Source organism: Dunckerocampus dactyliophorus, chromosome 6, assembly GCF_027744805.1.
Source record: "Dunckerocampus dactyliophorus isolate RoL2022-P2 chromosome 6, RoL_Ddac_1.1, whole genome shotgun sequence".
Lineage (NCBI taxonomy): Eukaryota > Metazoa > Chordata > Actinopteri > Syngnathiformes > Syngnathidae > Dunckerocampus > Dunckerocampus dactyliophorus.
This window is the reverse complement of record NC_072824.1, coordinates 27,869,474-27,941,562: the sequence shown is the minus strand read 5'-3', so window position 1 is coordinate 27,941,562 and position 72,089 is coordinate 27,869,474. Positions and strand designations below refer to the sequence as shown.

The 72,089-nt window shown below is 41.4% G+C and overlaps 4 protein-coding genes across 4 annotated transcripts in view; 3 read left to right on the top strand and 1 right to left on the bottom strand.

Moving 5' to 3' along the window:
• The first annotated feature begins 41,014 nt into the window (after positions 1 to 41,014).
• Positions 41,015 to 43,122, top strand: lbx1b (ladybird homeobox 1b). The gene is made up of 2 exons (XM_054779516.1): positions 41,015 to 41,630; positions 42,177 to 43,122. Exons 1-2 carry the CDS (start codon positions 41,303 to 41,305, stop codon positions 42,662 to 42,664), a joined length of 816 nt encoding a protein of 271 aa, XP_054635491.1. The 5' UTR covers positions 41,015 to 41,302; the 3' UTR covers positions 42,665 to 43,122.
• A 3,763-nt stretch (positions 43,123 to 46,885) lies between these two features.
• On the top strand, positions 46,886 to 53,889 carry cenpk (centromere protein K). The gene is made up of 10 exons (XM_054779079.1): positions 46,886 to 46,969; positions 47,711 to 47,800; positions 47,884 to 47,940; positions 48,332 to 48,395; positions 49,554 to 49,600; positions 49,689 to 49,771; positions 49,871 to 49,969; positions 51,452 to 51,584; positions 51,693 to 51,746; positions 53,003 to 53,889. Exons 1-10 carry the CDS (start codon positions 46,967 to 46,969, stop codon positions 53,156 to 53,158), a joined length of 786 nt encoding a protein of 261 aa, XP_054635054.1. The 5' UTR covers positions 46,886 to 46,966; the 3' UTR covers positions 53,159 to 53,889.
• A 173-nt stretch (positions 53,890 to 54,062) lies between these two features.
• Positions 54,063 to 64,466, top strand: LOC129182305 (stromal membrane-associated protein 1-like). Its single transcript, XM_054778250.1, has 10 exons — positions 54,063 to 54,343; positions 54,694 to 54,827; positions 56,620 to 56,705; positions 57,643 to 57,718; positions 57,802 to 57,861; positions 57,948 to 58,026; positions 61,402 to 61,532; positions 61,717 to 61,933; positions 62,439 to 62,773; positions 63,800 to 64,466. The coding sequence occupies exons 1-10, from the start codon at positions 54,226 to 54,228 to the stop codon at positions 63,935 to 63,937; spliced, it is 1,374 nt and encodes a 457-aa protein (XP_054634225.1). The 5' UTR covers positions 54,063 to 54,225; the 3' UTR covers positions 63,938 to 64,466.
• Positions 64,467 to 70,127: 5,661 nt separating this feature from the next.
• LOC129182307 (keratin, type I cytoskeletal 13-like) overlaps positions 70,128 to 72,089 on the bottom strand; it is a 2,566-nt gene continuing 604 nt past the window's right edge. Inside the window, exons 2-8 of the mRNA XM_054778255.1 lie at positions 71,984 to 72,066; positions 71,740 to 71,896; positions 71,494 to 71,655; positions 71,285 to 71,410; positions 70,670 to 70,890; positions 70,570 to 70,583; positions 70,128 to 70,474 (exon numbers count right to left, since the gene is read on the bottom strand). Coding sequence (XP_054634230.1) covers positions 70,425 to 70,474; positions 70,570 to 70,583; positions 70,670 to 70,890; positions 71,285 to 71,410; positions 71,494 to 71,655; positions 71,740 to 71,896; positions 71,984 to 72,066 — 813 coding nt within the window. The 3' untranslated portion in view covers positions 70,128 to 70,424. The remainder of the gene's footprint in view (positions 70,475 to 70,569; positions 70,584 to 70,669; positions 70,891 to 71,284; positions 71,411 to 71,493; positions 71,656 to 71,739; positions 71,897 to 71,983; positions 72,067 to 72,089) is intronic.

Sequence of the window (72,089 nt, the reverse complement as noted above, 5' to 3'; positions counted from 1 at the left end):
GTCAGTGGCTTTTTAAACGTTTCCAAACGATTTATTTTAAACCTTTAACATCGAAGCTGTGGCCAGCGATAGGATTTGAAATGATATTTTAAATTCCCGTCTTGGACAATCAAAGTTGTTCAAATGGTTCCTGAAGCGCTTTTCTTGTGACACGGGTCATTACGGTAATCATAGAGACTCCAGGAAGCCGGGGGTGAGGGGTGGGGGGGGCTGTGTACAGAGCAGCTGGAGCTTGTGTGGTGGGGCTCTTTCGACCACAAATTTTCGCAGATTTATGGGTATTTTTTACTCTTTGGAATTATAGTAAACATGTGCTCTTAAATCCAAATACAAATTGATTGACAAACTTTATTTAAAGACACTTTGTTTCTCTCAGCTAAAATAAACGTATAAGCCGCGCCCACTACATTTAGAAGAAAAAACTGCTTTGTACATATACACTACCAGTCAAAGGTTTTGAACACTCCAATTTCTGCGGAGGAAAAAGTTCCATTTTGAAGTCTTAAGATGGTCTGTCTCTCTTCCATTGTTCATTCCCCTTTTTCATGCCATTTTTGTAGCAACAAATGTCTTCCTCCAGTAACAATGCTGTTCAAATGATGTTGACGAGGGTGTACTACCACAGTGTGTTTCTAGGCAGACAGAGGAGGAAGTAAGTACTCCTGTAGGAATGAGTTGCACCAACTGCCAAGGCTTGATCAACCTCCATTTCTGCACAACAGCTTTAAATTTTTGACCCATTTTGTGGTCCCTGAAACAGCATCATTCTGAAATACACATTATTTTTCAGGTTTTGGCTAACCTTACCTTTTTCTAACCTGTGGCGCTTCACCACTTACCTTTGTGCCATTTCAAGCTATTCATTGGACTTGAACCACCTGAATTTCAATAAAAAGCTGCAAAAATTGGGGTGTTCTAAAACCTTTGACCGGTAGTGTATAAACTGCACTGGACTCTAACGTGCACGTGGCATATTGTGGTGCGCATGAGGACCAGGCAGCTCTTCATTTGACAGGAGCCAATCACGAGCTATGAAAAAACTCACAACCAGCTTGTCAACCCAATGGAAATTGCAAAAGGTCATTACTCAATTTAACTGACTCACGGTGTCATCTTGCAACAAAGTCTAAACTCATCAAATACCTAATAAATATACAAACATGTACCAATATGACTTTAAATGAAAAAATAAAACTATTTTAAGGTTTTCCCATAATGCATTTCGTCTGAGCAAAGCATTTAATTGGCATAGACTGTAGATGGATGGCGCTGCCACTGTCCACCAGACAGAGCTAGAGGAGCCCAGAACTCAGAAGGAGGCTGACGTCAATGCAGTGCCCTGCCAGGCAACAATGAATGCGTAGCTCAGACGCAACGAAAGCAATAAATTGAAACGTTACAAATAAGGCTAAAACATAAAATAAAAAATTGAACAAAAGTAATAAAATAGGAACAAATTGTTAATAATAAATAGAAAATAAATAAGTTTGAATAAGTGGGTGCAAACATGTTCATTTTTTTTGTTCACTCATTTTCTGTGACATGCACGCTGTACATGCAAACAGCCATTCACCCTCACATGCAGCTGTGGACAAATAGTCATTTTAAGGTCTGCTATTAACACAACATGCAATGTGGGAGGACTAAACTTGTGCAACCTATGAGAATTTCCCTAATTTTCAAATGCAAATTTTGACAGGTATGAGCATCAGTCAAACTCATGGGTGCCCGTTACGTCGATCGCGAGCTACCGGTAGATTGCCAAGGTGGTTTGGGTCGCCACTTTGCAGATGTCATATGACATCCGTCAGCTGACATTAAGCTCCCCTCCTGATTTGGCTGCGTTGTCTTTTGCATCATCGTTTCCATTTCTTGAATATGGGCAACGTTTGATAGCAAATGCTAACTGGATCTAATACATGAAGTCCATCCATTCATTTTCTATGCCGCTTATCCTGATTAGGGTCACGGGGGTATGCTGGAGCCTATCCTAGCTGACTTTGGGCCAGAAGCGGGGTACCCTGGACAGGTCGCCAGCCCATCACAGGACAGTAATACATGACGTGCGTGTCCTCATGAACGTTATGTAGCTATTTTGACTGACATGTTACCAGTACTCATGTTATGTAAACAACTACTGATTGACTATTGACTATCTTTATTGCCATATTGAATACAATTATGATATCAACTACTTTGATTACCTGTAAACTTTGAAGATGTGAATGTGAAATACGAACCATGAATATTTGCAATAGTATTTCAAACTTTACCGGCTATATTTTATATATGTTATACAGTTTACAGAAAGCGGTAGATCATTTTGACTTGTAACTTGCATGCTGTAAGAGTGAGTGCATCCCTGATTTACATGTACAACCTACATGAATACATCCTTTATAAATGTAGTAAATATATATATTTATATACGGTAGTATATTTATAGTAGGAGGTAGATCTTTGGGACTTGGTCATTTTAAAAGTAGCTCGCAGGCTGAAAAAGTGTGCGCATACTTGGTCTACGACTAGAAGGACCAATTAAAGCGGGCCGGGATAGGCTCCAGCATACCCCTGCGACCCTAATAGAAAGTGATTGGATGGATCATTAAAGCGCATTTTCAGTTCCACCACACCACAACGTGCTTTGACTAACAGACTATTTTCCAACTTGGCCGTTTTGATGTTGACTTCTTTTGTGTTCAAATGACGTTATTACACTGCTGCTGATAAAAAAACAAAAACAAAAACAGTCTGTCGGCAAGTCATAACTTAAGAGTAAGTGACTGATGCTCATCTTGTCATTGGTGGGAGGTGTCCTGCAGTGTAATGGATCATTGCACCACTAGATAGCAGTAGTTTACACCACTGACAATTTAACCATACTTATTACTTCCTGGGTGCTGTGTTTGTGTGAAACTTCTTTATAATGGGGAGGTGTTCTTCCCGGGATTGTTCACATTTATTTGACTTGAACGTACTCTTATGATCCCAGAGGGGAAATAGTCTCTTAACGCTGCCGCACACATTTTGTGTCACACAGAGAAAGCGAGCTGCACCTATGAAAGCAAAAGAGGCATTTCAGTGTAACATTGTCGTATTTGGAAGAGTTTGTTGATCGCTGGAAGGGAACTTAATGCTTAGAGAGCAGCGGCAGGATTTCAACGTTCAACCTTTCAGTAAAAAAAAAACAAACAACAAAACAGGTAAAAGTATCAAAACGTCATAAAAACATTTTTCAAATACACAGACAGGCATTGAAATGTCAACTCTTATGTGATGTGATTTACTATTTTTCTATATAAAAAAACAAATATTCAGTTGCAATTAGTTACAATAAAGAACATCGCGTCATTCACAGCAAAAAAGCAGCGCTGAATTCATCCATTCATTCTTCTGGCTGATCAGTCATTCACTTTACGTTCTGACACGTTCACTCATTAAAAGTTTGTTCACTTCCCGCGTATAAATGTCACCTTTTTGTATTTGGACAGAGAAAATAGAGATTGTGTAGCAATAGATCGATAATGTATGCAATAATGAAGAAAATACAGAGGAAGCAATAATAACAATAATAATAATAATAATAATAACAATAATAATAATAATAATAATAACAATACATGTATACACAGTGTATATATTGCTATAATTAACACATTTAGCAATAATCCTGACATACAAAATAAGCAAAGAGGTGTAAAAATGACATAATACAGTTTGTAGTAAAGGAAACAGTAGAAAACTAAATAAATAAATAAATAAATAGTACAACTAAAATGTACAAAGTAAGTTTGCACAGGCTACAGAATATTTTAATTTAATCCAAATCTGTTTCAGTTTGACATTCAAATTTAACACACACACACAAAAATCCATTTCACATGTTTTGTGAAAACATCGTATTCGAGATATAAGAATGGAGATAAAAGTATTTAAGGGGGACATCTGCCCTCCGGTTGTGCTCTCTGTTGACTTTTAACTAATTGTCACTCATTGTTATTTATTATAATTCTTCTTGCAGGGCTTCTGGACATGTGAGTTTCTCTCGGAGATGAATAAAGTCTATCTAAAGTCGATCTATCAAAGGAGTGCTTATAATGAATATTGAACCAAACGTTTGGCAGAAGTGTGAGTTGAATAAGTGCAGAATGTCCAACATTTGTCACCACTGTGATGCAAAAAATGAGCCTCATGTGACGAGCGAGGCATTTATCATTTGTCATTTCAGCGGTCTTGGGGAAAAAAAATCGAGTCAATTTCTGACAATGAATTAAATATGAAATTCTAATTGGACGGTAATTACGTGCAGCTGCAGGAAGAATGAAATTGTAAACACTAAAGCTGGTGGGGGGGGAACAGGTGTTTTTACAGGTAGCGACCATTTAAGCGGGAGAAAGAGTGCAAACGAGTACGCGTACGGAGCAGGCAGGATTCCAAAACGAGCCATGCGGATGTTTTACCTCTGCATATTAAATGATGACCGCCCCGGTTGTGGTTGTGGTTGCGGGTTGTTGTATTGCTGCTGTTCTGGCGTGTTATTGGTGAGACACCGCCATGATGCAGTCTTTTCATTAGCCATTAGCCCATTAGCCCATTAGCCCGTTAGCGCTCAGGCTGTTGGAACAGCTTGAATGTGTGATGCTAATGCTTCAGGGATGGAACCCAAAGTGGAGCCTTGGAAAAAGGCCAAATAGGAGCAGCGGTACAACCACGACCCACTTCCACTCCACCCCCCTCATATTACCGCCTCACGCTCTCTCCCATTGTCTTGACTCTGCCTTCCTATAAGCGCCGCACACTTTGCCATCTTTAAGATCTGTTCCATCCAAGTGCCATATGTTAGCGAGCGAGACTAATGAACACGTCTTTTCCAATGCGCCCGAGCCATCTTTCTCCTTCAATTCTCTCGCCGTCGCCCGCTGCAGTTTATCCCCGGTTTGTTTTTCCAGCATTTCTCATAAAAGTGATTTATCAAAAACACTTAATAGCAAACTGCCAATGTTTCATCCTGAATGATTCTAAGCTGGTGCTTTTTATGGCTCTCGCTGAAAAGGCTACCTCTCGGGGGCATGTTGTGTTAGCTTCTTGTAAAGTAGTAACAGCACACACTGCAGCCCCATCGGTGTTGGCTGGGGATGGGCAGCGAAGAAATGTCAGGAGGGATAGAGGTCGTTGCGTTCCAAAGGGATAAACACACACTCCACACGGCTCCTGGCCGCGTTATCATTTTTCTACCCTATCGGACACGCCTTTGAATGTATTTATATTTATAATCATATTCTTTGTTTATTTTCTCCGAGGGCACTGCACCGAGAAAATGATATTGATATCTAACATTTGGGGCGCCGTCGTGACGCCATGATGCAATTTGTGCTCTATCGCCGTGGAAAAAAGGGGGCCGTGATGCCCAGGGGCGGCCATTTCCTTCCCTGCAGTGACATTTTTAACAGGGTGCCTGCAGGACACCGGGACGCGGCCTGAGCCACGCTCCCCCCTCCCCCGTTACGGTAGGCGGGCTGAGCGGCGCACCGTGGATGTTGTCTGTGCGTGGCTTTGAAAGGCTCGCTGTGTGAGCCTGACTCCATTTGCAGGACAAGGTTGTCTGCAGCTAAAGGCTGTGAATGTAGCCAAGAATCTTGATGGGCTTAAAGGACTCCCAGGTCACTTTGTGCACAAGGCGTTGCAAAGCTTGTTAGATGTATTGCAGTGTTATCCTGCAAAAATGGCTTTACTCGGTTTGTTTTTACTAAGCACAACTAAAAACAATGTGGTATTCATGTCAGGCCAGTAGTTTGCAATGTTGCTATTCACGTCCTGCCAGGTCTTATTTGGAAACGTCTCCTGAATACCCCTGTAGGCCGGGGGTGTCCAAACTGTGGGGGACACTTGCGTCCCGTGACTTGTTTATTATTGGCCTGCGGCACATAGCAGAAATAAAATTAAACACCGAAAAAAACATAAGAAATGGGAAAAATAGAGTAAAAAAAAGGAAAATGTCAAGATAAAAAGCTGAAATTCAATGGAGTAGGGTTGTTTTTTTGTTTTTTTTCAGTCTTTTTACAAAATCTGAAAACGAAATAAATAAAAGTTGGCCCCCTGAATCCTTTGATCTTTCTGTATGCAGCCCTCGTTTGGACAGTTTCCAAACGGATGTGTTGTAAAGTAATAGCTTAAGTCCGCCCCGTTTATGCCCGCGACTCGCCCAAGTCGACCAACTTGAACTGAAAGTAAAGTAAAGTAAAAGTGCTGCTTGTCAGTTTTCTGCTGCCAAAATCTGGAACAGTCCTCCAGAAGATGTGCGACAATCCTCAACCTTGGCAACGTTCAAATCTAGGCCGAGAACTTTTCTATTCAACTGCGCATTTCACAACTCAAACTATTTGATCTGCACTTTGTTTTACGGAAGGATTGATGGAATTTGATTTTAGAATGATTTGATGTTTTATGGAATGATTTTATGAAGTGGATTTACTCTCCTTTTCTGCAAAGCGCTGTGCATGACCTTGGGTACGAATCGGCCTCTAGAAATGAACTTCTTGCCTTGCGTGGCCCGCTGAAGCCAACGTCGACGTACACGGCCGACTGCTTTTGTCGACATATCATTTGAGACTTAAATAAGGTTGGGTCTTACCCGATACTGGTGCCAAACCGGTACATTTGCTTAAACGGTGTCCAAAGCGATACTTCAAAAGGAAAAGATATATTTGGTCCAAAAACAACGGCTTGTTATTTTTACGGAATTCTATGACATTGCAAGTTGAGCGGAATAGTCATTTATAAAATACGTCAATGATATCAATCAAATATAAATAAAATGATTACTAACAAATAACATGGATTAGCATAAACCAAATTCAGCAGTATTAAAAACATTTAATTGATTGATTATCACCAATAACCCGTTGCTCGGTTTACATAGAGAAATAAATTCACTCAATTCTTTCCTAAAGTGTTGAGATATTTGCCCTCAATTTATTGTCTCCACTTATTCTAACTTCCTATTCATTTTGAATGTATATTTTTCATTTCATTATTTATTTTATTTTTTATTTTGAAATGTGGTTTCGGTTTGGTTTAGTTTAGTTTATTTGAACATGCATGAAGGTTACAATGGAATACGTCTCATGAATCATCCTTTCACAGTTCCACATGTCCCAAAGGAGTAGGAAGTCATATTTTTATATAATAATCAGTGTAATTAATAAATAATTAAAAAAAAAAAACAAGCATGACAGAACAATCAGTGTGATGATCAAGACTCTTCTGCCTTGTATTTAGCAAACATCATCTGCTTGTATTGGTTTTTGAATTTGCTCATCTCGGTACATTTTTGAGTTCCTTGCTCAATCCATCCCATAATTTAACTCCACATACAGAAATACTGTGGGTTTTCAGCGTTGTTCTCGCATATAAGTGTTTTAAATTTGATTTTCCCCTAAAATCATATTTCTCCTCTCTTATAGAGAAATACTGTATGAGGTTTTTGGGTAACAAATTATTATTAGCTTTATACATTATTTTAGCAGTTTGAAAGTGTACTAAATCAGTAAATTTTCATATCTGTGATTTTAAAAATAAAGGGTTTGTATGTTCTCTCTACGCGGCATTATGAATTATCCTCACCGATCTTTTTTGCAGTACATTGAGCGTGTGATGATTGCTTTTATAATTATTGCCCCATATCTCCACACAATACGTTACATATGGTAATACCAAAGAGCAGTAAAGAGTGTGGAGTGATTTTTGATCTAAAACATATTTTGCTTTGTTCAATATTGAAGTATTTCTCGCCACATTGTGTTGTATATTTTTTATATGAGTTTTCCAACTCATTTTTTCGTCTATTATGATACCCAAATATGTATTTTCTTTCACTCTTTCAATGTCCACTCCGTTTATTTGTATTTGATCATACTTCTCCTTTCTGCTATTTCCAAATAGCATTATTTTAGTTTTACTTAGGTTCAAGGATAATCTGCTTCTGTCAAACCATGACTTTAATATGACCATTTCATCCTTGACCTTTTTAATTAGTTCTTGTGTGCTTTCCCCAGAGCAAAAGGCAACGGTATCATCCGCAAATAATACCAGCTTTAAATCCTTCGTTACTTTACAAATGTCATTGATGTACAAATTGAACAGTTTTGGTCCCAATATTGACCCCTGGGGTACTCCATACATAATATTTAAACTCCCAGATGTATATTCTCCTAACTTTACAAATTGCTTCCTGTTTGCTAGGTAGCTTTTAACCCAATTCAAGACTAATCCTCTGATTCCGTACCTTTCTAACTTTGTTGTGAAAATATTGTGATTAATTGTATCGGAGGCTTTTGTCAGATCCATAAATACTGCAGCTGCACATCTTCTGTGGTCTGTAGCAGTAATAATTTCCTCCGTGATTTCGATCAGTTGCCATAGAAGTTGAAACGTTAGCTTCGTATCCTTATTGACTACCTGCCAATAATTCATTCTTATAAATAAATTTGTCCAACTGGTTATTAAATAGCTTCTCGATAATTTTAGAAAATTGAGGTAATAATGAAACTGGTCGGTAGTTTGTAAATTGATGTTTATCTCCTTTTTTTGAAAATTGGAAGCACTTTAGCTATTTTCAATGTGTTGGCAAATTTTCCAGTCTGAAATGATAAGTTGCTAATAATTTGCCTGCTTGTGTTGCAACGTTGATGTTTGTGAATGCACCTCGCATGTTTGGTGGATGGTTTGGTGGACGAGGAAGTGTTATGTTGCCGGTGCGGAGAGCCACGAAGAAGTGTGTGTGCTGTGCTAGAACTGAGCGCTGCTTTCGGCGTGTTAAGGCAATAAAGCTTAAAAAGAGCACCAGACGCCGTGTGCGTCTATCAGGATGCTGCGTTACTTACAAGACGTTGCTAGCACACTTGTTGCAGGTGGCTGAGTCTGCACCAAAATGAGGCACGGAGACCTACTTAGCTTGCAGGCCTGTTGATGTCGGCACCAGTGCCATTGAGATACTGAGTTTCGGTGCTTAAAGCCGTTGATGTGGAAATGTGCTGTAGTATGTCCAACTTCATCATTGTAACGTGCATATTTTTACAAAAGCAGATTTGCATCCAATAAAAGCAAACAGATTAGTGTGGGAGCGGCAGCAGGTTGCTAACATTCGGAGCGTCGACATAAAACCAAAGATCTTTTCTTCTTGTCAGCCTTTCCTTCATCCTCCGTCCGCACCTAACACCCATTTCAATGTGGTAAACCCTGTCAACAAACAAACAACACAATTAAAGGTGTAAGCTGTGGCTATTTTTAGTTATGTCGACAACCGCTTATGTCATCTGTTTAAGGTCATCATGACCCCCCCGCCCCCCGCCGGACTATTAAAAGCCACAAACCGCTGTAAGAGCTGCTGGCACCAGCGCCAATCAAACATGAATAGAGACACTAACTGACCTGGAAGAAATTTTAGAAGTTTAGTACCCCGGGCCTCTCACGCCCCCCGACACCTCACCGTGCTCATGCGCCGTAGAGTCGAGAGCGAGGGAAAGAGAGAGTGAGAGAGCGAGAGAGAGTAGAGAGATGACAACTTCAACCAGAACACTGAGGGTACGTCAGCAAGGTTTCTTCACCAAAGACTACAAGCCATAATTTGGTGTAGGGTCACATACTTATTCAACTCAATAAAATCTAAATGTATGGTTTTTTTAAATATATATTTAATGGAGGATTTGCTGTAGGCCAGACCCGACTTTCAATCCATTGAAGATTCGATTTCTAATCCTGTAAATCCAACTTTTAAAGAGTTAACCAGCAATGGCTGGATTTTCTGAAGAAGACGTACCGGCACACTCACTCTGTTGACTTGTCGTGTCTTTCTCACCGTGTTTTCTTTGTCTCCTTCTTTTCCACGCTGAAATTCTTGAGGCGGACTCTCACAATGAAGACGTGAGATGTAAGTGACTTTGTTTCATTAACAATGACATACAGCAGTTTTGTGAAAGTTCCCTGTCCGTGCTCGTATTTATCAAAGCAACATTAGTAGTTTATCAGCATCAATTTGCCACCATGAAGCGTGGAGCTACATTCCACTCATGTGTGACCATTATACTAATGAGGTTAATGGTTCAGCTGTGCTTACCATAAGATGGATGCTCCCCCAGTGGAACCTGTCCTATTTTGTGTATGTGTGTGTGTGTGTGTGTGTGTGTGTGTGTGTGTGTAAAGAATTAAAACTACAATAAAGTATGGAACAATTTTTACCTTAAAACAACAACTTCAAACCTTCACAAACCATCCATCATTTTTAATTATAATGAGGAGTAAGGCTGTGTTTGTACGTGTACAGGAATTCTAGGCCTCATGAAAACAAATCACATCGGCCCCCCCGGGCAGCTGTGGTCACTACAGTACATCTCGAGGACTTAACTGACCCTTAAAAGCTATTTCCATGCTATTTGACTAGAACCTGAATTTAGTTTTTACACTGGAAACACGTTGGCTAATTTATATTTAGACAAAATAATCCAAATCATCTTTTTCCAGCTTGGGATCAAACACGGGTTCTTTGCAATGCTGGGTGAACGCGTATACCGTCATGATTTTTTTTAATACATAAAATAACGATAAGGTAATGTAACAATAAGATGATTTTTCACAATTAATATAATAATCGGTATAACAATAAGTGAATAATAAGTAATAATAAATAGAGACAAGCATAATAAAACAAGTTCAAGACTCTTCGGCCTTGCATTTTGCAAACATCAACTTGCTCATCTCGTTGCAATGTTTGAGTTCCTTGCTCATTCCGTTCCATAATTTAATTCCACATACAGAAATGCTGTGGGTTTTTAGCGTTGTCCTCGCATATAAACGTTTCAAGTTTAGTTTTTCCCCAAGATCATATTTCTCCTCTCTTGTAGAGAAGTATTGTATGACATTTGTGGGTAGCAGGTTATTGTTAACTTTATGCATTATTTTAGCGGTCAGAATATTTATTAAATCAGCTAATTTTAATATCTGTGACTTTAAAAATAAAGGATTTGTATGTTCATGTACATTTAGCGAGTGAAGATTGCTTTTTTTAGGTACAGTATTACCCCATAGCTCCACACAATACGTTACATATGGTAATACCAGAGAACAGTATAGAGTGTGGAGTGACTTTTGATCAAGAACAAATATTCAATATTGAAGTATTTCTCACCACCTTACGTTGTATATTTTTGATATAAGATTTCCAGCTCGTTTTTTCATCTATTGTGATCCCCAGAAATGTATTTTTGTTAACCCTTTCAATGTCCACTCCATCTATTTGTATTTGGTCGTACATGTCCTTATCTGCCATTACCAAATAGCATTATTTTAGTTTTACACAAGTTCAAGGATAATATGGTTTTATCAAACCATCTTTTTAATATAGCCATTTTATCCGTGACTTTTTTAATGAGCTCTTGTGTGCTTTACCCCGAACAAAAGGCAGTAGTATCATCCGCAAATAATACCAACTTTAAGTCTTTCGTCACTTTACAGATATCATTGATGTACAAATTAAACGGTTTTGGTCCCAATGTTGACCCCTGGGGTACTCCACATGTAATATTTAAACTTGCAGATGTGTATTCTCCTAGCCTTACAAATTGCTTCCTGTTTGCTAGGTAGCTTTTAACCCAATTCAAAACTAATCCTCTGATTCCATACGTTTCTAACTTTGTTAGTAGGATGTAGTGATTAATTGTATCAAAGGTTTTTGTGAGATCCATAAATACTGCAGGTGCACACTTTCTGTGGTCTATAGCGTGAATAATTTCCACAGTGAGTTCAATCAGTGCCATGGAGGTTGAAATGTTAGCTCTGTATCCGTATTGACTACCTGCGAGTAATTCATTCTTATTAATAAATTTGTCCAACCTGTTATTAAATAGCTTCTCGATAATTTTAGAAAATTGAGGTAATAAGGAAACTGGTAGATAATTTGTAAATTGATGTTTCTCTCCATTTTTAAAGATTGGAATTATTTTAGAATTGGAATTCCTACATTGTGTTAGGAAATGTTCCAGTCTGAAATGTTAAGTTACTGATGTATGGTAACGGTTCTACGATCTCATTGATAACCCTTCTTATTATTTCCATTTCAGTTCCATTACAATCAGTTAATATTTTTGCGCTACAATGATTGACAATCTCAGTGATTTCCAATTTAGTTCCATCAGTGAGAAACATGGAATTAGGGTTCATAGCTGTGGTTTCATTCCTTTTTCCAGCTTTGGTCCAGTATTTACTAAATAATTGTTCAACATCTCAACTACCTCGTTCATATCATCCTTATTAATATTTCCAACCATAAAATAATGAGGGTAGTCTGCTTTCTTAGTGTTGTTCCTGATGATACTACTTAACATACCCCAAGTTGCTCCAATGTTATTTTTATTCTTATCGAGTAATTGACTGTAATGTTCCTTCTTACACACTTTTTACCTTTTTATATGCCTTTTTCTGCTTGTTTAGTTTGTTGAATGATAAATTGTGTATACCTAATGTATTCTTCTTTTTACAGGCATTTTTAGTCCTTTTGTCATCCATGGCTGATTATTTTCTTTTGCTTCTTGGACATTTCTCACCAGGGACCGTTGTTATCATGGAGCTTCATAGAAGGGTTTACAAAGTGTTCAAATGCAGGAAATCTGTGACAGCACGGGAAAAAGGTTTGGCGTTAAATTTGATGTAACTCTGTCATTCATTAATGTCACTGACATTTTGCAGAGTATTTTGAAATCAAAACAGAGCATCTTGTACTGCTTCTAAATTCTGGACGATTCCGTTTTTCAACACAGCCCTAGTAGCATGAGCCATTTCCTTCCGCTTTCCTTTTTGAAAATCAGATTTTATTTTACTACAAGTCAGCTGGGATAGGCTCCAGCATACCCCTGTCACCCTAGTGAGGACAAGCGGCATATAAGATGGATGAATGGATATATGGATGGATGATGGATGGATGGATGGATGGATGGATGGATGGGTGGATGGATGGATGGATGGATGGATGGATGGATGGATGGATGGATGGATGGATGGATGGATGGATGGATGGATGGATGGATGGATGGATGGGTGGATGGATGGATGGATCAATGAATGGATGGATGGATGGATGGATGGATGGATGGATGGATGGATGGATAGATGGATATATGGATGGATGATGAATGGATGGATGGATGATGGATGATTGATGGATGGATGGATGGGTGGATGGATGGATGGATGGATCAATGAATGGATGGATGGATGGATGGATGGATGGATGGATGGATGGATGGATGGATGGATGGATGGATGATGGATGATTGATGGATGGATGTTGAATAGATGGATGAATAGATGAATGGATGGATGGATGCATGGATGGTTGATTGATGGATGGATGGATGGTTGATGGATGGATGGGTGGTTGATGGATGCATGGATGGATGGTTGATGGATGGATGGATGGTTGATGGATGAATGGATGGATGGATGGATGGATGGATAGTTGATGGATGGATGGATGATATGGATGTTTAGTCTTTGGTCTTAACGCCTAAGAAAAAACATTATCGGTGGCATACGCATGTAAAGATTGTGGGCTTTCTCTCAGTGGTACACGTATTTTAAAGGTATTTATAAATTGTTACCGACTCACGGTGAATAAGATGTGGCGTATTTTTTGGAAAAAATACAAATTTGACCAAAAATCAACGTATTTGCGGCGTCGTGAATGCTGAATTGCGACTGTAGAGGGATCCACTGTAGTCCACTGTAGTTGCTGAGCTTGCCAGCAAGCGCATACAAATTCACATGCAGGCTGCCGTGAACGCAAAACAAACTCATAAAACACAGCCATTTGTTTTTGAACAAAACATGTCTGACACCCACACTTCTCCAGGATTCTCCAATGTGTCCCACCCCCCATTGTCCAGACTTATCTTTGAACTTTCCAAACTAATGTGATGAACTAATGACTTCTTGTAGGCTATTACGAGAGGGCAGATTACTGGTGTCTATTTTTTGCTAATTACAAATGGTAAAACCAGTGAAGCCTTTTATAAGCTAGATCCTGTTTATGCCCTGCCACATGCTATTCAGTCTAAAAGTGAAATAACCCTCAGGAATGAGATCGCACCATTTCTTTAACAGATGGGACACGACAGCCATCTGTATTGTTTCTAATGCTTTTAGGTGGGAACATCTCTTCACCTGTCTACTCCTGCTCAGCCACGCTAAAAGCGTTAAGAGATATAAGCCCCACAGTTGCAACAAAGCGAGTGGAGCGCTAATAAACATCCCTCTTATTGATTTTAACATCTTGACATAAACAGTTACGAGGTCTCACGTTTGTTTTGTTTTGTTTTTCTGATTTCAATTTGGACATTGTCAACGGTACTGTGTGCCAATGCTTGTTTGCACACAAGCCCAAAACCACAGTATCGCTTCTTAATTAGATTTACAGGATATTAAAAACACAGTAGGTGCTCCTAAACGATGATCATTGGAGACAGTGCTCAAATAGCGGGCTATCATACATCGTTTTTATATCACCACTTGAACTGTAACAGTATCTCTTTTGCTTTTTATAAATGGAAGCAATTATGCCCAGCAAATATGAAAAACGTCAAATTAGGAGTGCACATTTGGAGCTACGTGGTGGTGACGCTTATCAATTTTACCATCTTCACCACGGCACTTTAATGAACAAAACAAAGATAGGCTCATTTGCTGTTAATGCAGTCAAATGCTTTTTCTCAGTGGGTGCTGCCCAATAATCTGAGGAGAGGAAGGGCACTGGGTCTCTGGAGGGGTACAACTTTAATTGGATGATCTTAAACTCCTTTTTCCCAATTCCAAATGTAAACAAGGCGTGTCATGGCACATCTAATGCCAAATGAACAAACCAGAATAAAATGCCTCTCAGAAAGTTTGCCTTTTTTTCCTTTAAACCTGGCTTGCGTGAGGAGTGGACGATGGCAATTAAAGAGAGAAGAAGAGGCTTCTAGAGCCGAATCTTATCTGATAATTGCAACTGTCACTTTTATTGCAAATGTTGATCCGAAATCAGAGGAGAACGTCGACGTCAAGCAAGCAGGAGGGTTGGCTTGGGGGGGGCGGGGGCTGTATGTCAAAAAAAAGAGAAATTTTTATAGGCATCTCAGTTACTCGAGATTTATGAGTGGTCCTGGTCCCGTGAACTACACATTTTTATAGTTTTACACGCAGAAAACAATTTGGAATGCGCATAAATGGAGGTTGAAAGGGATATTTTCACCTTGATTGACGACCTTTGTTGACAAAGATGGCAATGAGGCAGGGAGGAGGAGACACATGGTTGGCTCTTCCATACTTGGCTCTGGGTTAACTGTTAGCAAAGAACTACAGGGTCGGCCACTGATGACATCCTAGACAGGCGACGGAGGTGCGGGGCAATGACTTCGACCACGCTGCTCACAAGGACGTGATAAAAAGCCCTTATGAAGACAGTTGGACTCACGCAGCCTATTAATAACATGACACGGCGCACCCCATATTGCGAGCGAGGCAACATTTTTGTGTAAGTTTTTCACATAAACCGAAAAACACGCTGACTGGGGCCAAGTTTCCACTGTGTATTCAAATTTCTATAATGTTATCAAGCAGTAAAACATGCATGTTATATCAGAAATCATTTCTATCTGTAAGAGACTGCTAATACAATAACATATTCATACCAATATGAAGAATGATACTATTAATAATTGTTTCACGCTAATGTTATTTGTAGTATTAGTTTTAACAACTCATTGGTGAGAGGTGAACGTATTTTTAAATGGTCATAGGATATACAGGAATAGCTCCCTTCTTTTCTATTTATGATACTTAAAATATTTTAAAACGATAGCATTCTTTTAAAAAGAGAGATGTGCTACAATTATTCTTTTATCGACTAGAAAGGTGCACTTTGTACTGCAAAACGTTGGCCCTGAACGTCTCACGTGCTCGTGTTGCTCTCCTGGTCTACATATGGGTGATTATATCGGGCCTTTAAGTTTGTTTTCTTGTACCTCAGCGAATGTGTTGAGCTAAAGACTGCTGAGCTTGTGAGTTAGCTTAGCCGACCCTTGGGCCTTCAAAGCTGCTGAGCGCAGCACACACACGCGCAAACACACGCACACACAGATGCACGTTGGGCCCTGAAAACACATAAAAAAAAGTTTTCAACCCCCCGACACCCTGCGTGTGCATGTGTGTGTGTGTATGTGTGTGTGTGTGTGTGTGAATGGCTCTATCTCAGCTGAGTAGTTTAACAAGACTTGTATCAACGTCTCAAGGTTGTGAAATACGCAACTGACACACAAGCGCTTGCTCAGGATGAAAAAAAACAAAACAAAAGGTGCTCCATAAAGTTCATGTCGGTGCTGAGTTTATTGGCTCTGTTCGGATCAGAAACTCGTGGCCGATGGGAGCGCCAGCGCACAGACGGCATATTAATTGGCCGCTCTTCTCTAGAACCTCCGCATGTGCTAAAGACGGTAATCCTAAGTCATTTGTTAGCGCTGCATCGGCACTTTGACTTTTTCCAAAGGTACTTGACAGCAACTTCGCCCCTGGGCTGCTGCCATTTAAAAAAAAAACAACCCAAAAAAACATGCTCCGATTTGCAATTCATACACATTGGGGGAAATGTTTAATTCCACGGCCGTTATTCAACTCAGTTCATTAATTAAGGAAAAAACACCAGCATTTCTTTTCTCTGCTTTCCTGCCATCATCTTGATGAGCTTTCTTCAGGAGTAATTGAGTCCGTTAATTAGACAGAATTAGGCTCTAATTATTCCAAAGGCACAATGCCTGGGGGGTGGAGAAGAAAGCAAATGTGCCATATTTCACTGCCTTGCCACCCCAACAGCTTTCACTAAATCCCCTCTAACGCTGTCTGATGTCCTCTGCGCCGCCACTTTCACAGGAAATGGATTGGATATCAAACTGCTTCATTGTGAAGCGACTTTGGACATTTGCGCTGCCTGATTTCCAGTCGTCGCAATGAGGTGTTTTGTTTTCCGCTGTTCAGTCTCTGTGCTGTGTTAAAGGGGATGGACATCTGTCTTGTTTATGTCCGCTCGCTCGGTGGCAGTCTTTGGCGATATCGCATGTTTATGACTTTTGTTTTAGGTGGCGCTCTGTCACGCTGGGCCTCACATTTAAAACATACCGCAGTCTTTCTTTGTTGGGATATTTCAAAGATTAGATGATCACCCCCCTTTCCGTGGGGCTGGCGACTGATCTGTAAGACAGTGACATTTTTTTCAATGCTATTTGGAGCTTGCAAAGGGAAAATGCAAAACTGCGACTTATTCGACTCATATATACGTATTTAAATTAGGGATGTCAAATGATTAAAAAATGCAATCAAATTAATCACAGTTTTTACATGAATGAATCCTGATTAATCACCATTAGCAAGTGTGTGTGTGTTTTGACTGAAAGATACAGGATGATATTCAGTATATTTGTACGTATTAGCAGCTCCAAATGAGCCTAATATGGCGAGCTAAAAATAACACCAACACTCGCCTCTTTAGTAGTAGCACAACATTTGAATCACACTTTAAAGCAGGGGTAGGGAACCTATGGCTCGGGAGCCAGATGTGGCTCTTTAGATGACTGCATCTGGCTCTCAGACATTTCTTAACACCATAAAATGTGTTTTATTTCAATTTGTTTTCCTGACATTTTAAAGTAAAACATGACAGAAATCAGTGTTAAAAATAACATTTAAAATATGCATTCTAATGCATTTTAATCCATTTGATTTTGTAGCGCAATGTCAGCTGTCCTTCCCATTTTCCAGTGTCAGACACCAAAACTTGATTATTGGGGTCGTCCCTCCTTTAATCCTTCAGCTAGCTAATTGTGCAGAGACAACCCTTTTGACGAAAAATGGAAAGAAAGATACGGAGTAGCGCGCAAAACCATGCAGCAGCAGAAGTTGCATTAATGGTAAAAAGTAATGTATTTATTATTGGTTAGCTTCAATATAACATTTTTATAAAAAGAATAAATTCAGAGACTTATTAAATTCTAAAATTGTTGGTCTTCCTTAAATATACACACATTTGGTTGTATTCGGTGTTGAAACATGATATGGCTCTCACGGAAATACATTTTTAAATATGTGGCTTTCATGGCTCTCTTTGCCAAAAAGGTTCCCGACCCCTGCTTTAAAGCGTGCTATTATCAGCGTTCAAAGTCATCACGTCTTTGCAGGTAAATGTACTTGTTTTCGGTGTATTTACTTAAATGCAGCAAATTGTACATCACAAGTAGAGTTAGGAAATGGGTGTGAATGAATAACCACTTCATGTGGAAGTGTGGTTCCCAAGATGAAGGGACTAGAGGTGCGTGTGAGTAGGAGATACTTATGATACTATTTGGTGTTGGAATTGTACTGATGTTGATGTGTTCGGGTCACTCCACTGTAGTTTAAGGAAGTAGCGGTGAGTAGCGGGAACAAATACTGAGCAGAAATGGAGAAAGGAAAGAGTATCTTGATTGGTACGTTTAGCTTCAAAGCCCTGGCAGAAGGCTCTGGCAACAAGGCCAAAGTTATTTGTAACTCCTGTCACTGTGATTGGAATTGTCACAGACTACATCGACTCGCCAGAGAGAAGCGAGAAGTTACTGGAGCACTCCCAGTATATTTTTTTATTGTCATTTATACAGAGCTACCTTTGGCATACGAGTGGCCCAACGAATGAGTGTTTATTTTAGATTTTAGCGCTCAATAAGCTCATTAAATCTTACCTTTATGTATTCCCACACAGTATCAGCATTTGGGAGCAAATATGAGGTGAAAGAAAAAGGGGGAAAATACAGTTTAGTAGTCTATATGTGCTGCGTGCAAAAACGTTTCATGTCACCGCTCGCATTAAACATGCAAAAACTGTGGGATTTCTAACTGTATATTATTTTTGGAATAAAATAATGCCCCATAAAATTTGATTGTAGTCCTTTACATTTTATTTTATTTTATTTTATTTTATTTTATTTTATTTTATTTTATTTTATTTTTAAAGTCTTTGCGCCTGTAGGTTTCCCACGGCCCTTCCAGCATGCTTGGGGATATGATGTGCTTGAAAATACTGTAAGAATGTCACTTCTATACAATTGCCTTCTTTATTTTATCATGTAAGATTCATGTCTACGTCAGCAAACGGAACCGTTGAAGTGTATCGAATCGAAGTGTATCGTTTGTGTATCAAATCGCATCAAATTGTTCTGCTTTTAAAATATATTGTTTTTGAATCGTACCCTAGCCCGTGTATCTAGATGCATGTAGAATTGTCTATCACAAAGATACTTATTATAGATAAAGACGTTTTTTTTATCTGCAATTAATTGCGATTAATTATGAGTCAACTACAGACAAAATGTCATTAATCGTGATGAAATATGTTAATTGATTGACAGCCCTAATATATATATATATATTTGTCACCAAATCTTGCAAGATTAAAACGTGACAAGATTTCTTGTTCAGAAAAAAAAAAAACTGTCTCGTGGGCACCGAGGCCTGGGATAATAAATCACACATGCAAATGAACTCAATCATTTTGCCTGTTTCAGTATATTGCCATGTGTGTCTGTTTTCCTCGTCTCTCGCCTCCTCCTGGATTGCTTTCAGCACCTTGGTGTGTTTGTTCCATAGAACAACGGCATGACCGCAGTGAGCCCTTTTGTCAGTTATACAGTCTCTTTGTCTTGGTGGGTGGAGACGGGGCCGCTGGCATACACACAGAGTGCAGAAGAGTGTAACGTAGCAGAAATTAAATTAGTAGATTGAATATATTGTCATGTTTTTTTTTTTTCATTGTACTTCTCTGAAAAGTAATCTCCTCTCTTCTCGCATACTCAAGATACTTATATATACATGTATGTATATATGTATGTATATGTATACATGTATATATATACATGTATGTATATATGTATGTATATGTATACATGTATATATATATATATATATATCCATACATATATATACTGTATATATGTAGAATTTTTTTGCTGCTATCTACAATAAAAATCTGAATCAGATTTGTTCCATTGTTGAATTTACAGGCTCGTTCCTGTTTGTTTTATTTGATATCATTCTGAGGAGAGAAAAATGCTCATTATTTGCAATGTATCAACTCGTGACGTACAGCCACGTATTAAGTCGTAATAAAACGTAAATACGCTTGTTAACACAGCAACCACAAACAAAACCACCAATAAAAACCGATTTCTTATTTAAAAACGTATGACTCCTCCTGACAGAGTAGTTATTACATTTCCACGTAACTTTAACATAACATCAAGTGTTCACAGTTGTTGCTGGATGTTTACACGCTTCTGGAACAAAAAATGCCCTTTTTTTTTTTTTTGCAGTCATAAAACTCACGCTCTGATGTGACTATTGAAAACACACACACACACACACACACACAGACACACACACACGCACACACACAGCTGCTCCAGCCGTAGTTTGGCATGCAGATGTTAAATTGAACAGACCACCCTGAAGCAACGTGGCGTTCAGCAGCACAAGCCTCGATACCGCCAAACACGCCATGATGGATCGGCCCGCATCATGCCAGCTAAGACGATTGAGAGACGGATGGCTCCCATTGGTTCAGCTCCAAGTGTTAATGCTTGTTCCCAGATTGTAGCATGAGAAGGCCCTTTAGCTGTTCCTAATACGCTATGAAGAGGGAAAACAGAAGAATGATCCATCTCAAGTCACAGGACACCAGCTCGGAATATGCAAGGAAAGCAAAGGCATTGTGTGTTTGTTATTTAAAATTATTCAGAGTACATTCTGTGGTCTTGCGTGGACGTCGTTTCACGTGTCCCTCACCTGGAAGGGTAAAACTGTAAGCCCTTATGAAAAAGGCCATAAACTAAACGTTGTTCCGAGGTGTTTTCCTTGACTTTCTGATGCCAGATGCTGCATGTTATATGAAATGCCCTTGTCATATTTTTTACCGTGACAGCGTCATGACTTTCTCTAAGGGGGCACTGCGCTTAGTTTATCCTCGACTGGTGTATTACTCTTTGAATGTCTCTAAGTTAAAGTGCCGCTGACAGCTGATCAGTCAACGTAATGCACAATGCCTCCATGTGTGCGAGCAGGGGAGTAATCCAATATCCCGATGATGTAGGCGAAACACAGATTTATGTTGGTGAAGAGGGGCATTAACGTTGGTGGAGTCGGAAAAGAAAATCCACAAGTCAGGCTTGTATTTGTAATTTCTACTAATGTTTAATGATGTTTACCAGCAGAGGACTGCAGAGATGTGAAATGATTTATTTTGCTTTCTGCAGGAATCTTTATGGTTGTCGGACTTTTCTTTATTTAAGACACCACGCGTTTAGTTTCCCTTTCTCCGTGTTGTCTCCTCTTGTGTTTGTCCAGCGTGAGGTTGTGTTTGCTTTGCACCTCTCCGAGGCCACGCTCTCTCGCAAGTGGGCCGATTTCTGTGCTAGCCACAAAATCCCAGCACCGTGACCTCTGACCCGCCACTGAGCCGCCTCCCCAGCGGGTCTGCATCACAAACACGGAGTATCAGAAATGTTCACGTGAGAGTGCACGCCTGCACCGCTTCACATGTTGCAGCACTTCCTCCGCGCCGCTGCTTGTAATTCAATTCAAAACCTCGCATGGGCCATCATTCCGCCGCCTTCGCTGAAAAAAGGGGCAGCGGACAGAAATAGCAAACAGAAGTCAATCCCAACACATTCCAGACTTCTCCATCGCTTCCATGCGTGAATTTCTTACATTTTCCTTTTATCTGCGGCACCTTGGAGTTTACGAGCAGGATCAACATTTTCGGGCCATTGGAATGACCTTCTACCCTGTCACGATTTTGGACTCAGAAGGAGAAGAGATGAGAATGGGCTGCACCTGTTCTACCAGATGCATTCACTTAAAAGCCTGCACTATCTATTTTTACATCATTGACACTGTTCTTCTTTACGCATGGTTGTGCGTAAATAGGGGATCATTTGTGTTTTGATCTTTGTTTGGAGACTTTATTGATGGTAATTCTTTTCATTTTACACTTCATTTAATTCGTATCATGGCCCCAATTTTCAAAAGCCTTCATGAGGGCTTCACAACACGAATTCACAATAAATCCTCACAAGCTGACCTACAAATGATGATGAGGGTTATGATCATGCACCAATTTACAACATTTTGTAAGCAAAGAAACACACTGCAGGCCTTATATATGTCAACTTTATTGTTTTTTTACTTCATTTAGAACATACTTGTTCTGGAAAATGCTTAATTTCGGCCCAATAAAATGTAACGTTTGCTTAAATATGATTTTTTGTACTATTAATAGGGTGTAGTCAACAATGGAACAGCAGTCATTGATCAATTCGTTCATTGTTGAAAGGGAGATAGAGCGAGGCAGCGATGTGATGGAGCGAGCTATGATTTTGATATATTTTTCTAATTTTGTAAAAAAAAAAAAAAAAAAAAATCCCTTCCATTTGCCTTATTAGTATCAACATTTCATCTTGTTCTCGGACATTGTGGCTTTTTGCTCTGTTTCCTACTTTTTGCTGTTATGTCTTTTCCGGCAACCTCCCGTTTTAGTTGTTTGCCATATTTTTCCTGTATTTGAACTTGAATGGAAAGTTAAAATACTGTCCTGGGCAACATCGCCGTAACACATGCTGTAGCCGGTGAACTCAGGCCTTCAAAATAAAAGACGTCCACCAGTAAAATATAGTAAAATAACAGACAAGAATTTCTTTTATTTTCTTTTTTCCCCCTATTTTCTGTGAAAGCTCCCATATTTTCACGTATAAATGCATGTATGAATGCGCCGTGGGCCAACAGGAAATGATCTGCAGCCCAAAAATGGCCCCCGGCCCATATTTTGATCACCTCTGATGCAGACTGATAAAGACTCCTTCCACTGTAATACACAACCAACTTGAGCTGCAATTACAAATTCATGTTAACCACTGAATGAATGAATGAATACATTTCACCACAGGGAGCAAAGCGCTCATTTCACTTTCTATACGCCGTCTAAGTGGATTCAGATTAACTCATCGGAATTATTGGATGCGACCATTGCTGGCTAAATGCTGTGCGTGACACATGAATCAATGATACTGTGCTTACGTTCCGCGTATAAAACACGAAGAAAACAGCACACACACACATGATGCAGGTGTTTGTCGCTGTGTGCTTCCTGTGAGCAGCTGATGAAACACAGCCATTTTCCACCATTTAGTCCACGTAATCCGATGAGCTGGATTCCTTAGGAAAAACATATACAAGCGTTACTGACCTAACCTAAAAATCACCACTCGGGCTCAAGTTCTTCTTTAACTTCGGGGCCATTTCAAACAATCACGGCTTCCACAGGACTTTTTGCCAAGCATGGCTGGCAGGAAAGCAGATACTCTCTTAATCCAGCTGCCACTGAAGTGTCATTAATTCCCTTGATGAACCTGTAATCCGAGAGTGTCTAACCTGTGAACCTGTCATCCCGAGCACACATTTTGCGATGAATGGCCAAAAAGAGGCGGCTTATCTCTTACTCGTAACGCACTAGCGGTGAGGTGGCCTTTTTGTCTGGAGGTGGGATATGAGAGCGGTGCGGTCACGGCCGTTAGTGGAGGCATTAACTGAGTGCTGCAGTCGCCCCCTTTCCTGCCACGCAGGGTTAAGGTGTCACGACTTGAGCTCTGATTGAGTTACGGTCACGCTGCCTCTCCAACACGGCCGCCACTCACATTTGCCAGGACTCTTCAAGACCGCATAGTCCTTGATGTGGCAATTACACACACACACCTGCAAGAAAACCCGAGGTCATTTTAAACTGGTGTGCTTTTCAATTGTTTCTTCAGGGATGTTATACAATTGGGACATGTTATGAGCGATGGCTAGCGAACAATGTTTGCTAAATGTAACCAGACGATGCTTTTCTTCAATGAAACCCTCCCCAAAGTGGAGGGTGTCGATTTGGAGTGCCTGCCTCGTGCTTGCAGACAATCTTTGGTAAGAAACATCTTTAAAAATGTCATTTTCCAACAGGACGTTGGATCTTCCACCACACTAGCGAGAAAAACAAGCTTTATTTCAGCTGCTGAGACCCACAAAAATACAAACTTGGGGTTTTTTGCACTAAGAAATAGTTTGGGGTGAAAGCAATATGCCACAATATTTGTTTGTCAGAAAAAATAAGACATATAAAGACAATAAGACATATAAAAAATAAGAAATGTAAAAATATTTTGACAACAATCTTGATGGAGTGTGTAAGAAAGAGTGTTATAGTCAGTTATTAGACGAGAATAGGTGGCCGACTGGTTAGCATGTTGGCCACACGGTCAGGAGATCGGGAAGATCTGGGTTGGAATCTCTGTTGGGCATCTCTGTGTGGAGTTGGCATGTTCTCCCCGTGCGTGCGTGGGTTTTTTACTCCGGTTTCCTCCCACATTCCAATTGGAGTCTGTAAATTGTCCATAGGTATGAATGTGAGACTGAATGGTTGTTTGTCTCTATGTGCCCTGCCATTGGCTGGCGACCAGTCCAAGGCCTCTCGCCCCCAAGTCAGAAAACTTCAATCATAATAGATGAAAAAATGAGCTGGAAATGTCACATTAAAAATATATAACATAAGTTGGCGAGAATACTTCAATATTGAATAAAGCAAAATTTGTTCTTGGTCAAAAAACACTCCACACTCTTTACCGCTCTCTGGTATGACCACATCTACATAAGTGACTGTGTGGAGATATGTGGTAACACTGCAACTATAAAAGCAATCTTCACTTACTAAATGTACCGCGAAAAAGATCCGTTAGGATGATCCATCATGCCGCGTGTAGAGAACACACAAATCCCTTATTTCTAAAATCACAAATTTTAAAATTTGCTGATTCTGTCAATTTTCAAACAGCAAACAATAACCTGCTACCCAAAAATGTCCTAAAATACTCCTCAACAGGAGAGGAGAAACTTGATCTTAGGGAAAAACTAAACTTGAAACACATACACATGCAAGAACAACGCTAAAAACAACCTTCAGTATTTCACTACGTGGAATCCAATGACGGAACGGATTGATAAGGAACTCAAACAAGATGAGCCATTTCAAGAAACAATACAAGCAGTTGATGTTTGCCAAATACAAGGAAGAAGAATCTTGAGCTTGTTATGTTATGTTTATTTGTATTTATTATTATTTACGTATTATTATACTGATTATCATATGTGATTATTATTTATTATGATTGTGGAAAACCATGACAGTTATATTACCACATTGTTACGTTACCTTATCACTTTTCTATGTATTAAAAGGATCACATGTGAAATACAGGAAGTGAGTAAATGTACAGCAGCAGATGTGAAACGGACATGTGGAACTGTCAATTGGAATCTGTGACGTATTCCATTGTAACTTGTATGCATGTTCAAAATAAATGAAACCATTTCCAGTGTGTTTTTTTAAATGCAATGTATCTAGTGAATAGTTTTCCACTGTCATATTATGTATTTAGGTACTGTAGGTCCTCCATATCTGACACATTATAAACAGATGAAGAAAAGAAGCTCTTTTTCGTGTTCACACATATATCTCTGTGTCTTGATGCAACCTTCAATCTTCATCATTTTATACGAAAAGAATCATACTAGTAAGTCCTCATGTCCACCACACAGGACATTGGATAAACCGTTGTGTTTTCAGTAGCTTCCAAATGAATGTATGTTACCAAACCGAGTGCAAACTATTGATTAAACGCTCCATTTCTCCCTTTAAAAACACAATAATTGCATAAATAAATAAAAAAAAAACAACATAAAAACATGTAGGTAGGTATGGAGGCCGTTTTGGGAAGACAGAAGTTCTATTTCACGGGTGTCCAAAGTGGGGCCCAGGGGCCATTTGCAGCCTGCGGCACATTCCCAGAATCTAATTTCACAAGAAAAAAAAAAACAACAACAACAGGAAAAATCAGCAGTAATTTTACAAGAATAAAGTCAAAATATGAAGAGAAAAGAATGTGTAATCTAACAAGAAAAGTCATAATTTTTTACATGAGTAACGTCACAATATTATAAAAAAAAAATAACATCATTTTCGTAGCATAAAGTTGAAATATTAAAGATTTTTTTTGTTTTTAACAAAACAAATAATTTGTGGACAATTAAGTGGGGGAAAACGCTATAATATTATGGGAATAAAGTCACAATATTACCAGCTGCGAAGCACTCACACACGCCACACGCAACACAAGCACACACTCATAGCACTTTATTTATTTATTTGTATTATTTATTTGTATTTATGTCTCTTCTGTTTTTGTTGCTTAATTTATTGGTATATATGTATATGTGTTTATGTTTCTTATGTTCTTATTCTTTCTTGTGTTTTCTTTCTTTTCTTGGGAGAATGAACAGAATAAGATTTTCATTGTATGGTATAACTGCTGTTTTACCATGCACATGACAATAAAACTCTCTTGAATCTTGAAGAAGAAAGTTGAATGATTTGAAAAAAAAACCCAAAAAACAGCAAAAATTGGGGAAAAAAGAGCAAAAACCAAAGATCATACTGATAAGACACTTTTTCACCTACGCCACAGAGCTGGCATGCAGTTTTTTCTTGAAATATGTATGACTTGTTAGCACATCAGCATGTGTTGCTTTACAAAATATCACAGTTGCATCCTTTCATTTTTCACTCTGTGGCCCAAGGTCGTTCAAAGATACATTGTATTTGAAATATTTCAACATCCTTGATGGTTTAGTGACAGAAGACAACGTAAGAACATCAACAAAATAAGACAATTCTCTTTCATTGCATGCAATTGTTTGAGCCAATAGTGCAAAATAAGTCAACAAAAGCAAAAACTACGACTGACTCGCATTCAAATCCGTTGGCTTTTATTGGCTATTATTCTCAGATTCGCATAGAGAAAGTGTGACTCACTGTCACCGTGACACACTTTTCCACAGTTTAAGCTCTTCTGGGTTTTTGGACTTTTCGTTCATGTATTTCCATCAACATCAGTGTTTGTGTTTTCACTCGCAGATCGCGCCCCGATTGGAGGAAAGAGGTAACACACATTATCAAAACAATGTCCTTGAAATTTGACAAACGTAACACCAAAGAATCTCACGCGGCGAATGGCATCTTCTGGAAACGCAAACAGGCTTACTCTGTCCGCTCGAGTGTTTGGTAGCCGACGAGTGGGCGTAATAACGAAGGAATATGTAGCGACAACAGAAATTCAACCGTATGACACCCGTGTATTCCATGCGTGGTTCCGAGAGGGCGTGTTCTCGAAGTGACGTCACGTCCTCCTCCTTCTCCAGTCTCGGAGCTTGTCTTTGTTTTGCTGCGGCAAAAAATGTTTAAACAAGGTCAGTATGTCAACATTTGCACACACTTGGAACACAGGAAACATGCCTCTCAATGTTGTTAAAATAACCAATTATAGTCTATTAGATTGGTTTTAACAAAATGTAAATGATCAAAACGCATCCTTTGATTTTTCAGTGTGCAACCTTCGGTTTGGACACCGCTGGTGTGCTGTAAACAGGTTTCGACCTAAAAGACACATTTTGAAATGTGAGGCCGACAAACGCTTACAGATCAACTCAGTGACTGCTCAGCGTGACGACGGAAGTCTTCCGTCACATGGAGGTACAAACCCGTAAATGCTTCTGCAGTTTCAACAAGCTGCCGTCTTTATGTTGCTTGTTCGAAGAAAAGCTGGAAATGTCGATTCTCTAAAGATGAATACAAAACAATAACCTGCGTTTCACGTGGCACCTACACATCCCCCATTTCATGTTGACCCTGAGACTCGTTTATGGCCCTTGAGTACGTTATTTTGGTAGGGGCCTTAATATGGCTCAGCATACACAGTCACACCCCCGCACCAAGTCAAATGATGGAGCTCTTCTCTTCTGATAAAGCACTGAATCAGCATAAGTATAACCATTGATTGGTGACTTCATTCCGCTTTCAAATCATCACCCTGGGTCCATACGCAAGGTTGACATGAGCCTTGAGCTTTGGTGCAACTAAATTATTCTCTGCTTACTATCAGGCAGCCTCACTCCTCTCCCTCTCTCTCTCACACACATCTCTCTCCGCTGTATACCTCCCTCTCAACGCAGCTCAGGTGCTGATACAAGCAGAAATCTCGCACGCCCCATCGCTCCCAGAGCACACACGCATGCACACACTGATACAAACACACCCCCTCACACACCTTCATCCACCGCGCCCCTTTGGAAAAGCCGAGGGGAGGCGGCATTAGTCTCCTCGCTGTTTGCTGCGTTAGCATGGAGGCATTATGAAGCACCACGCGGCTGCAGCACATATGCGGCGCGAGGCAGAAAATAGGAGATTATCACTTTGATGCACGGCCCGCTGTAGTCTTAAGTCACCCAAGGTTGTGGCCCTCTTCCCCCAATGAGGATGTAGTGGCCAATAAGTGCACTATGTCAGCGCTGAGACTTGAAGGAGAAGAGTGAGATGTGGTAAACAAGGGCGAGGGGACGAGGAGGAGTGGATGGAGTCTGCTATTGTCTCTGCTTCATCAATATCCTCTTATATAAATGTCAACTGTACCATTTCACCACCCCACTGGCTTTATCCTCTGGTACAAGGGGAGGGACATCACTCTCTCTTTAGCGTTTTTTTCTCCCCTTTCCGTGAGCTCTTTATCATTCTTTATCTCTCCTTCCTCCCCTCCTGCCTCTTTGCCTCTCATAGCAATGTGTCACTAGCCTGCCCCCATGAAACAAGTCAATTTTCTGCCAGCTCGGCGGAAGAATAAATCTCCCTGGCTCTGCTGAGAGCGATGGGGATATTTATCTAAGTGGAGTGTGTCCTCCTCGGCTCAACACCACCGACTTCTCATCTAAGGAGCTTTTTGAAAGAGGAAGGAGGGAGAAATTGCTAAGGAGGGATGGGAAGGGCAGAAGACGTAAATGAGAGTCTAAGAATGAGAGGAGCAGCAGCCAACAAAAACAGTGAAGAACAAAGAAATGAACGGGAGGAGAATTAGTAGGTGGAAATATGAAAAAGACGGATAGCCGGCGAAATAAAGGAGGTGCCAGGAACAAAGCCTATAAAGCAGCGCGACGGAAGAGCGAGGCGGGGGCATTAGTCGAGCCTGCTCGGGCTTAAACGGCAGGAACAGGCTGAGATGTGGATGAATGGCAGCCATCCTCCTCCAGGCCAAACCGGCGTGTTGGAGAAAGGGAGACGCTTATCGAGCTCCCTGTGAAAAACCATGAGACAGAAAATGACGACTGACTGATGAGGCTGCTGATGTTTTTGTCCCGCTTGATGACAAAGACAAGCGTAGTGCAGGCAAGCATTGGAGAGCAGATGATTAGCAGGATAATCAGCGTGAGGTGAATATATCCGGCCTCGATTTGTATCTCTTGAATTTTTAATGCCAAGTTATATTTTGCAGTGTAACAAGTCGGGAGATTTAAAAGGCTTGGGGCAGCGGGGTATTTGCAGGAGGGGGGGGTGGTCTTTTCTGGCCGCCAGCATTAAAGCAAAGTAAATAGCTGTTGTGTCTCATTACCATTCAATTTTAAAGGGGACTGTTAGTATAATGAATGCCTGTGTTATTTTCTAAGGACCTCCCCTACCTCAGTACTATGAGGAAGAATTCTATTTTTCATGCTCGATAAAGTGCAAGCAAATATATCTTTTGCAATTAAAATGCTCCATTTTGCTTATGCACAACAGGCGCTGTGTAATACCAACTTTTGGGCTTAATTACCTACAATAAGCGTGTGATATATTATTGGCCAGATGCTTTGTTAGAGGGAAAGCAGGATATGTGCAAGACACTTTGGGGGCAAAAGCCATAAAGGAACACCCTTGCTTTTCAGAGCAGGTACGTCTGTGTCTGTGTTTACAACTGCATCTTTCAGCAAATACTACAAATGTTTATATTACCAAGTAATTGCAGGGCCAGTATCGCCAACACCGATGCTGATACTTTTTACTTGGATACTTTTTCAAGCTCACTGAATGATTTTAGTCTATAATAAATATTTCATCCTTACAAGACAGCAGAACAATGTCAACAAAATAATACAATTAAAGTATTCCATTTGGTCCCTTTTCTTACTGCAGATCCGGTTTGGTTCTGTGAGCACCCAAAAAAATGTGATGATAAAAATTTAGATTTTTTTACACACGCCCCAACCCCCCCCCCCCAAAAAAAAAAAAAAACACCTGCTAGCTCTAGCTATAGATGGATATTTTCCTCTGATTTTGGATCAACATTTTCAATAAAACATATTGCACGTTTCTGCACACTGGGATGCATCAGTCATGTCACATGTCTTGACACACGCCACCCCCACCCCAAAACACCCCTGCTAGCTCCACATTGATGTTCTCCTCTGATTTTGGATCAACACTTGCTATAAAAGTGATTGCTGTAATTATGTAATTATTACATTTAATTGGGACATTAAACAGGTAGGTTTTATTGTATCCACATGCTTGAAAAATATGACTTATTTCAGCTTCTGTAATTTGTCTCCTTTTTGGTGTGAACATTGCCCCCTCCCCCTGGCTTCGTGTGTCGTCAGCAGCAGCGCCGTGCCACGAAACATACAACAGAAGCGTGGTACCTTTAGATTTTCAGATTTTACGTGCGACAGTGCCCGGTAGTACCGCCAGAATAAAAGTACCGCTACCGGTATCCATGCCTACTTAAGGCGGGAAAAAATGAAATGACTGATATATTTTACCTCCAAAAATCTGCAAATTTGTAGGGTTGCGACTGCTGAGTTGCGAATATGTAAGTATCCACCGCATATGCAAATGTTTGAGCAAAATAAAGTTAACGGTGCAAAATCAGTGAACAAAAGCTAAAACTACTTTTGCCTCTAATTCGAATTCTTTGTTTTTTTGCCCCCAAAAGCACACATTTTTCAGTGTTTTAATATATAAGTGTATGTAATATCTTTGAACAACACAACAAAAATCAAAATAGATAGAATGTCGATATCATCCCACTAGTATGGATCAGATACCACTACCCTGGTATCGATAACATACAGTAGCTATTTTTCAGGGTTCCACTTTAAAGGTTGGAAGATGGAACACTTCAAACTGCAAACACAATAAAGCAAGCGAATGTTTGTTTCATGTAACATTAGAATTCCTGTCGTTGAAAAAGCTTCTCTGCTGTTTTTTTCTGAGAAATGTGGACATGCTTTTCAATTATATCAAGGTTAAAGGTCGAGAACCCAACTCCCCCTTCTAGCCTGAGGTTTTGTCTTGTTTATGTTATCACCGATGGTCATTACCACAGACACGTTTATGGATGATGCCATCGGATCCTGTTTGAATTGCCTATAAAACCAATGCTGATTCTGTTGACTCAGCCGTGCACTTCAGTGGATTAACCTGTTATTTCAAACCATTCAGGATGGAAAATATAAGCTGATGTTCTTAATATGCTGACTGGACACTCCATTAAGAACACCCACACCGTCTAATCAGATCCTGCGCCAAGAGTGTACTGAAACAAGACGTACGGACAGGGACTGGAACATTTAAACGTGGCGCAATTTTCTTAGCTAAAAACACAAATGTTTTGGAAAAATAAAAGTTTATATGAATTGCATTTGAAAATAAGGGAATATTTCCAGAAAATAAGGGAAAATCAGGGAGCCCAAAACAGGAGGATTGACAGATATGGTACTCCGGATTCCTCCCACATTCCAAAAACATGCATGTTAGGTTAACTGGAGAATCTAAATTGTCCATAGGTATGAATGTGAGCGTGAAAAATGGATGGCTGGATGGCTGGATGGCTGGATAGCTGGATGGATGGATGGATGGATGGATGGATGGATGGATGGATGGATGGATGGATGGATGGATGGATGGATGGATGGATGGATGGATGGACGGATGGATGGATGGATGGATGGAAACAGGAGGGTTGACAGGTATGGTACTCCGGATTCCTCCCACTTTTCAAAAACGCATATTGTGTTAATTGTAGTCTAAATTGTCCTTAATGTTTTTGTACATCTCTGATATGAGATGTAGAATATACGTAAGTGTGGGTGTTCCAGATTTGAAAATAATTGAATCTGTGATGACAAATGCTTTGGTTTTAAAAGTAGTTTAGTTAAAAAATCTCTGATTTTTGTTTAATCATATTTACTTGAAATGCTATGACTGATTTTATTTTTTTATTTGGCAATATTATTATTTTTCAAATAGATCTTGCAACAAAAAAAAATGGTTTACTATAAACAGTATAAAAGTGTAAAGGTGACTATAGGGGTGTTATTTTATGTCTACAGGGCTCTAAAAATGGAGAAAATTGTATTAAAAGAGTCATAGATAGGTTTTCTATGCTGTAAGAATATTCAATTTATTAAAATTGAATCCTACTTTGCAGAAATTACTTATTCCGACCGTAACTTTTTACGGTCGGGTCAGGTAACCGCGATAAACGAGGGACAACTGTATGTCAATTTCTGTGAGAGTCCAAAATCATAGAGACTTATACATTTCTCACCAAATGCAGGCAGGAACACCCCCTCACCTCCCACCCCTTCCTCATGGTCATCCAATCAAAGATGCACGTTTTCCCCACTCAATTGTTTAAAAAATACATCTCTGAGCTCTTTTAGCAGTAGCACATGTATGCGGTACATGTTACTGTACTATCATGTACTTATCACACACATCAGGTGAAGAAATTAAAAAGAAATAAATCGATTGAATTTTTTTGATCAGTGAATGACACCTCGAACGCTGAATGTTCACAGGTAGACCACGAATGGTGAATGTGTAACACAAATGACATGTTTGAAGTGCGTCATATCGAAGGCTGTCGTTGCCAGATGAGCTTGATGAATGCAAACACTTGATTAAAGACAAATGAAAGCTGCCTTGACACAAATATGGCAGAAACAATAACAACGCTGGTGAGCCATACCATGATTGATACTAGTCAGTAGCGGTGGGCTTAACCAGGCTTTCCCTGAGGGGCTTTCCTTTGGTATTAGTCAGACAAATCCCTTTGTCAACCTCTCCCCTTGCCATTTTTATTCATAAGCTTTTGGCCCTAAGAAAGACATCAAACCAAGAATACAACGAGAGGTCAACATCATCTTTGCGCAATGTTAACCTCCGCATTGATGAAGCTAATTCACATTTCCTCAGTCCAGCCCACAGGGGTTCCACAGAAAGGGGGGAGGAGGAGCTGAGGGCGGCAGTGTGTGTGTGTCCATGAATACATTCATATGTGTGCGTGTGCGTGCGCGTATGTGTGCGTGTGCCTCCCAGTGTGTCAGCAGCCACTTTGTAGAGAGTGTCCCTCTTGACCCCGGCCTCTCCACATGGGGTTTGTATTGATAGTGTTGAGTGAAAGGAGTGTAAAGTGAATGTTGTCCAAACTGATTGGAATGACAATGGGGGCATATGACAACGACAATGGGAGCATATGGTTGTGTGAGTGTTGCTGTATGGCCATGGCAGCCACCATATTCCTCCGTGCGGGGTTGCCAGGTGCTTCATGAACGAACCCACTGAGAGTCGACAAATCATACACAAATGCCGCAGACTGGCTTGTGTCTTCTCTTCCCAGTGGAGGGCCTTGAAGTGGGGGTTCTTCTTTCTCTTGCTCCTCGCCACCTCTGATCAAAGTTACGTCAGGCACTATTAAACCCAAAGGTTAGCCGATTAATCGGTGGCAATCACTCATGGTTGTCCTTTTTAAAAGCGTAAAAAGAACCTCATGCAGCAGCATTCTCTTCCTCTGTCATGAATACTCAGCTCCACCCTAATGACTATTCAATACAGTCTGTAGGCTGCAGATGAACGGCCAGTCCGCAGCGGCATCTGCTGTGGGCCTAACTCGCCAGACGCCGGCCTTGTAAGAGGCTAATTGAAAGACAGAGGCCACCTCGCTGTGTGTGTGTGTGTGTGTGTGTGTGTGTGTGTGCGTGTGTGTGTGGCAGAAAGAAGAGAAACAAGAGGGGAACACGAGTGTCAAAGGGTGGAGAAAATGAGCAATAGCGAGTGATGAAAAAAGGGAGGACTAACATTGCTGCCCTCAAAAAAAAAGGAACAGCTGACCTGACAGCGTTTGTTCCCATGCGGCCATATTGGAAAAACCCCAACGGGCACGGAATTATCTCAAAGCAACCCTCCTTCGTGTAATTAGCTTGGCCCTTACTTGAGATTTGTGTTTGAATTACAGTGGATCCCTGCACACTTGCCATTCAGCAATTTGCTGATTTTTGGGGAAGAATTCTCCTTTTCATTGGGGCTTGAGCACCTGGTGATAGCGGTGCTCAGGCACTCTTGAGACTGCTGTGCTTATTATGGTGCCGGCACTTTCCTTGCATTTCTGAGGGGCTAAACATGAATGCAAACTCACCAAAAATTTGCAATGTTTGATATTTCAGTGGCCCCAAACACAAACCCCCAAAACTCACTTATTACGTATTTATATGTTGCTTTTTGTATTTTTATTGCACTTTATTGTATTTTTGGATTGTATTTTATGATGTGAGGACTGCAGATGGAAATTAGCTCTGAGCTAAATCTGGTGCGGACATATTTTTAATGAAACTGCACACTGTCCTTAATAAACTAAACTAAACTAAACTAAACTTTAAATTTTGATCAAATTTGTCCCTGCCACCAGTTTCATGGATCCTCACAAAATTTGGTGGAGGCGTCAATCATGGTAGGACACACAAAAAAGTCTCAAGAACCCGTGTTCCAAAACAAACAGGAAGTCAGCCATTTTGGTTTCCGGTAGCGATTTTGGGCGAAAACCAGGGGTTGTATTTCAATGAAGTAGTCCTTGGGACTTTGACCAGCTGACTCCAAATGACGATGAACGCACACAGATGGCCGATGATAAACTGCAAAGCATTTTAGGCTGGTCCGTAAGATGTGGGCGGGGCATGGCGGCAACCTTTAAGCCTTTCAATCGAACTTTCTTTCAACTTTGATCAAAACTAGACGTGAATAACTCGGCTCTTGGTCATAGTTGGTACATAAGATGACGACGACACCTTGATCACTTCCTGATTTCATCTAAAAAAAATAAATAAAGGTTTGCTGTGTAAATTAGCCTATTCCTACGAGGGAATATTTTTCTGATCGAAATCCAGGGCAAGTATGGAAGACAGACTGGTGAGCTTAAATTGCAAAGCGTATGCGTGTGAAGCGCCCGTGGTGGGTGTGGCATGTAGATAGATGTTTCACAGATCTTCACGTCATTTGAAAATGCTTCATTTAGGCAAAAAGTACGTAACATTTGCTTAAACGTTTATTGTTTTTACTAACAATGGCGAGGGACGACTGTAGTGTTTTTCGTCAAGCGTTGAGATGTCACACTTTGTTCTCACTGAGTTGTGTGCGGACGCAAAAGTTTGTTTGGCTACGGCAGCACTCGCTTCCACAGTCATTGATCATCTCACCTTATCACGATCTACCGGTGCATTTTGTACTTTACGTAGGTTGGATCATTGTATTATGATTATTTATTATGTATTATTGCACTACAACAGGATCTGGTCCGTATTTATTTATTTATTCTTATTCTATTTTCTTGTTTTCCTGGTCTCTCATGTCTTGCCTCGGTTGTTTCATTTTGCGATTGGGTGATTGAATTCATTATGACGTTTCTGCAGAGCTGCCGGGAACAACTGCGATTGAAAAGCGAATTGAAACAATCGCTTTTACTGCAAATGCTGATCTGAAATCGGAGGAGAGCGTCCACGTCAAGCCAGCAGGAGGGTTTTTCAGGAGAGGGAGCGAGCCATGTGTCAAAAATAGACTTTTTATGGGTTATGTTTTTTTTTATCATTTGCTGAAATGTGTCCCCCACCAAAAGCGGGGATCTGCTGTATGTACAGTAGTTATGGCTTAGTTTACTTTTAAATCCAGAATGAATCAAACTGGTGCTGCAGGTAACAATGGCTTGCAATAATGATGATGCGTTCTAATCAAATAGAATCCAGACAAATATACAGTATATTGTACCCACAAAATGTACACTTGTGAATACTGCAAATGAGTTTTCCTGCTTTTCGCCTTGCGGCCTCTTTATTCTGCTCCGCAAGTATTCGCATCAAACAAAAAAATAGGCTGTGCAAACGAAAACTGAAGGATTGCCGTCATAATTCTCCCCAGTTCTCCTCTGGCGGTTTTTATTAGCAAAGGCGGTGAATAATCTTTAGCATCCAGGCCATCCCAAATAATACAATCCTTCAGCGCCACAGCTTACTGTGCTTTATGCTCAAGCGCAGATGAGGAAGAACCAACGTTGAAATGACACACTGTCTGCTCCTGCTTCTGCTGCTGCAGGATGACAAGAGATTCATGACTGCTTCAACACTGACAACTAAAGAGGAAGCATGCCAGCCACAATATTAGGTACACCCGCACAATATAATGTGAACCAGTGGCTCTTCACTGTAAACGTCCCCTACGGTATGTGATCATGGCATGCAAGGCTACCACAACAACTCCATGCTTGCTACTCTATATTTGTTTTCAAGTGTGAGATTTCCTGTAAATGAATGGAAGGAGAAAGTACAGTTTACAGTAGGGTTACATTCCAGAAACCACAAGTCATTGATACGCCCATGAAACTGCAATATATTACCCTCACTCGCAGTCCTGGTTTAATGTGTCTCACACGCTAATGTAAGGTGATTGATGAACAACATGGAATCACAGTGTGCAAGGCGTACAGTACAAGTTATATATATAAGTTTCATTTTTGCATCTCACAGCTACTGGTGCGTTCAGGGACCGCCAGACAAAGTGCGACATCTCAACGCTTGATGAAAAACATGATCGGTGATGCATAAAGACATAAACATGTGAAGAACAGTGGTACATGTGTTGCTGTACATTTGATTTACACAGGATTATCCACTTACGGTGAATGAAATGTGTTTTCTGCGGGGCGGGGGAAAATAAAAATAAAAACATCTGACCAGAAATTGTCTACGGTAATCGTTTATACTGTTCATCCACAAATAGTACTTATTATTATTGTTGTTATTATAACCATTACAACTTTGATGCAGCTCTGACTGATTTAACTGTGCAAGTCAAATTCATGAGGTGTCCAGTGATTGTCTTGTACGCAACGTTTGACATTCAAAATGATTTGAACTGAATGATAACGTTATGTTTTGGTGGCCACATGACGTTCTCTGAATGAGAACTGCACTGACGCCCTCCCAACAAGTGTGCAGGTGCTGGTATGTTTGGGCAGGACAAAAGCAACCCAAACCTGATCATGATGCACACTCTACTGTTTATACCAAGTAAAGAGATGAATGCTAAAATATCTGCCGGGTGAAGTGTTCTTACGGCAGTGACTCTATCCTATCCAGAGAGCCATGAAAAGGAGTCTTTAAAGCGACAGAAACACTGCATTACGCACTCCCCATGGGGCAATGTCTGTGCTTCTTGTATTTCTTGGGAGTCTATGCACCTGTTTTTGCTTTGCCTTACATTGGGGGGAAAACGTCCCGACGTGTAATTTATTGACCGTTGTGCTCAAGCCGCATTTTTTATGTCCCTGCTTATCCATTCAGCCAACTCTCAGGGGTTGTGAAAGAAATCACATCAATTTCACCACAACAGCAATGACAAAACGTCATTTTTAGCGAAAATATGAATAACAAAATATAATATAATAACAAAATAGGGTGGCTGGATGGATGGATGGATGGATGGATGGATGGATGGATGGATGGATGGATGGATGGATGGATGGATGGATGGATGGATGGATGGATGGACATCTTCCCAAAATGACTCCTATTAAACATGTTCACGCTGCACAAGCTATATTCAGTTTTTTTTAACTCCTTTTAAATTCTTTCTATATTTATTTTATATAAGCTATATATATTTTATCTTTTAACACCTTCCTTTCTTATAACACAGGAAGTCAACAAAATGTAAGTGTGATGAAATGAAATATTGTAGGCCTCAACATGCAAACGTTATGAATTACCAGTAATAGATAGATAGATAGATAGATAGATAGATAGATAGATAGATAGATAGATAGATAGATAGATAGATAGATAGATAGATAGATAGATAGATAGATAGATAGATAGATAGATAGATAGATAGATAGATAGATAGATAGATAGATAGATAGATAGATAGATAGATAGATAGATAGATAGATAGATAGATAGATAGATAGATAGATAGATAGATAGATAGATAGATAGATGATTATGATTACTCACTCACTCACTCACTCACTTTAATCACAAAATAAAACAACCAAGACATGAGAGACAAGAAAAATAAGAAAATAGAATGAGAATAAAGAAAGAAAGAAAGAAAGAAACATGGGGCAGACACCGAAAAGGGGTCGGGTCAAACGTCTTCCTACTCCTTTTCGTCCATGTTGAATCCTGCAAATATAATCTTGTGACGTTCCTAACCTGTTCAGCACGTCTTTATTATCGCTGATAATAAATTGGTTGGTGAGGTTGACATCTTCCTTTTCCATAAAGTGTATAAAGTGCTGGGAAATGTGTCGCCAGTACAAAAAGGTGAGGCGTAAGCATCTGCATGTCTAAACACCATCAGAGCTACGTGAGAAGGAGGATTGGGGGATTTGAGCAAACTGACCTTTGGACAAGGGCGTTGTAAAGGTCATAGCAGCATCCAGGCCAGAAAGAAAAGTGCTCTGAGAGGCACGGTGCCCTCACAGCGCTAACAGCTGTGACGTGAGGTTCCAGCAGCACCGCACCGCAAGGCAGGGAAAGGCTGAGCCGGGCCGACAGGGATTTGTAAGGGGCCTGTTATTACATCTCCAGTCACATAAAATATGGCTGCCTCTCCAGAGATAAATCCACTCTCCTCCAATCACACTGGCCTCGGCGAAGAAAGTGTCCAATGGTGCGCCTCAGAGAGTGACCCTCTGGTAATGATGTGTGATTTATACACTACATGTTTTATACCGAGAGACACAAGCCGAGGTATGGCTGTATCTATATAAGCTGCAGTGGGAGTTCAGGGGCCTTTGGGAGAGTGGAGACCCGACACCCAACTTTGGAGTCTCACAAAATGGCTACAATGTGTATAGTTCCCCCTGCAGCTGTCAGCTAACAGCCGTCTAAGCCCGCAGTGGGTGCTGCGTCTCCTTGCATGAGGTCACTAACACATCACAGGATGGCACTTGGAGCTAACAGACCACAGTGCGGACGGCCGAATCATCGACACCTGCTTGGGGAGAGGAAGGAGAGGAGTGGCTCCGCATGCAGCCTGCAGGAGCGTTGGGGAATGTTACAAGCACATTTGATGACGGGGGTGACACCTACTGCTTTAATTGAACACAAGTCAATTCTGATCGCTTCCGCAATCCAAAGGGAGGTCAGATTGACAGAAAATACAACATTTGCATGACTGAAACGTGCGTGAAAGAGTGTGTAAATGTGCACAGTCCAGTAGCTAAATACATTAAAGCTCCTGGATAAAGGAGAGCTGAGCGGCAGCTGCTCCCATCAAATGAAACATTATTACTAATTATTATTATTTATTCTTTCCACGAATGCCATGTTATTATACACTTATTTGCACGGGAATATTATTGTATTGTTTCCTAGCATTTCTTATTTAAAATGATCAGCATCTGCTTCATTTATTTTTATTAACTTAATATATCATTTTCACTTTGACATTTTTATTGTGGCAATGAATAAATACAACATTTCACATTTTTAATTAACATGAATCGGGGGGGAAAATGTTTCAAAATATGCCCAAATTGTTACATAAGCCGGTCAAAGAAAATTCCACGTGTGAAACGGGATCTCGTCCTGCAGCAGCGACACTAAAAATGATATGGTTTTTACATGTTTGTGCATTCGTCAGCTTAACATTGGACGGCATTGGTGGAATGTTGTTAGCAAATTACTGCGCGACAATAGATATTAACGCCACGAGTTAATTTGTAAAACAACACTTAAATCATTTCTTCACGACTGAAGAGAATGAATGAATTTGCAAAACAGCACTTAAGTATTATCTTCACTACTGAGGATAATGAATGAATTTGTAAAACAACACTTACGAATTATCTTCGATACCGAAGTGTTGTTTTACAAATTGATTTGTAAACACAAAGGCAGCATATGAAGGAATATAACAGCAAATTATTTTCTGCACACAGTATTTTATGGATGATATGCGATGCAACGTACAGCAAAATGAACAATCAAATACTCATAGAATGAAATGAAATTATGTAAATATAGCCAGGAAAAGTCATATCAATGGTAATAATAAACTGATCACTTGTATTCTAGATTAGAATTTCTACATTTCTCACATATTAAAGATGCCAAACCTGCGGGACGTTTGAGAGAAGATAGATGAACTACAGTATTTCTGGTAAGTGATAAAAAAAGGAAAGGGAGAAAAAAAAGAATGATGAGCTGTTTTGGGCGCAGCTGAGAGGGCCGCATGCTGCGCAGAGGAAGCATCATCAGAGCTGATATACTGTATGGAGCAGCTCTAGATTACCTTTACAAAACAAGCAATCATCCACGCGTCGGTCGAGAGAAAAAAAAATAACATCCTAAAACAAACTTGTTGTCCAGATAATCCAAAAAGCACTACCTGCAAGAAAGCAAAGTGATGTCAAGTGAACTTTTATGCGTAAAAAGACTTCAATGGGCCGCGGATTGGCATTTCTCTCCCTCTCTCCCTTGTGCCCCCCTCCCCGTACCCTCCCTCCCTGTTTTTTTTTTCATCTCTGTCTCCTCATTTAGTTCACAAAGCTATTCTGGTAAGTCACCACACGACTAAATGAGAGCAAAGATGATATGAGAACAAGGCATGATAATTCCGCCGGGCTCCTCCTCCTTCCATCCATGCGTCCTAATTAACGGGACACCCCCCCAGTTGCAAAAAGCTCCGCACTGGACTGCAACATAGTCAAAGAGTGAAAGGGAAGAGGGCGAAAGTGCCAGTGGAAATAATTGATTAGCTGGCAGTCGATGCTAACTTGTTAGTAATCGCCAAGTGTTTGCTGCTCGCCATTTCCAAGGAAGCTCCTGCCTGCGCGGATCTTGCTCCAGAGGATCCACACCTTTGGAATAAGATTTTCCATCTTCCTCTGTTATGTGACTTTTTCACCCCCCCACCTCGCCTTCATAGCCTCACGCTGATTTTATTTTTTTATTTCCACAAACGAGTCAATCTCCGCACCAAATGATGACATCTAAAGAGGTGGCCAAATGCGATGCGGGGGAGAACAGGAGGCGAAGCCCGCTGGACCACTTGCCGCCCCCCGCCAACTCCAACAAGCCGCTGACCCCCTTCAGCATAGAGGACATCCTCAACAAACCGTCTGTGAAGAGAAGTTACACCATTTGTGGCACGGCGCATCTCATTTCCTCCACGGAGAAACACCGCGCCTCCAGCCTCCCCCTGTCAAGCCGGGCTCTGCTCACCCAGACCTCGCCTCTGTGCGCCCTGGAGGAGCTCGCCAGCAAGACATTCAAGGGCCTGGAAGTGAGCGTGCTGCAGGCGGCAGAAGGTATGCGGCGACAAAAAAATAATAAAGAAAAGGAAATGTGTGGGCTTACTTTTACAAATCAACGATAGCAGTTTGAAAAGATGTGTTATTAACTTAATGCACGTATTATTGTGGTTAGGACGGCATCCGGTTAAGATTATGAGTCCAAATATTGGACATTTCTGCAGGTACGGCTCATCACATTAGAAAAGGCCATAGAAGTTCACGTGCTTCAACTCTTCACGATATTTTATAAATGTTGATCAGTTTAGTCATCATTTTAAATTATAAAACTCATTAGGCTGTCTCAGAAATTTGCAAAAAAAGTTGAATATCGAGCTAATCAGGAAGTGCAAAAGCTTCCCGAGCCTTTTATCGGCCTATTAGTTTGAAATCAACCCTGTTTTTTTTTTTACTACATTCGAATTGAATTAAATTAATACGTTTTTGTATCGGATATCTGCGCAATCACGTGCTATATATACTGCACAGTGAGGGTCTGTGGTCTTCAACATAATTCACTTGCACTCTCAAGGATTAAACCTTGTCTGTCCTCCTCCGCTGCAGGCCGGGACGGGATGACCCTGTTCGGCCAGAGGACCACCCCGAAGAAGCGCCGGAAGTCCCGCACGGCCTTCACCAACCATCAAATCTACGAGCTGGAAAAGCGCTTCCTGTACCAGAAGTACTTGTCCCCGGCGGACCGGGACCAGATCGCCCAGCAGCTCGGCCTAACCAACGCGCAGGTCATCACGTGGTTCCAGAACCGGAGGGCCAAGCTAAAGCGGGACCTGGAGGAGATGAAGGCGGACGTGGAGTCGGCCAAGGCCATCGGCCAGGTCCCCTTGGACAAGCTGGCCAAGCTGGCCGACCTGGAGAAATGCGCCAACGGCACGCTGGGCCATCCGCGGCCCGAGTCCCCCACGCGGGGCGGCCAGCAGGAGCTCGATCTCGGCCAGAAACTGAGGAGATCCCCGCTGTCCCCTTTCTCAGACCACACAACGAGTAAAGAGTGCTCGGAGGACGAGGACGTGGAGATTGACGTGGATGACTGATGGCTCTGCGCGGGGCTGCACTGGACGCACCAAACCAAACGAAAAAGACATCATGAGCATAAAACGCCGTCGAGGACTTGTGTAACTTACTGCTGATATTGTGTACCACTTTTCACAATATGTACCAAAATGTAATTCTACTTTTATACGGACGTGCGCGCGCGCGCACACACACACACACACACACACACATAGCGCAGCATGAACACACAACAAGAAGACAGTCATCATGTAACAAAACAAACAACTTTGCAATCAAAGCAATACGGTCAAAATCACACTGAATTGATCATGACTAGAATGTTCTTATCATTTGAAAGACTACCCCCTTCTTTTTTTGAAAGGTTCTCATATTTTTTGCATGAAAATGCATGATTTGAGTTGTGATGTATTTATTTGGATTTAATTTAAAAACATCATGAAGATTGCAGGACTTTTTTCTCCACACGAGAAAGCAACGTGTTTGTTATTGCGGTGATTTGAAGGCTAACTTTTCTTTCTTATGTTTTGTACACCTGTAAGTGCCTTTTTCTTCAAATCAGGATTTGAAAACCGATTCATGCACAAACTGCAATGTACATAGGCAAGAATGGGAATAAAATGGCTTTTTTTCTGAATATTTCCTTTACGGTGTAATTCTTCATTCTTAAGTCTATTTAGACTTACGATGCTCAACTATTTGTGTCCTTTTCTGTATAGGAGGATTGTCTCCCATCTCCTTTCACGTCCTAAATGCGTATCGTGGCATTTTGACCCGCAGACGTGTTTCCCCATTCGGAGCCAAAAATTTATGTGAGAAGCACAAATCTGGCCCCGGCGAATAAAGACGAGGATGCCGAGAAAACACAAAGTTTTGGGGCCTTTTATGGAGCCTTTTTGTGTCATTTTCAGCATAAAGCATGAAACGTGTGGACAAATGAGCAGCGTTCCCCGATGGGACAAGCCACAAAGGCGCAGGGCCGGCCCCCCCGCTGCCTGCAATACTGAGACAAGTGTGTCCCGCCGCACAAAAAGGACACAAACGTTTGGAGGCCATATGGTTTTGGAAATTTCCTCACAATTTCAGACAATTTGATGGATTGCGTTAAGCCTCCCTTTAAACAGTTGAAGTGAGTGTGAACAAAGACCCCCCCCTTCACGAGGGCATCTGTCTGCCCCTTTTCTTTGCCTGCCGTTTCCAACAAGTCAATGAATTACAATGAAAGTGGCCTTTTTTGTGTGGGATAATATGTTTGACTTCTGTCCAAGAAGGGTTTCTAAACAAGAAATTTTGGGGGGAAAGTTTTTTAAATGTTAAGTAGGCAGCTCATAAAGAGTTGAGACGGTGTGGCATTGATGCCAAAGTCTGCTTAGGGAGCCTTTTGTTTGTTTTCTTCACATCGCCTTTTGCTTCTTTATTTCTTTTGTCTTTCAGGAGTTTAATGAAGCTGAAAACATGGTGATGGGAGAAAAAGAGAAGTGTCAAGAACGGCAACTGAAAAGGCTTGCCTCCCGTTTAACCCGCTTTGGTCAAACAAATGATAAACAGGCCTGTCTCTTTGGGGCTTCTTTTATACTGCTTATATTGTCCCCCCATCTGAAAACTTCAATATAGGACTGTATGGCCATTGGACATCCTCAAGTCCCAATTAAAACCCAATTAATCCTATGGCCACAGCATTAGGCACACCTGCAAACTGTAAAAAGGTTTTTTCTACCATTTTGTCCTACGAGGCAGTGGGGGTACTAGTACTCCTGTCCTGGGCCTACCCCAATTCACTCCGGGAATACAGGGGGTTAAATTAAATTATGTACTATATATATTGGGGAAACCCCCTCCCACAAAGATATGAACATTTCAAAACGTTTCGGTATTGTGACAGAGATAACTCTTTTATTGCGTGAATGATTTCCATTTCTTCTACAATTGACATTATCTTACGTGTACTGTATTTTTATTAACACTACAGATGAGCACTGTTTTGGACAGTCATAAATCAGATAGCGATGCTACAGTGCTATGTATAATATAACATTATAAGATAACATAAGATAACATAAGATAACATAACATAAGATAACATAACATAACATAACATAACATAACATAACATAACATAACATAACATAACATAACATAACATAACAAAACATAACATAACATAACATAACATAACATAACATAACGTAATACAGAACACAAGCAAAATGTGTGTAATTGCTCAGTATGATGCAGTACATTAAAAGTAAAATAATGAAGTCTAGTCAATAAAGTAATTGTGTCGGTGTTACCTAATATAGGAGTCCTGCTGAACCCCAATAGATTGTGTTCCGTTCTATTCTATTCAAGGTGTGTCGTCCTGAATCAGGCATATTCGTGAAGGGGGTGTTAAGGCAGCCCAAGTTTATGGTTTTCACTTGTTTATTTTATGAGGACTTGTCAGGCGGCCCCATGATAAGTAATATTACAGTCTGTGGGACCACTTCATGGTAATTAATCTGGAGGTCTTAAATGTATTTCAGTATTTCACTTCAAGTTGGGGTGGGGGGGAGGTGGAAAAATCACTACTTCAATCGTCCGGAAAATTGAAGTTTGATGCATGAGTCCCTACTGAAACAATAGTACAGTCCTCCCCTTGGCCTCCCCACCGCTTCTCTTTGATTTGATTATTTGCACCTTGTGGAAAACAGTCTCAGGTGCAAAGCAAAATGCATTTTTTCACCCACTGGTCTAGCGACAGTGCTAGAATGAAGGAATTATGTGACTCTTCAAAAAAAAGAAAGAGTTTACTGTTAATGACAGCATTATTATTATTATTATTATTATTATTATTATTATTATTATTATAACAATTTCCTCCCACTGGATAATGCGATTACTGTTGTTGTTGTTAAAAACGGGCCCATGAACGACTGAACGATATTTGCCTGCAGTTAAGTCACTCTATATCTCTAAATGGAGTGGGAATGCAGAGTTTTAATCATAGCCTTCCTGCAGAGCCAGTTAATACTTCAAACTTCAATTTTACGGGCGATTGAGCTAAGCATGTTTCTGACAGAATTGATGTATGTATTAATTTCCTTTAACTGTTGATTAATTAGGCTTTGCTGAAGGCTCACATGGAACGCTTTGGTGGCAAATTTGCATATTAATCAAATTCTAGTTGATCATTCAAATAATGTATAGCCAGGTTTTTTCAGGAAGCTTGAAAAGGGGAAGTCAACTCGGTTCGAGTCGAGTGAAACAATTCGCACTGAACACGCTGGCAATATTGTTACATTGCAACGTCGAATGTCTAAACACACTCGCTCTCTTAACCCCGAACACATTTGAATGCACTTGTGTATAATAATAAGAACAAGATATTTATAATAACACAGTAGACTCTAGTGGAAGTGAAGTTGGTGTGTCTAAGTGATACAGTATTTGCACGTGAAGAAGTTATGTGATGATAAATACCACACTCTAACATGAAATATATTCTTCAGCTAGATAAATGAACTAGGGGCATTCTGTAAAGATGATATATGTGTTTAGCTTGCACATGGCAGTGCACACTATATTGCCTATTTAGTTGAAAACAGTATATCTAGTAATGCATCAGCAATATGGAATTCATTATGCATAAGCCACATACGTTCAATGTCAGCACGTTTGTCTGGAGTGCAGATTTACTATAGGATCACCTCGGCTTGTTCATCATTTTCCCTCCCCCTATGGACAACTAATAATCACAGTGGACTTCATTAATACACATGAGAGCGTTAAAATGGGTAAAGAGATCAAAACAAGTTACGCTACTGTGCTGTTGACTAGGAAACAGAGACACCTGCTGGTAAATTGCGGTAGTGCACGCCCACTGCATAGCAAATCGCGTATTGTACTTTGGATTGCAAAAGCAAAACTTTGGATTTATGTATTTTAATATATAAATAATCTAAGATATTGTAATTGGGTAATTACACTATATTTTAAGAAGTGAGTGAAATATTCTGGCGGGTCGTTTTAGTTTAGCTATGAGTTTAAGTAGCATGTTTAACCATGCATATAAGTCAAAGTTCACATGAACTTATAGTAGTAAGACATTAAAGTTATATTTATGTCTATATATGTAGAGAACAAGCAGGTTCGGTTTAAGGATTACCGCTTCAACGTCGTTTAAAACAGACTGCGCAAGCGCGCGCAGTGTTGGCGCTCTTTAAGGATCTGCGCAGTCGCCGTAGTGACGTCATTGACTTTGGCGCCATTTTGGAAAAGAGGAAAACGAAGAAAAGCGTCTGTTGTGGCGAATGAAGTGAATAAAAAACATCGTTTCGTCGGTTATGGTAAGCACTGAACTCCTCATTGTTTCGATAAACACAAGAAGAGTCAAACGACATCGTACAGCGCGACTGCATTACCCCACATTCGCCGTCAGAAGTTATTTTTATGGATACTTTGTTGCAAAGAAGAACAGGACGAGTAGGAAAGAGGCTTGATTGAATCATGTCATGTGATGAATTAAAAAAGAAAAGAACCCAAACACCCACTAAACTATTGCATGTGTTTAAAGGTTTTAACGAGAGCATTTCCAGATGTACACCACTTATCAGTGAGGATAATGGGCCGAAAAGGCTTTTTGTGGGTGACAGCAGCGGAAGTCATAGAAGACAACGCCACTTGGACGGAGTACTACTACTATTGTAACTGCTACTACTACTAATAATGTTGCTACTGCTACTGGACAATTTAGAGTTGCCAATTAACCTAACATGCATGGTTTTGGAATGTGGGAGGAAACCGGAGTACCCGGAGAAAACCCACGCACGCACGGTGAGAACAAACTCCACACAGAGATGACCAACGGAGATTCAAACCCCAGATCTTCCCGATCTCCTGACTGTGTGGCCAACATGCTAACTAGGCCACAGTGCGGATCTTTAGGCTCCAACAGTGTTTGAGCTTAAAGTGCAAAATGTAAATTCTTGCAATTTTTCAACTGGTCTTAAAGGTTTGATGAGTGTATGTGCCAAGTGTTGTAATCAGTGACATCCTGCTTACCACACCCACCATTCCTGTGAATGCAGGACGAAATTCACGCCAAATCTGAGCTGTCAGAAGCTGCTCAGGAGGAACTGATGAGCATGTGTGAGCAGCAGTTTGCACTGCTAGAAAAGGTACATATTTGGGTCCCAACGATAATTTGATTGCTTTATTTTGCTGCAGTTCTTTGGATGCTAACCACATGCTTTTGTTTCAGCTTCAGAATGAGATTATACTATGTGAGCCAGACTTCAGTGAAAATCCCCAAGAACAGGTGAGACAGCATCACATGAACTGCTGGAGGAAATCTATCAAGCCCAAGGGTCAAAGTATTAGAAATTCTCCACTGTTGCAAACTACCATAAACCACAATAACAAACGTAAACACATTTGTTTTAATACCGCTTTGACAGCATGATAAAGTATTGTTTTTGTCAAGACAGAATTTGTGTAGTAGATCTTATTAGCGTGTACAAGGGTACCGGACTGCATTGCCTTTGAGCGTCTTGTCCAGCACTCTATGGTTAGCAGGTGAACAGCCCATCCACAAAACTGGTTCATATTCTCGTCAAGTACATGTGATTACTTTGAACATGTTTAAATGTCACCTCAGGTCAAAGGATGTATTTGTATGTGCATATTAATGTGAAATGTATATTCTCAAGTCAGTGAATTGGCTGTTAGCAACACAAGCTGAACTGGAGCAGTGGCAGACGGCGGAACCTCGACGTAAGTAATAATGCTGACATTCTAACCTACAGGGATACATAATTGATAGATACACACATTTATGACATTTTAGGATGAACTGTGTAAATGGTAAAGCAGCATCACTTGTCAGTGCTTTTAATATTATTCTTTAATGATAAAAAGACATTAACTAAGCAATGTAGCTGACCCGACACACACACTATTCATCCGTTGCGCACTCGAGGCACGCACTGCATTCTTGCGCTAACTAGTTTTCAAGTGAGTCTCGATTTAGGTCTTTAAATAATATAAACATCAGTAGTGTTTCTCACCTTTATCAAAATGCGGGCACTTGCAACTTATTTGGCTCAATTTCGGGTTACTGGTGTGAGAAAGTGTTGAATTCAAGAAATAACTCATGACAAAACATGAATGTGGTGTTCGTGTTGCTCTCGCTGCCACATCGTGTCTTTACCAGCAACACACCTTCAATGAAGGTAAATGTTATCTTAAATGTTCATTCATGTTTTTATATGCGTTTTCTGCATGTCAAACAAACGCGTGTTTTGTATGAACATTTTTGGCTTTCTGGAACGGATGAATTGGATTTACATTATTTCTTATGAGGGAAATTAACGTCTGTTTTGGTTAGAGTCAGACCTCCTGGGACGGATTAATTAATATACTATAATCAAGGTTCTACTGTAATAAATCTAATGATGATTAGAATAGTCAAATCTGCAGGATATTCACCAAGGCCAAACTGGAACTAAAGAAGTAGACTCTTCCATTGACGGCATGGTGTGCAAAATGTAATCGGGCCTTGTTTAGCCCACGTGCCACCCCTCCACAAAGTTTCATGAAGTCGTTTTGCAAGCGCTAAAGTAGTGCTAGAGCTAACAGACTGCATGCTCGTAGGCGCAAAGGGGCCGATTTCATCATTGGGCAGGGATATGATGCAGAGTGACCTAAAACACTTTAAATAATTCCTGCATTTACACTTTTATCCAGATCCCTGCCAACATCTATGGGTTCTGAACTGGTACACGTGCGACCCCTTTACCAAGTTTTGTACAAATTGAGAGTTTAGCTTTTGGTTAATCTGGTCAACAAATCCAAACGATATCTGGCAGAGATAATGTCAATCCTGAAAGCTGTTGGAATTGCATTTTGATTTTCTGCATTTGCTCTATGCAGTGCTAGCACAAAACTCTGAAGTTTTACTGAAAGCTGGAAAAGAAGAGGTATGTGAACAAGTTAAAAAAAAAAGGTGCTGCTTATATTAAATTCAATTCATGTTCAACAATTCTGCATCCACTGTGTTTTCCACAGATGCTCAAGCTGTGCTCTGAACTTGAGATGGTTCTCGCTTGCGCTGAAGCAAAGAGAGACAAATTGAGAGAAACTAAAAAACTGTATGTGTTTTTTTTTTCCCCCGAGTGCATTCATTAGTCTCCCTTCATGCATTTCGCTGTGTGTACTTATTTTAGTATTTGATGTTGTGTGTCGGTCAGGGAGCAGAAGTGGCTGGAGGAGAAGCGACAGGTGCTAAATGCTGTCACTGATCATGGTAAACTCATGCAAGAACAAAGTGAGAAAATATCAGAGCACAGGTGAGTGTGTTACGCCAAAGGCTAGTTTAATATACAGGCTAAGTTAGTAATACGGTAGATCCCCGCATTTCGTGGGGGTTACTACCTGGGACCACCAACAAATGGCGAGTAGTTGATACGCCCATAAAAATGCCCCCAACCCTCCTGCTAACTTTACATCAATGTTCTCCAACTTCAGATCAACATTTACTATAAGAGTGAGTGTTGTAATTATTAGAGCAGATTCAGCTCCAGAGCCCTCTCCTTCTCTCTTCAATTGCCATTGTTCACTTGTGACACAATCCAGGTTTAAGACCTAAATACTGGATTGCTCACAGACGTATTGCTGGGTTTCAAGCACGTGACCTAGAGGCAGTTTGCATCGCAAGCGTGAGCCACGGCCACATATACATTCAGTATGGTTGTGCAGTATTTTGGTGATTAAAGCGAATAACGGTGCCTGTCGTTGAAATTGTTTGCTCCAATTGTGAGTGTACATGGTGTGATGCACGAAGACATAAAATAATTGAAAACAAGATGATCGAACACCAGTGAAAGCTTATATTCCGCTTCTAACACGTCTATTTGCGTTCTTACGCCAAATCGGTCTGCATGAATACATTCTTGTATGTGTCTTTCTTCGTTTCGCTGCAATGTTTTCACTGTTCTGCTCTTGAGTTCAGGTGAACAAGGCGATCGTCATAGGGCGACAGGGACAGCTGAGGCTGGCCGAGGTCCGTGGAGGCCCTAGCGGATTCAGGCATGTGTCAACAACGCAATCGCTTCACAAATTCCAATTCGTGTTGCAGACTTTTCCCATCTTTTATATGTTACTTTTCCACTTTGTTTTCTTGCAACACATGAGTTAGTACTCATGTGTATACATGCTGTTGAATAACTGAGCACCTATACAGTCGGAGCATTTACAGTAGATGAATCCATCCATCCATCCATTTTCTATGCCGCTTATCCTCATTAGGGTTGCGGGGTACGAGGCAAACGTGGAGAAAGGTGGCTTCTCTGCGTTTTAGGTTGTTTCCTAATGTTTTTCCCGTTATGATGGACTAGCGTAGTAATAGGGTTTTCCAAAATTCATATTTGAACGGATTCCACATTTGAGAATGGTGCTTGTTTGCAAAAGTTTTGCTGTGATTTTACATAACTTCTAATTACAATTACACGCGTTTGCCCCCTCATTTGAGGCAAACAACCGGATGTGACGTCACGTGAAACCCAGCAATTAAACAAATGTAAAGTATCTTTTGCTCTTATATACAGTATTGTGTGTAATGTACAAACATTTATGTATAGAGCAACCTCTCCTAAACCTAGGAGATCCTGGGACAATTTTTATGGGGTCACCAATTGTCAGAGTAAAATGTTGTAAGCTATTTTATTGATCACGCAGGCATACACTTTCTTGGAGATGGGCTTCATATTCTTTGGCATTTCTGAAAATTAAAATTTTGTGCGTGTGTGTGTGTGTGTTGATCTGCATTCTAGTGTGCTGCAGGACACCAAGGACAAGATCCAGAAAATTAAAGTCTACCAGGAAAGGCTAATAGAGTCTATGGGAGAAATTCTAGAAAAACATGTTCCTCCTCCTCGCAGTGACCACAGTGCAAAAAAGAAGAAGGTGCTTTGAACTGTTTGGGGTTATAACGATGTTGTTGTAGCTTAGACACATGCAACATATCTGCTGTTTCTAATCCACTATGCTCAACATGATTGATTTTATTTTTAGAATACCCCAGACGAATCGAACAAGGACTTGATTACACTCAGCGAAATTCTAGAGGTGAGTTTTATCGCAAGTCAGCGCTTCTCAAATAGTGGGACGTGCCCCCATTTATAGCAGAATTCATGGTTCCATTTATCACAGCAAGTCTTCCAGGTCCTGAAGCAGCAAAACCGACCAGACCATCACACTACCGCCACCATATTTTACTCTTGGTATGATGAAATGCGGCGTTACTTTTACCAGATGTAATGGGACACACACCTTCCAAAAAGTAAAACTTTTGTCTCGCCAGACCACAGAGTATTTTCTCAAAAGTCTTGAGGATCATCAAGATGTTTTCTGGCAAAATTGACACGAGCCTTAATGTTCTTTTTGTTCAGCTGTAGTTTTGGTCTTGGAACTTGGAACCATGCGGGCCGTTTTTGCCCAGTGTCTTTATGGTGGAGTCATGAACACTGACCTTAACTGAGGCAAGTGAGGCCTGCAGTTCTTTGGATGTTGTTGTGGGGTCTTCTGTGGCCTCTCGGATGAGTCGTCGCTGCGCTCTTGGGGTCATTTTGGTTGGCCGACCACTCCTGGGAAGGTTCACTACTGTTCCATGTTTTGGCCATTTGTGGATAATGGCTCTCACTGTGGTTGTCTGGAGTCCCAAAGCTTTATAAATGTCTTTTTAACCTTTTCCACACTGATAGATCTCAGTTACTTCCTTTCTCATAGGTTACTGCATTCCGTTAGATCTCGGCATGATGTCTAGCTTTTGAGGATCTTTTGGTGTACTTCACTTTGTCAGGCAGGTCCTTTTTAGGCGATTTCCTGATTGAGAACAAGTGTGGCAGTAATCTGGCCTGGGTGTGATAAACAACAGTTAAGTTATGTTTTAACATGGGGCAATCACTTTCACACAGGGCCATGTAGGTTTGAATTTTTTTTCTTCCTTAATAATTTTATTTAAAAACTGCATTTTGTGTTCACTTGTGTTGTCATTGATTAATATTTAAATTTGATGAAGTGACAAACATGCAAGGAAAAAAAAAAAGGAAGGGGGCAAACACTTTTTCACACCACTGTACTTGCACTTCTGCATTACAATCTAATGAAAGTAATAGGGTCACAAGTTCCAAAGTAAAAGACTATTCTGAAGCCCACAGACACAATGTACATGTTACATCACAATAATGTAGCGTCATCCAGAGAAATCAAGTTTTATAGAGCTTTATAACGCTATTTTTGCCAAATTCTGTACGGTGAAATATAATGAGGATGGGGCATCATACTTGAAGTAACCTTTTAACCACTGTCTCTGCCTCCTTCAGCTTCTTATGAATAAGTTCCTGAAGACGCCACATGACCCTTACGTGACAATAGACTCCACTTTTTGGCCACCATACATTGAGGTTCTCCTCCGCCATGGTATTGCTGTGAGACATCAGGAGAACAACTTCAAGATCCGCCTGGAAACCTTTTTCTGAAGCAGCCGTGCATTTTGGTGTCTTTTTCATATCTGTGTATGCTTTGGTGAAAATTAACAGTGATTGGATGCAGTCCTACATACAGTATACAGGGCACCCGGAAAGTATTCACAGCACCTTATTTTGTCAATGGTTTCTTATGTAGCAGTTTTTTCCTAAAAAATCTGCACACAACACTTCATAATGACATGATTTTTCTTTTTTTTAAACGTTTGCATTTTATTCCATTTTGGACTAAGGCTGTAATATAAAATGTGGAAATAATGAAGTGCTGTGAATACTGCACTCATAGGCCCAAACACCTACACACAGGTGGTACATCTGAACAATCTAAAAAGCTCCAATATATGATGTGTTTAAAAAAAATGTAATTTTCTACAAAAAAATATAGGCTATTCAGTTATTTATTACCAGTTTTTTTATGCAACTGCACTGCATCGTGCTGAGATGGGCTAATATTTTGGAGCTAAAGAAAGCAACTAATCAGGAAAAACTATCTACAAAGATAAAAGTTTGTGTAGTGCTGGTGTACCTAATGAAATGTCTAAGGTGACGACTGCTGTGCTTGTAGTTTTTCATGTTTGTGTTCAATAGACTGATGTATTGAACCTTTTTGTACTCGCATGTTGCTTTTGTAATTATGTGCTTAAAATTAACTTTATGAAACCATTTTCCTAATACCTGTGTTTTTCTTTTCCGTGTTGTTATGCTGATGTTCATTACATTTCTTGTTCAAACTATTAAATACTTTTGCTGAATTCGGCCACGTTTACGTCAACTAAGTTAGGACAAGTGAACTTGTTTCAACAGTTTTTTTTTTCCCCGAAACAATCGTGAAGAAACTTCGTGCGTCACGTGACGTCATCGCGGTCGTCCAATCCTGTGTGGTCGCCGCGTCATCTCGCGAATTCCTGTGGGCGGAGAAGCGATTCCGGTTCCGGGTGTTTTCATACCAGTCGGAGGCGTTCGCTTTCCCGATTATGGTCTTTTATTGGGAACTTTTCTTGACCATCGACGGATTATAGTAGTTATTTTTTAATTCCACAAGTTGAAGTGAAGAAGCGATCATGACGACCCGCTCGGAGAGAGAGAAGGCCCAGAAACTGAATGAGCAGCACCAGGCCATCCTGTCCAAAATGCTCCGAGAGGAAGACAACAAGTACTGTGCCGACTGTGAGGCGAAAGGTGCTATATTTAAACGGTCTAAAATGGTTTATTTTAAACAATTTCCCCCGCGAAAGTGGCCTTTTGCCTCCATTCTCCTGTACATCTTAAAAGCCATTGTAGCATCTGTATTAGCTAAACAAGCGAACTCCAATGTGTGGAACTAGCTTCTTTAGTCAGCTGACACCACGTCCCCTAAAGCTAAACTAAGTGGCTAACTGGTAAGCTAACCCCTTTAATTTACAGTGACTTTTTGTCGTCGGTCTGCTAATACTGAAGGCCAGTCGCCTTTTATCGTGTTCTAAAAAGAATGGAGATATAGTTTTACTTCAGCGTGGTCTGATCCACCGTCCGGTCATGTTTTCCCTCAGGTCCGAGGTGGGCTTCCTGGAACCTGGGAGTATTTATCTGCATCCGGTGTGCAGGCATCCACAGGAACCTCGGTGTGCACATATCCCGAGTGAAATCGGTAAACTTGGACCAATGGACCTCAGATCAAATTCAGGTAGTGTTTCTTTACAAAAAACTACACCATTTCTCTTAGTGTTCTCCCTTATAGTTTATTATTTTCATGTAAGGGTACTGCAACTCCCACAATGCAATGCAAGAACGCGGTAAAGTGCTGTACACTTGAATCATAGTGTTGTATTTACTTAATAACTAGCTCATACTTCCCATATAAGGTTGAATTACCATTGAGGATATTGTTGCTCCACAATGCACACAAACACTTAAAACACACACCTGACCATAAATGTCTCTGATTTGATTGATGTTGTTTAGTATTGTTTGTATAATGGTGTTAACTCAGTGCTTAGTGAAGTGGTAATGTAGACGGTATTCTGCCGGACCAGAAAAAAAACGTCACACATTGTTAATATTTGGTTGACCAGCTTTAGCTTTGATTACAGGACACATTCGCTGTGGCATAGTTTTCCACAAGCTTCTGCAATGTCACATAATTGACATACGTCCGGAGTTGCATTCATTTCTCCCCAGATCTTGTATTCATGCCACTGCAGCACTTACTGCTCGTTGAGAAGAGCCTTCTGTGCTTTCATGTCAGTTACTAAAAGCCATACGTCTCTTCTCCGTATTTGTTGTTTTTTGAACAAGGGTATCTAGGGGGTTCTGATTACTCTCTGTTGCGCAACAAAGCCGCTAAATTGACTCCTCCTCCATTTTCTTCCTTTCTGGCAGACCATGTGCATGATCATGTGTTTATGAGCGAGGGTGAACAGGGATCTCTAAATCTATTTGTTGCGGCCCAAATTGTTTTAAGGCGGGTACTGGTATTGATGACTTGTATTGATGGAATCATTGCTCAGAGACGTTTCCAGTGGTCTGTACTGCAAAAGTGGCTCAGCATACTTGGGCTTTGTGGTCATGATGCACCTCAGCAAAACCTATGTTCCCCAAACAGTGTTGAAACGGTACCACGACGGTGGGTAGCAGTTTACTTTGTCAAGTCCGGTTGTTGGCTTTGTGCTCTGTGCACATCCACGTAAAACATCTTGACCAATGACATTTGCCTTTAACAGAAAAAAAGACGAGGAAAAACTACTCGGCTCCCAACGATGCAAACCCGCTCCTGTCGTTCAAAGAGCCGGCTCTTGGAGCCGATACGTTCACGGCTGACACATCACAACCCTGAAATTCTAACGGTCTTTGTCAGCGCAGCCAGCTCAATCTTGTTCAGTAGTGAATTCATGTTTCCCATGATAATAGAAGGTACCGAAGGCTTGAATCGCCACTTCCTTGCTAGCCTCTTTGCTTTGGTCTTAGCTCCGGCTCTGCAGCCGTGATACAGCTTCTTTACTTCAATGGGTAAACAGGGAACCACACCATTGCGGGACCTCGCTCTTATAGCATGTAAAAATGTGCTTGAAGAAACAAGTCTCGAAGTGGACGAGTCCAAAAAATAATTCACTAGATAACCTGGTCCCAGTCGAAGTTACCATGGTGATCTAGCCACATTACAGTCACCGTGCACCCCTCTGCCAGTGGGAGTTCACGTCTGGACTACGTGGTGGCCGAACTGTTATAATTTGAGCACGATGAATCCTGACGTTGTCATCTTGAAATATAGCTATGCCAGGAAGGAAGGAGGGAAAAATCCATTGATGGAATAACCTGGTCACTCAGTATATTCAGGTTCTTTGGTCACATGACTTAGCTGAATCTCGAGCTGACCAACTACAGCAATCCTAGTCCCAAAGTGTTGACCTGTTTGTGGCCAGGCAGTGTATTTGTGTATGCTTAAATGTCTTTCCTCATCTGTGTTCTCTTTTTCTTAGAGTATACAGGAGATGGGAAACACCAAGGCCAGGCAACGTTATGAAGCCAACCTTCCAGAAAACTTCCGAAGACCTCAAACAGACCAGTATCCTTCACTGTCTGCAGATACCCCAAAGTGGCATTCAGTTTATAAACCCACTGGCCACAACATTAGGTACACCTGTAGAATCCAAGGGCAGCTGACGATAATCGTTATTAAGACCTTTCAGTATGTTGCTATGCATTTATACTAAGCATATTGATCAGCATTGATTTCCTTTATTTTTGGGTATCGGCCGATCCTTACATATGAAACTGATCTTAACTACCCAGCAAAGGTCTGCGTGCCAATGTAGTAAATTGGTATTAAACAGATGTGCAGTAGTAGGATGCGGGAAGTGGTGGTGAGAATGCATCCCCATGCGGGAATAATGCGTGTAGTGCGTACTAATGTCGTGTACTACAGTGCACGTAAACAGTACTTGACTTGGGTGTAAAATAAGTTGTGCTGGAACATGGCCAATGCGCACCATTTTCCAGTCACAAATTGCGTGCCAAGTGCGTAAATTGTGCGTAAACAGAATGCAAACTGTGTGCAATCTCGTCCTCACGCTTTTCATGCGTGCCATCTATAAATGACATGCTTTGCTACAGCAAATTGCGGGACAATGCGGAAGCAAAATGCGTGCAAGTGTAAACATCTACTTAAGGCTAAAGCTAGCCGAAGGAAAGAGCCAAGCAGCAGCCCTCTGTTAGCGCCTATGAGCAGTGAAAAGAGCAAAGCTACTGTAACCGAGGGTTTCGGGGTGCCTCCTGATGAAGTCTGGTGTAAATAAAGGACAGGGGCAATGGCTGCAGGAGGTACGTTCATTCATTTCCGCAGCTTGTCTCTTCAGCAACACTCAATCGATAATCCGCCAGGAAATTGTGATGGGCACACTACTAACTTATATACCCAGCAAAGTGCTTTTGTATTGAACCTCATTTGATTGTGTAACAGCCAGTGTGTGTGTTTACTGATTTTGCCTTAATTCCGACCTCAGAGCAGTTGAATTCTTCATCAGGGATAAATACGAGAAGAAGAAATACTACAGTAAGAATGTGACCAATGGAGGCAGTGTAGGTTTCCTTTCTGTTTTTGTACCTTTGCAATTCTTCACCTCTCTTTTCTGGATTAATTTGACCTGTGTTTATTTCCTCAGCCTAAAGAGTGCAATAAGAAGGAGACAGAGCGAGGCAGCAAGGTGTCATCTTACACCAAGGTACACATTCATACACAAACATCTCCTCAGCTTTCATCAGTGACGCGTTACCCCTACTAATCAACTCTGTTCACTTTTATAATAAGAAAAATGAAGAGTCTAAGCCAGTCCCCAAAATCAGCCCAGTTAAGACATCAGAACCTTCTGTGAACCTACTAGGACTTGGTGAGTATCCATGGTGCTCCTTTTCAATGGCGACTGTGATGAATTGCTTGTAAAATGGCGCATCATTATGTGTGTTTAAGCGTGTGAGACTTAAGCCTGAATATCATAATATGAGTGTGGATTATCAATGTGGCAATATGCACTGCAGTCATCTACCACTTCACTATTTTTGCACCATCTAATCACACTACTTACATAAGATGTTGAAAACTGTGCCTTTACCAGGACAGTGAGGCTCATTTTAAGGAGCTGTTGAGTTTTTATTGTATTTTGTGTCATCCTGAGAGGTTTTCCTTAATATTGGGGACTAAATATTAGAAACAATGACATTTTTCTACCCAGTGGGGCAGTTAACAACATACAGTTTGAAACTGTAAACACTGATGCTGATAACTCTGTCTGCTACGTAAATAGTATGACGTAACAATGAATTAAACAAATAAGAGGAATAGGACACACTAAACATAAACATCAACTGTGGCGGACATCTGGCATTAACAAGAAAGACACATTTTGTGTTCTACAAATTTTTGTTGTCTCGCACAAGTGAAGATTGTTTTTTTTGCTTAGTATTCCATCAAATGCTGTTCACAACCTTTGACAGTGGAAACAGAGTTTTACACCACTACAAAGTATGGCAATAACAGTTGTGACAGATGACTTAATATGACGAGTGTTGGTTTCTTTATGGTGCGTTGTCTCGTTTGTGACACCATGGAGTGCAGTGTTTGTTTGTTGTTTTTTTTTTACATTTGGTGCTACCCCTTAACCTTCACTCATAAACACATTATCATGGGACTGTCTGTGTAGCTCGCCCATACATCGTAACTCTGCTTCTCAACATCAAGGCCACGTCTGCACTAATGCTGATATTTCCAAAACGGTTCTTTTCCCCAACTCTAGTGGTTAAAAAAAATACAAATAAAATCTATCCACACCAGTGGAGTTGGGGGAAAAAATGTCTGTCCAATTAAAACACATGCACCCACTGTCATGCACATGTTGGCCATTCAGAAACCTGAAAAAGCTACCACAAGTGGCTTGGTTGCACATTGTGATGCGTGTGTTCATCATTATAGTAAGATATTGGATGTACAATGATGTGTACATTATCTTTTAAAACCAGCAAACACTTACAGTACATGATGGCCAGGAAACATCATCAGTGTTCTGATCATCGTCACTGGAGTGTGTGTGTGTGTGTGTGTGTGTGTGTGTCTCACTCTCTCTCTCTTACTCTGTGTGTGTGTGTATTTCTGTGTTTGGGCACCCTTAGGGAAACGCACAACCCTGTTTATAAAGACACTAGAGTATTGTGCAGATTACTTTATGCTCTGTATATCCCTGCCAATACAAGCCAGCCAGCAGTTGCAATGGAAGCTGTTGCTTGTATGAAGTTATATCCTGCACCAGAAATGTTGTACCAGTGAATCAGAGAAGATATTTTTTGCAGGAAGTTGAAGTTGCTGACTCAGGTCTCTGATGCTTACACTTGTTGCTGACTTGTAACTTTATTTTGTGAAGTGTTTCAATGTGGCAAACAAGACGGGGTCACTTTGAATTCACTCAAGCAGCAGACCTTATTGTCTTAATGCTTTGTGTTTTTAAATGGGATTCGTGCGTCTTGTGGGAGAATTTTCACTCTTTAGAAAGAGAAAATGTTGGTTTCTATTGTTGTCTTGTGGTCAATGATTTTTAAAAATTATCCTGCTTCTTCACAAATCTGTGTGTCTCGGTTGTCGATAGGGTTATCCTTGAAGTTCCATTTGATTTTTGTTGTTTTATGAACGTGACTTTCCGAAATCTATACAGTTGTCCCTCGCCACATCGCGGTTCAAATTTTGCAGCTTCACCCTATCACGTTTTTTTCAAGCATATATGAATTAGTTTTTCTCCACTGGTGTGGCTCATTTCTTCAAAGAGAAATTCCATTCTCAATATAACACGGACAAACCTCCAGACCGCTTGGCAGCTGGTCACAACAGAATTGAATTTCTCTCTGCATTCATTTCATCAAATTGCAAATGTCTTAGTGCATGTCTCAATGCCTAAGTACAGGTAGCGTACACCTACCACAGCTAACCTACATTTAGCACAATTTCCTGGAGGTGGACATGAGGGATATTTCAATGGTCCTCTGCCGTAGTGACAAAACATCTAAACATTTTGACTTGCAGTGCTCACACAATGCCAAGGGATCGCTGCAATTTAAATGGGAAAGGAATTTAGTTTTGACACGAGTGAACTGTTTTGGGAGAGATACCGTATGAGGTTTTGCAGGTAAGCATCGATGTTGTGCTGAAGCATCCAAGTTATTTTGCTGTTTTGTTGAGAAAGTCCGGTCTGTTTGAATAGATGAGCCAAAGCAGTTGAGAAAGATCTTTGCGTTTTGGTGCCACTCGCTGTTTGTATGGGAAAGCAGATAGTTGAAGCATGAGTGAACAGTTTTGGGGTGTTTTTCATGTCCAGAGAGCCCTAATATAATGTTTGGTAAAAACCGTATTGAGAAGATCATAAACACGATTTCTGTACCATAACAGCGAAAAGATTGTATTTATAAAGAAGTGATCCTACTTCCCTAAAATTGACTTATTTCACAGTCGAATCTGCAGCTAGTTAACCCCGATAAACGAGGAATTACTGTTGGGGTTGGGCATTGTTAGAACTGGAACGATTCCGGTTCAGATTCCGATTCCTCATTTTGATCCCGGTCTCTAAAAATTGTTGATACGATGCTTTTAAGAGGCAGGGTCATAAATGTTTGCACGGTTTAAATGAGGGTGCTAACCACAGATGAAATGTCTGAACTTCTATGAATTGTTTAATGATATTAACTTCTTATCCAAGGGACTATGAATTTCTCACTGGGCTATTTGAAGTATTAAACCATCCGTCCTCCCGTCCTTTATTTACACACAACTTCCACATCAGCTGGCATCCTGAAACCCTTGGTTACATTGGCATGAGACAGATGTCATTTATTGTTTGACTTCCTGAATTCTGATATCTTAGAGGAAGTCCCGACGTAGCGCATCAAAGAAGAGGTAACTGTTATTTGTACACCATGAATGTGTGAACACTAATCAGGTGTATATTGTGTTGCAAATGTTGCACCGAGTTGCCAAACTTTTTAACTGTTGCTTCTTTGCTGGTGCTTGGCGACTTCTTCTTCGTCGGTGTTTGCGACTATTTCTTCATCATCAAAACTCTGAATTGAAATAAAAACATTTGAAAGATCCCGGGAGTATCGGATAGTTCGGCGTGGTTCCCACCGATGTTCAAGACTCGATGCCCAACTCTAATTACTGCAAGTGGTGTTCAACTTGTTTGCTTGTTCTCAAACGGTAAAACAGTTTTCTTGTTGTTCTGTGGTAGACGCACCGGCAGCTGCACCAAGCAACAATGGTGTCACCAGCACCAGCCAGAACAATAACGACCTGGATATATTCGGTCCTATGGTGTCCAACCCCCTACCCTCAACCACGCCGGCAGCTCTGTTTCCTCAGGTAGAGCCAAGAAGCTCATGAACTGTCCACACTTTGCATACAACATTCTGAAATAGAAATGACCCCACATTTATTCACACATCCTTGTCCTCAGTTTGTGGATTATGTAACTGGAGGCCTTGATACTCCGTCAGTTCACCCTCGGCATTGATGGTGGTTAGAGTGATGGTCTTCCTCCTTGTAGGCGAGCTCCAGCACCGTGACAGGAACTCCCACACAAACCCCAGCAGCAGCACTAGGTGGAGCTGTGTCAGGATCTGCACAGGGTGACCTTGATCTGTTTAGTGACAGCAGCAGCAGCAACGCAACTAAGACGGAAGACAGTGCAAAGAAGCCACTGTCCAAGGATTCCATTTTGTCATTGTATGGAACCAACAACATGTCGCAGCAGGCTCCTGCTGGTAAGAGAAAGGTTGCCCCTACTATTACATTCATATGTGTACATTGGGCTGTGCTGCATGCATTCATGTGTGCGTGTTGTTCGTCATCCACCTGTCATGCACCAAGCTGAGCTATGTGGTTTTCTTAGGTTACACCGAAGTTATTCAGATAGAACAATGCTCAGCAACCTTTATGAGCAAAAGAGACATTTTGCCCCCTCTTGAGCTAATCATAAAAATTAGGATTCGCAAAACAGGAGTCGACAAACTTTTTTACAAGCTGTTTTAATCATTTTAACCCATTCAATACCATAGGCGTATTTATACGTTTTTGTAAACCTGTACGCTTGCTCCCAAAGATGTATTTATACGTCTTTTAAGTTTTTTTGCACCAGAGGCAAAAAGAGGTGACGATTCAGGACTTTGTGCACCCTAAACATGAACACCCTAAACATGAACACCCTGTACGTCACAGTACATTAACATTATTATGTCTTTTCTTTTCCATGCCGCCTCCTCCTCCCAGCCAGCATGTTCATGGGCCCCTCTCAGATGCAGTTTCCCGTCCAGACAACTGCTGGTTATCAGGCTTTCCCTGGCATGGGCACAGCCATGCCGCCTACAACCGTCATGGGTGCCATGATGGCACAGAGCGGGGCCGCCATGATGGGGCCCAGTCCGGGAATGATGGTTGGGATGACAGTGCCCAACGGCTTCATGGGAAATGCCCCTGCAAGCGGCGTGATGGGCATGGCCCCCAGAATGATGGCGCCACATGGTGCGATGCCTGCAGGCATGGTGCCTGCTCAGGGCATGTACGCCATCCAGCCTGGTCAACAAGCTCAGTGGAACATGACCCAGGTATCACTACTCTAGCCCAGTGAAATCACCACAGTCCTTCAAGATACCATCTTAAGTTGGTATTTTTGCTCCATTTGAATTTCAGAAGCCTTGTGTCAACTATTACGGATATTCTGAACATGTTATATGCATTTGGGCCGTTCATTCACACACTTTTAGATGATAACAGCATATTTCTAGTCAGTTTACAATGAAGTAGTATACAAAAGCGTTTACTGTGGAGTGGATCCCCACACATTTACAATTGAGCTTCACAGCCCGCAAATTAGTGGATTTTTGGTCAAAATTATTCTTTTTTTTCTCAGGAAATATGCTGTTTTTTTCCAGCAGAAAACACATCTCATTAACCATAACTCACTAATAATTTATAGATATGTGAAAATACAGGTCAAATGTGCAGCATACATGTACCATGGTTCACTGCTGATGTTTTTCATCGATCATTGAGATTTTGCACTTTGTTCGGCGGTCCTTGAACGCGCCATAGTTGTGTGTTGCGACTGGCTACAACGTGACTCCGATTCCATTTGTTAATTGATCGTCATACAGTATCATTCATTAGTGGTGAGTACCTAAACATTTTGTACTTGAAATGCTTTTAAGAAGTGTGTGATAAATTGTTTGTTGGGGGAGGGAAGCACACTGTCTACTTAGACATTTTTATGGGCATGTCAGTTACTCACGTTTTTTGCCATTTGAAAAGTGGGGATCTACCGTACACGGAGTGGCTTGACTTGGCAGCCTTGGGATTTCTCGAGTGCTTCTCAAGCTACAGTGGAAATTGTGACCAATAGAGGGTAGACATGATGTTGTAAATGGAGTTTAGTGTGCCATTGAGAAAAGCCAAAAAGTAACAGTGATAGAAAGAAGCCATTTTAAACATTAGGACTGCTTACCTGTCACAGGTTAGTGTGAGTATGCGCAGTTAAGCTGTCGGTTTAGGAGATACTGTAGGCTGATGGTTGTAGTTGAAGTGCGTGTTTTTTATTGTACCTGTGTTGATTGTGATGTGCCTGCCACCCTCAGATGAGCCAGCAGATGTCAGGGTTGCATCTAAACGGTGCAGCCGGACACATGGCCTTCGGTCAGCCCTCGTCAGCGATGGGTGGCTGGGAAGCCTCGCCTGGACCCAGCCAGACTCTCAGCACACAGCTATGGAAGTGAGCTTTTTAAGTGGCGGATGGACAGCGGGAGAGTGGTTGCAGAACGTGCAAAACAACACTCGCGCTTCTCTGTAGCTCACTATGTATTGAGATCTATTTCCATGATGGACCAGCCTTCAAGAACATGAACATTTGATCTCTACTCCCTCCCTTCTCCTTTCTCTCTCTCTTTCTCTCTGTTGTGTGAGTGGATGGGGAGTTGTACAGGAGTACAGCCTGGCAGTTTCTGCCTGTCGTATGGTTTTTGATCATAACTTTTATTTTCCTTTTTGGAAAAAAAACAAATACAAGGAAATAACAGTCCCAACAAAAATGATAACGGCATATCAGAAAAACTGCAGGACCAGCTACACAAGCTTTTATTGTATCATTATAAGATTATAGGACATTTAAATAAATAGTATTTAACGGGAGAAGACGAGAGTAATACTTCTCCCAAGCGTACAGCGCTGTATAACCTTTTAAAGTACCTGTGGTTCCCCATAAAAAATAAAGACCTATAATAAAAATCTTTGGATGTCATTTTTGCTGACTAATACGTTGAATGGGAAGTATGAGCTACAATCCGCATCAGGTGTGCCCATTACCCCGACCGCGAGCTACCGCTAGATCGTGAAACGTCACTTTGTAGATGTCGTATGTCATCAGTCAGCTGACTGGATCTCCCCTCCTGATTGGCTCTTGCTCTCCCGCAGTGTTTCAAGCTAAACACGGAGAAGTTCATCTTTATGATGGTGATGAGGGATAAACTAGGTGAGCGGCATCTAGAACAAAAGTCATGTGTTCACTTGTAGCGGCTAGTTATGTAGAAGAAGAAGGTGTATTGTTTGATGGCTTTGCTTGGCGTCATGAACTCCATTACAGAAATCAGCGTTTTCTACACGTCCGCTTCTTAAACTATTATGTCATGAGGAAATGGAAAATGTGCCCGTTGCCGAAACCTTTTTAATATGTTGCCTTGACTTCGGCTGCATTGTCTTTTGCATCATCATTTTCGTTTCTTGTATATTGGTAATATTTGATAGCAAATGTTAACTCGATGTCATACATGACGTGTGTCGAATGAACGTTACATAGCTATTTTGACTGACATGTTACCAGTACTTAGGTTATGTACACAACTATTCAGGAATTATGTGCAATTATCTGTATAGCCATATTGAATATAATTACATACGTAATTACATATGTTCATACAACCTATTAAGTTGATTTAAGCCCTGCATGACATTCTCTTACCACTCGGAAGGAGGATGTTGCCATGAAAGGCTCATTGGGTTCATCTGAAAGCCCTCCGAAGAAAAACATCAATGAAACCAGTGATTCATGAACTTCAAAACGGTTTAGAAAGAATTGTGTTACTTTTAGGAAGGGGGGTAAAACCCCTGCTAGCCATGCTGCCGCCACACACAACGGCACTTGATGGCAGTGTCGCATTAACTTTAAAAAGGGTGTGGGAGTGCTGCTGTTTTACATGGAGTGTGACCTGTGTGAGCCGTTTCTCGAGGGAAGTATGATGAAGTACAAGTTAACTGGTGTGGAACGAGCAGTAATGGTCGTTTCCACACCACTGCAATAATAATAGTTCAATCAATACCTCTTTAACAATCACAGGTGGATGGAATCCTATGTACATTGTGCAGGTGCGCCTCATGCATTTTACGAGGAATGTTTGAAAAGTTTGAGCCGCTTTTCCAAGTGCAAGTTCGGTGCAAAAAAGGCAAGTGTTTTCTTTTCACACGGCCATGGCAGTCAAATGTGACGATTTTATCAGAACAAAAGGCTGTAAGTACATAGTACATCTGTGTTTCTCCACCCAGCTCATACTGGGATGTGTTCCAGAACAAACACAATCCAGCTCAGCAAAGGCTTTCACAGGTGGATGTGGTATGCTGTGCGATCCAACCCTTTCTTTGTGTAAACATTGTGTTTATTGATAGCATGCATTGTGTATCAAATCTATCAAAGCTTTTACAAGCAAAGTGCGCCCTGCCCACGTAGGTCTGTCTGTCTTGGTCTTTACTCCTGGGATTAAAAGTGGGTGTGGAACTGGAAACCCGCTCTACCTGTAAAACTGGCACCCACCATCCAGCCTGCACTGCCCAGTCTGCCCTGCATGCTTTGCAGATTCTGATACCAGTGTAGTGTAGTGTAGTGTAGTGTAGTGTAGGAAGGGACAGAATGGGTCTGTTCCTGTGTGTTCATGCTTGGCAAAGCCCAAGTTCTGGTGTGGTCCATTTCTAACTCCCCTCCGCAGCTCAGGGTTAGGGTGAGCCTGCAAAGTTTCACAGTGAGGTCTGATCCCACAGAGCATTTGCAAAGAGGTTAGGCATTCCTCTCCGCTGGTGTGTCAACGCTAACACGGCCCTCGCCATGAGAAGAATGCTCCTCCTCCCCTCCGCTCCAGGACATTCTGACCTTGAGACATTCCTCCCGATGCCGATGTCAGGCACGGCCGATGCATAATTAAGTATGTCACCGATATGAGTTCTGAGTTTCAATTAGGCAAAAATTCCATCTTGACATTTCGCAATGCAGTCAGTTTTTCTGCTCCAGACTTTTGTTTTCCGACAAGGGACGCAAGGGCCGTGTCGCTATGCAGCGCTGAGCAGAAACTCTGACCAATCACAGCAGAGGAGGCGTGATCGGAGATGAGGCTGCGGAATCTGAGCCGGCCAAGAGGAGAAGAATGCAGATTCATCCTGTGCACAACTCGAGATCTATGGTGCGGTCGTGTTATGTGACAAAGGAAGTTGTGCGGTGTGTTGCAACATTTAAAGTGCCACGTTTGATTTCGTTTATAGAATATGCCACGGGACAGCAAAAAATAAGATACAGTCATGAAAAAAATGATCAGAGCGCCCTTGTTTTCTTCAGTTTCTTGTTCATTTTAATGCCTGATACAACCACAGGTACCTTTGTTTGGACAGCAAAAATAGCGCACAAGAGTTCCATTTTTTGTCAGTACAATGCTATAGCTATTCATGCAAGAACTTAAGTGATTTGGTTATCAAGAAAAGGATGGAAGTTGCTAGATATCATCTCTTTTTATGAGCTATATTTGTTATCATTATATTTGTCCAAACAAATGTACTTTTAGTTGTACCAGGCTGTCAAATGGATCAATAAACTGAAGAAACGAGGGTCGTCAAATCTTTTTTCCCGTGAGTGTACATGGCAGACATGACCCCCGCACCGCACTTTGAACCCCCCTGGCTTAGAGCTTTAATATAAGTAGCAGAGCAAGGCGTAAACGTGGGGAATGTTCCGGAAACATATTAAGATCAGAGCTGTTTGACAAGATCACATGATTAATATCTCTGAGTCTGTGCAGGCCGCCATGACAGGGCACAGCTTGCCACTGTTTCCTGTCTATTTCTTTATCTGGAGTCAAACAAAGGAGCCGCTACTAATCAATGTGTGTTTATCTCCCGAGCTATGAAGTCCACTTTTGTAGCAGTTGTATATCAGGTAACCTATTTTTTATGATTACGTACATAACGAGGCTGGCAAGCACCAGAATAGGTGCCACCGACAGCGTTTCTTGCTGCAGTTTTAAGCATTTTAAGCTAGCATTTTCCTACAAACCACAAGTCCAGAGGAGCTTTATATTTTTTTCTGAGCCTTTAACTGTATTTTCGGACAGTTTTCTTATGTTGGCAACAGTCTGAGGAAGTCTTGAACTGTCAAATTGATACCGATCACTTGCCACAAACCGGAGACTCAGCACTTCCCGGTGATATTCACGGGTTGTTACGGTGATCGTGGAGACTGCGTCACAGCAGCTTGAGGAATATGAGGCTTTGATACAAAGAAGAGTGGGGGTTTGCTTACGGAGCAAACCCCCACTCTTCTTTGTATCAAAGGGGTTTTGGGTTTTTTTGCCGCGTTTTTGCTTGATTGCGAAACATGTCACGGAGGTCGTCTGGGAAGCGAACAAGGAGGGGCGTTCAAATACGTGTTTTATAGTTCATGTTGTAAACCGCACATCCTTTCTTCGTGCACATTCTGGGTGTCTTGTTCAGTAAAACAAAACAGTACAAATCAATTGTGTTTTTTTTAGTTGGTCTGTCGTTAAACCCGCGCTGTAACTGTCCAATGAGGTTCATTCACTTCAACCTTCACACATTCTAAACACCTCTTTTTACAGACCAGAGCTAGCTAGTGTTTTCGTACCTGCCTTAACAGTTTGAAGCATTCAGTCGCGCAAAACAACTGCAGCTGTTTAAGGTAGTTGTAGAAAATTGGTCTCAAGCAATAAATTGTATGACACTTTTACACCTAAAATAAGACCGTTACAGTAGTGGGTGTGACAGTGTTTAAATACAGTATATCAGTGACATGCGGCCAGGTTCATGGCTGGTGAGGCACTGACTCCTCCACTGATAGAGAAAAGTTGTTTTGTTGGTGTGATTATTTGGTGAACTGAAAACCATTTGTGGTCTTACCTTTTGTATATGAAGCACATGCACACATAAAAGACATTACACGGGTGTCACGCTGACAAACAGGCGCCATGGTGCCACTCAGTGAGTGCACTCAGATGGTCGGCACGGCCTGCGCACTAAGCTTGCGAGACAGCCCCACCGCCGGCGTCTGCCCCCATCTTTGATCAGGAAATGTGCAAATTCAGCAAAAACCATTTGCAGTCACTTGGTGGGAAATTTGCACTGAATATAATAACAGCAGGAGCAACTCGGGGTTCCGTATCTTCCTCAAGGATAGCTAGACAAGTTTCCCAAAACCACGCAGTTATCTTGTGATTGCAAGCCGGCCGCTCACCCCCCAGCCGTGGCGCCCTTACGGGCCTTCCCCTTCCGCGGAATGTAAGCAGCTAGATTGTTGCGCTATAAAGTCATAAAGTCTGCTAACGAGGAGCTCAAAGGCTAGCGAGTAGATACGGTGTATGGTCAAGTATATGATTTACAATAGCGTTACCTTACGACATAATTCTCACTTGGCCTTGCCCTCACATGCACATGTGCTCAGAATCGGCGTTTCAGTGGGTTTCATGCAACAACAAAAAAAAAGTTGCTAAACTTGCAGTAGATTTCATTGTTTTGGCTCAACAATTAAAATAAACGGGCGATCTCTTGTACGTGTGCATTGTGAAAATACAGTATACGTCCTTCACAGTGGGGGTTGAATAGTATCAATGCTACCCGTGTACAACCTAATGGGGCTTATCATCAAGCCTGATTCATATACTCTACTACTGTATATACGTACATACTATGTACTATGTAGGGCAGATACTATGTATGTAAACTGGCAGTGCCCCATTGCAAAACATGTCACTAACATTTCATTGCCAAAAGGTCAAACTGTATTCAGTTATTATGATTAGTATTTAATAAGTTGTGGCTTGCCAAAAAAGGCTTTATAGAGTATAATACGCTGAGCAGTGTACTTCTATTATTATCAAAATAAAGGTACATGTTATAAGGGTGACGTAAGAAATAATCAAGTTGTCTTAACAATTAGGCATTATTGTCGCCTAAGCACATGCATAGTTAGGTGGGCCTGCTGGAGACAGCCAGATGGATCCAAATATGGGCCTCTGAAGCTTGTCAGCGGTGGTCGGCTTCAGCAGTTCCACCCTCTGCTTAATCTCTGTGTGTCCAAAGCAAACATGACACCATTGTTGGAGAAATGTGCACACCTCGTAGGATTTTACTGCTCAGCTCATGTACGACACGGGTCCAAAGTGCAGGAGCGATACTGGATTTGAACAACTTTTGTCAGTGTTTGCATTGGCTGTGTCCATGTAAGTGCGTGTGTTCTTGTTGCTAGGTAACAGGACTTCATGGAAGAGTTTTGACAGCCTCCAGGGCAAAGATTAGTCAGCCGTTTGGGCGTATCTCGCAAAAGAACGTCTCTGAGTAAACCAAAGGGTCATTTGCCTTATTCGATGACTTACACGGTGTACAGTTTATTTTCCAAGCTCAACATGGCTTACACTGCAGCATTGTTCAGCCTTTCCTGACAACACCACCCTTACGTAACACAGGCTTCCGCCGCCCCGCATCCCACCTCCCTGATTGTACCGTGTCACCGTGACAACCGCATAAACACAGCCGTGTCATCGCGGAACGACTCATAAAGGACACACAGAAAAGCACAAACTGTTCACTTTGCAGGTTTATTTTTCAGACATGCAAACACACACTTGCAGACCTTTCTTCGGGGGGGGGGGGGGGGGGGGGGGGGTTATCCCACATTTCCAACTTTCCAGACCAATGTACATGTTGTTTTGCTGTTCTGCATGATGTGGAAGTGCCATGTTAGACCAGGGCGGTGTGTTTTTAAGGCAAAACACAACATCCACCTTCTGTTCTCCTCTTCTTATCAAACAACTTTCATCTCCCCTCCATTCTTTTTTAGCGTAGCTTTTCTTATCGGGTGTAACAGCTTTTATTAGTCTGTGTGTGTGCATGTGTGTGCGTGTGTGTGTGTGCATGTGTGTGCCATCATGCGGGCTGCACCGTTTAGCTGGAAGTGCGCACAGTGGTGGACGTGACTGTGGTCTTAGTGCTCCCTGTGAAGAAGCACAAGAGGAAGAGGATGTTAATGGCATTGTGGGAAAAAAAGCAGGAATGTGATGGTGTGTGACTGACAGGCGGCATCACTCACCTGAGCCAACTGGCCTGAAACAGGAAAAGGAGAGAGACCAGAATGAACGGAGAGCTCAGGTGATTTACATGTTCTGTGCAAATACGTGCACTTGTTCTACCTGGACTCTTCGGAATCCAGCAGGCTCCTGTAAGTGGCGATCTCCTGCTCCAGCCTGGTCTTGATGTCCAGCAGCATCCTGTAGTCCTGTCCCTGCTGCTCAATGCTGGCACGCACGTTGGCCAACTCTACCTCCAGCATGTTGATCGTGTTCTGGAAGCCGGCGAGCATGGCGCTGTAACGAGCCTCCGTCTCTGCCAGCGTGTTCTCCAGCGCCCCTTTCTATGTGGGCATGAAGAGAAGGACACATTTCATGGGCGGCATTGACACACTGGATGGTAATAAAAGCTCCAGGTAGTAAGTCGAGCCTGCCACGCCCTGGATGGTGTCTCACAGGGTCACCATGTCGTGCACTGGTGACCTTTGGCCTTACAAGACCGTCATCTTCTGCATTCCTTCCTTTTTCTTCTAGCGCTTTCATGTCTACCACAATCTGAGCGGACGTCTGTGAAATGTTTTCATCTCCCAGCCAACCCCCCCCCCCTCCCGACTCCCCGAAGACATTCTTCAGCAAAAGCCCCCCCTCCCCTACCCTTTCTCTCCGGACAAGAGCGGCGTCTGTGAGCTTTGCTCTTATAAGGCCAGATTGTGAGGCGGTCTGGGTTTTGTCTCTCACCATGCTGAGCTGAGACTGCAGCTCGATCTCCAGACCCTGCAGCGTGCGTCTCAAGTCCCCGATCTCTGTCTTGGACGTCTGGATGGTCTCTGTGCTGATGGTCACCTCCTTCGTCAAGGCGGCCGACTAGAGAGAGACGATATAAGACCTCCTTGTAGAATTGGCTTGACGGAAGGTGTTGGTGTGGGTTTTTTGGTGATCTGGTTTACCTTCTCATTAAACCAGGCCTCCTGGTCGCGGCGGTGTTTGTCGGTGATGGCCTCATACTGGGCGCGGATCTCCTCCAGGACTTTGTTGAGGTCCTGTTGGGGCGCGGCGTCAACCTCCACGTTGACTGTGCCGGAGAGCTGTGACCGCAGCGCTGCCAGCTCCTGAACAACACATCCCCCGCCACACAAAAAAAGTGAACCTTTGAAACGTCCTACGGCGTGAAGGACACATGAAGCTTCTGGTACCTCGATGTGATTCTTCTTGAGGTAGGCCAGCTCATCTTGCAGGCCCTCGATCTGCATCTCCAGGTCAGCTTTGGTCAGAGTGGTCTGGTCGAGCAGGCGGCGCAGGTTGGCGATGTCGGCCTCCACGGACTGGCGCATCATCAGCTCATGTTCATATCTGTCGGATTGTTGGAGAAGAAAGCAGGATGAGACAATGCCGGTGTTTGCTATAGGAGCTCTTACGCACATGCAAAGGCCGACTTACTTGGTTCTGAAGTCATCAGCAGCCAGTTTGGAGTTGTCAATCTGGAGGAGGATGTTAGCGTTGCCGATGGTGGCAGCCATAATCTGGATTAAAGAACAATTTGGGA

What these genes read in the sequence shown, in the direction of transcription:
- lbx1b (XM_054779516.1), top strand. Translation starts at nt 41,303, where the DNA reads ATGATGACATCTAAAGAGGTGGCCAAATGCGATGCGGGGGAGAACAGG. An exon ending in CGTGCTGCAGGCGGCAGAAG is followed by an intron (nt 41,631 to 42,176) that starts GTATGCGGCGAC and finishes CCTCCGCTGCAG; the next exon opens with GCCGGGACGGGATGACCCTG.
- cenpk (XM_054779079.1), top strand. An exon ending in GCAGACGGCGGAACCTCGAC is followed by an intron (nt 48,396 to 49,553) that starts GTAAGTAATAAT and finishes TGCTCTATGCAG; the next exon opens with TGCTAGCACAAAACTCTGAA. An exon ending in TGAAAGCTGGAAAAGAAGAG is followed by an intron (nt 49,601 to 49,688) that starts GTATGTGAACAA and finishes TGTTTTCCACAG; the next exon opens with ATGCTCAAGCTGTGCTCTGA.
- LOC129182305 (XM_054778250.1), top strand. Translation starts at nt 54,226, where the DNA reads ATGACGACCCGCTCGGAGAGAGAGAAGGCCCAGAAACTGAATGAGCAG. An exon ending in GGACCTCAGATCAAATTCAG is followed by an intron (nt 54,828 to 56,619) that starts GTAGTGTTTCTT and finishes TCTTTTTCTTAG; the next exon opens with AGTATACAGGAGATGGGAAA. An exon ending in GTCGCAGCAGGCTCCTGCTG is followed by an intron (nt 61,934 to 62,438) that starts GTAAGAGAAAGG and finishes TCCTCCTCCCAG; the next exon opens with CCAGCATGTTCATGGGCCCC.